The sequence below is a fragment of the Hyla sarda genome, chromosome 6 (genome assembly GCF_029499605.1).
Source record: "Hyla sarda isolate aHylSar1 chromosome 6, aHylSar1.hap1, whole genome shotgun sequence".
NCBI lineage: Eukaryota > Metazoa > Chordata > Amphibia > Anura > Hylidae > Hyla > Hyla sarda.
The window spans coordinates 90908389-90969336 of record NC_079194.1 but is presented as its reverse complement, the minus strand read 5'-3'; the positions used below and the strand labels follow the sequence as shown (position 1 = coordinate 90969336).

Below are 60948 nucleotides of genomic sequence, written 5' to 3'. Positions count from 1 at the left end.
ACTTTGGCGCAGTGTCTTTTTGCGCCAAAGTTTGGCACATCTTCTCCACTGTCATTTTTACAACTTACACTGTGTGTGATTTTAACTTTAGTCAGTAATTCATCATTTGCGCCAATCGATCTTTGGCGCAATTTTGCGCCTTTAGGGGTTTTTTTTGGCGCAAATCACCGCCAAGAAATTTTGCACCTGGAAAACAAAGGTAAAACACAAAGGTAAAGGCGTCAAAATACATAAAAAAATGTTTTTTGTGAAAGCAGCGACGCCTCCGGGGCTGCTCAATACTATCCTGCGACATAGTTGTCTCTGAGGAACCTTCACCCTCCGTTGAGCCAGCATTGGACATGGCCACACAGGTTCAGGAAAGGTAAGCACTAAAGCAGTGGTCTCCAACCTGCGGACCTCCTGATGTGGCAAAACTACAACTCCCAGCATGCACGGACAGCCAACGGCTGTCCGGGCATGCTGGGAATTGTAGTTTTGCAACATCTGGAGGTCTGAAGGTTGGAGATCACTGCACTAAAGTAACCAAAAAAACAAAAAACTACCCAAGTTGAAAATAAAATCCATTTCACATGGTGGCTATAAACCCCACAAAAGAAAATAACTCACGTCGTTTGCTGATATACTGCAGGAGGGGCTCCGAAATTGCTGCTCTACAGGGTAAAATACGCGTCCTCTGTGGTGGTAAGTTCTGTGTAAAAGGCGCTGTGAACAGCTGATTTCAACATTTGAGCCAAAATTACTAACAACTTGCACCAAATGATAAATTTGGTGCATGTCCACGAAAACCAAAGTGAAAAAAAAAAGGGTAAAAAGAAACTGTCAACAGGCAAAATTGATAAATACCCCCCTATGGGTGGTATCATGCCTTGTACCAGCGAAGAGTGCCAAAATTGTACAAATTTTATTTTCCAAGCTCTGTCTATAGGCATAAAAAAAAGTTTGTGCAAACTCCATAAAACTGCGCAAAGATAGAGCTCGCACATAAATGTTGCCAGTGGCACATTAATGATAAATTTCCCCTTAAAGGGGTACTCCGGTGAAAAACTTTTTTTTTTTTATCAACTGGTGCCAGAAAATTAAACAGATTTGTAAATTACTTCTATTAAAAAATCTTAATCTTTCCTGTACTTATTAGCTGCTGAATACTACAGCAGAAATTATTTTCTTTTTGAAACACAGAACTGTCTGCTGACATCATGAGCACAGTGCTCTCTGCTGACATCTCTGTCCATTGTAGGAACTGTCCAGAACAGCATATGTTTGCTATGGGGATTTCCTTTTACTCTGGACAGTTCCTAAAAATGGACAGAGATGTCAGCAGTGAGCACTGTGCTCGTGACTCAGCAGACAGCTCTGTGTTTCAAAAACGGAAAAGAATTTCCACTGTAGTATTAAGCAGCTAATAAGTACAGGAAGGATTAAGATTTTTTAATAGAAGTAATTTACAAATCTGTTTAACTTTCTGGCACCAGTTGATTTAAAAAAACAAAAAAAAAAAGTTTTTCACCGGAGTACCCCTTTAAATTTGTCCACTTAGTACCATTTGCAGTTTACTACAAGGACAATCATTAAGGTATTAAAAGATTTGTGTAATGTAATTTTCCCCAGCCTGAGTGGACAACGCCATCCACTAATGTGCTACAATGATTTACTAATGTGTCACTTTGTCATAATCCCTTAATGACCACCCCTATAATGCAGACACTGTACCTGTAATATTGTCTGTCTACTGTCAGGGTGTGTTGTGGGAATGTTGTTATAGAACTTTCTCCTCTCTGTTTTCATGTCATCTTTGTACTTAAAATAATATTATTATTATTAAGATATATATTTTTTTACAGGAAGAATTATATATACATTATTTAAGAATGATATAAAAATATATTGGTTAACAGTTTTTTGTTATCAACTTAAGCAAATGAGTCAAGAGAACTGATTGGTCCTATAGAAATCCATTGAGAAGTAACTGTCAAGAACTGAATTTGTGTGGACTTGAACATCGGACCTTCCGGTCTTAGATTTTACCAGTATTATTAAAAATGTCCATACGTTTTCATAGATTAAAATATGAGTAGTTCAAACAGCAGCCCAGGGGCCAAGGCCAAGGACATTATGTACTTCCTGCGTTGAAGGACTACCAAAGAACATAACTGCCTACCTGAGGGGGGGGGGGGGGGTACTACCTAACATACTTGCCTACCCTGAAAGACCACTTTAACAAATACCTGCCTACCTAGTGGAGCTGACTAAGAACGTACCTGCCTTCCTAGGGGAGCTACCTAAGAAGATATCTTCCTACATAGGGGGGCTACCTGAGAACGTACCTTCCTATCTAGGGGAGCTATCTAAGAACATACCTGCCTACATAGGGGGGCTACCTAAGAACATACCTTCCTACCTAGGGGAGCTATCTAAGAACATACCTGCCTACCTAGGGGAGCTGCCTAAGAATATACCTGCCTTCCTAGGGGAGCTACCTAAGAACATACCTGCCTACCTAGGGGAGCTACCTAAGAACATACCTGCCTACCTAGGGGAGCTGCCTAAGAACGTACCTGCCTTCCTAGGGGAGCTACCTGAGAACATACCTTCCTACCTAGGGGAGCTACCTAAGAACATACCTGCCTACCTAGGGGAGCTGCCTAAGAACATACCTGCCTACCTAGGGGAGCTGCCTAAGAACCTACCTGCCTTCCTAGGGGAGTTACCTAAGAACATACCTGCCTACCTAGGGGAGCTACCTAAGAACATACCTGTCTACCTAGGGGAGCTGCCTAAGAACGTACCTGTCTTCCTAGGGGAGCTACCTAAGAAGATACCTTCCTACCTAGGGGAGCTATCTAAGAACATACCTGCCTACCTAGGGGGGCTACCTAAGAACATACTTTCCTACCTAGGGGAGCTGCCTAAGAATATACCTGCCTTCCTAGGGGAGCTACCTAAGAAGTTACCTTCCTACCTAGGGAAGCTATCTAAGAACATACCTGCCTACCTAGGGGGGCTACCTAAGAACATACCTGCCTACCTAGGAGAGCTGCCTAAGAATAAACCTGCCTTCCTAGGGGAGCTGCCTAAGAATATACCTGCCTTCGTAGGGGAGCTACCTAAGAACATACCTGCCTACCTAGGGGAGCTGCCTAAGAACATTCCTGCCTTCCTAGGGGAGCTACCTAAGAACATACCTTCCTACCTAGGGGAGCTACCTAAGAACATACCTGCCTACCTAGGGGAGCTGCCTAAGAACATACCTGCCTTCCTAGGGGAGTTACCTAAGAACATACCTGCCTACCTAGGGGGCTACCTAAGAACATACCTGCCTACCTAGGGGGGCTACCTAAGAACATACCTTCCTACCTAGGGGAGCTACCTAAGAACATACCTGCCTACCTAGGGGGCTACCTAAGAACATACCTGCCTACCTAAGGGGGCTACCTGGAACATACCTGCCTACCTAGGGGAGCTACCTAAGAACATACCTGCCTAACTAGGGGGATACCTAAGAACATACCTGCCTACCTAGGGGGGCTACCTAAGAACATACCTTCCTACCTAGGGGAGCTACCTAAGAACATACCTGCCTACCTAGGGGGGCTACCTAAGAACATACCTGCCTACCTAAGGGGGCTACCTAAGAACATACCTGCCTACCTAGGGGAGCTACCTAAGAACATACCTGCCTACCTAGGGGGGCTACCTAAGAACATACCTGCCTACCTAGGGGAGCTACCTAAGTACATACCTGCCTACCTAGGGGGGCTACCTAAGAACATACCTGCCTACCTAGGGGGGCTACCTAAGAACATACCTGCCTACCTAGGGGAGCTACCTAAGCACATACCTGCCTACCTAGGGGGCTACCTAAGAACATACCTGCCTACCTAAGGGGGCTACCTAAGAACATACCTGCCTACCTAGGGGAGCTACCTAACAACATACCTGCCTACCTAGGGGGGCTACTTAAGAACATACCTTCCTACCTAGGGGAGCTACCTAAGTACATACCTGCCTACCTAGGGGGGCTACCTAAGAACATACCTGCCTACCTAGGGGAGCTACCTAAGGACATACCTGCCTACCTAGGGGAGCTACCTAAGAACATGCCTACCTACCTGGGAGGACTACCTAAGGACATATCTGCCAACCTCAAGGGGAATACCCAATTAAATACCTGCCTTTCTGGGGAGTGATCACCTTAAAACATTCCTGCCTATCCAGGGAAACTACTTAAGGTCATTCCTGCCTACCTGGGGAGGGAGGACCACGAAAAGACATACCAGCCTAGTGTTGGGGGTGTGTTGGTTGAGCTACCTATGAAGATACCTGGCCACTAGGGAGGGGACTACCTAAGGACACAACTGCCTAATAGGGGGTAATAACCTGCAGTAGGTAGTTCCATTACTATGCACAAAATGTGCCTGCCTAGTAATGGTAACAACCTGCCTGTTTGGAACAATGTGCCCAATAAAATACATACCTACTTAATGGCAGAGCTACGTGTCTACTGTGGGGGATATACCTACTAAGGGTGCATTCACACCACATTTTGATCCTCTGGTGGCCAGATCCAGCAGAAGAATTTCAAAACTGACTAAAATAATGTGGACAGAGTGAGCTAGTGACTCCAGTCGGGTCATTTTCCAACCACTCTTGCCTTGCACTGAAGACCGCAGCCAGGGGCATAGCTATAGGGAGTGCCAAGGTAGCAGTCACATCAGGACCCTGGTGCCTAAGGGGGCCCCAAAGCACATCTGCCCCATAAGAGGCCAGTATTACTATTGGAGCATGGGCCCCTGTTGCAGATTTTGCATCAGGGCCTGACTGCAGCAGACCACTGTTTTCAGTCTAGCCAATATGATATCCAGATCCTGTTTATTTCTGGTATGTATAGAACCAGCAGCATAAGGAAAATGATGGCACTCACCCAGTATACGGACTCCTTTATTGGGGATCGTGGGAACAGACGTACAGCAGGTGGTAGCACAGCCACCAACTCGGTCAGTCTCAGACATACAGCAGGTGGTAGCACAGCCACCAACTCGGTCAGTCTCAGACATACAGCAGGTGGTAGCACAGCCACCAACTCGGTCAGTCTCAGACATACAGCAGGCGCACTCCACTAAGAGAGAGAGTGCGAGAGACAATATCGTTCACTTTCACTCTAAAAAACAGCATGGGTTTATTATTCAGTCACTGTGAGAGGGTAATGGTAGTGGTCATGATCTACTAGACAGACTCTCAGGTAATTGAAAAGATTCATTTGTTTACTGCTACACTGTAAATTGTTCATTGTTTATAATAAACAATAATTGTTTTTAAATCATATGCATGTACAGTACAAGTTTAAGCGCATACTGTAAATCTTTTTTTTTGTATACTTATATATTCGTTTATTTATTTCCTGTATTTTGTACTTTGCCTCTGTCTGGCCAACAGTAGTCATGAATATTTATGATGTAGGAATTTTATTTCATATGAACTTATGGTTACAGAACTTATGGTGTAACAATAAAAGTTAACCTTTTGAAATCCCTGGCAGCCTACATTTACGGTAGATAGTTTTAAGATTCCATTTTACAAGCTCCTAGACTAAAGTGCTCTTGTTCTATCTATCTCATATCTATCTATCTATCTATCTAGAGGTTAAAGCGATAAGCAGCACTTCCGAGAGGATAGGTATGGTGCAAGCAGTCTTGGGACCCTGGTCTTGGGTCCAATTCATGCAGAGAAGAAAGGATGACCGCAGCACTCAGTAGTAGTGAAAAATCAAAAAAGTGGCTTTATTCCAAAAGCAAACAGAAGCGACGTTTCGGTGTTCTCACAACACCATTCTCAAGCTAAATAACAGTGATCACATCAAGGTATATATAGAGGGTGAAGCAAATCAATCTTAATTACAAATAATTAAAAATATGATGTAAACATTCATAAAGTGCTAGTGCATACCTTGCATCACAATAATATTAGGGGATGTACAATAGTCATCCAAGTACAAGTGAGTGATATTAAAAACATCTCTATGCAGATCTTATACATAGGTAAAACAGAGAATGGTATAAAATATAAAATCAATAAAGTATGTAAACAAACACATTAAATGCCATAAGGATTCAGGGCAGGTGTGTGGCGTCACTCACCGAGGAAGCGTGTCCCGAGTGTAGCAGGTGTAATGGCGGCGAACGCCAGTGTAGAAGTACAGCAAGTGTCATGGCGACGAACGTCAGTATGTGTATAAATAAAGTTGTAAAGGAACGGACCAATCACCACTAGTTGTGATGAATCACATGACCATCGGTGTTGAATCAGTGTATCGGCCAGGCGCGCATGCGCAGATCCTCCCTATCTTATAAATGTGGTCTGTGTAAGGAGCCCATAGGCTACCTTCGGGTCACCTGGTCATCTGGTGCTCTCTGGGTAACAAGCATATGACTTAAAACATGTGACAAACATTATCATGTGACTAACAATCATGTGACCAACATCAAAGGTCCTTTACACTTAATATATAACCTATTCATATTATGGGGGAACACTACAGAAGAGCCCTGAGGACAGGGACTCAACCTGACAGGACTGTAGGAGCATGTCCTGTACTGGGATACCACAACAAATCCTAGCAATAGGTGGGAAAATCCTTTTAACTCCATGTCAATAGAAAAAATAGAGCTATAACTGCTATAAAGATAAATTCATAAATTAATCAGCACAACATGGCTATGTTCACATGTCAGAATGTCTGCATGGAAAATCTCTGTGCGGACATTCTGCAGACTGCGGGTGTCAACATGATATGCCAAAGCTAGGACCGCTCGGGAATGCACCGTCTCATAGATGGCAATGCATTCTATGCGGAGTTCCCAGATAGAGGTACATGTTCATTCTTTCTGTGGACACCAGAATTTGAATTTCTGGCACGGAAATTCTGCTATGCGCACAGCGCAGCAGAATCCCATTGAGATCAATGAGACTCTGCTGCTAAGGAATCTGGCGTGTGAACATAGCCTTAGGATTTTTCCCAAACAAGACATAGGGGGAGATTTATCAAAACCTGTTCAGAGGAAATGTTGCCCAGTTGGCCATAGCAACCAATCAGCTTGCTTCTTTAATTTTTAACAAAATGTTTGTAACAAAATGAAATAAGCAATTTGATTGGTTGCTATGGGCAATTAGGCAACTTTTCCTCTGGACAGGTTTTAATAAATGTCCATTAACCTCATGCGTATGGCCAGATTGATGTCATTTTTGCAGAAATTCTATACAATGCACTTGTTCACATATATACTCTGTACATCAGTGATCCCCAACCGGGGTGCCCTGGCACACTGGGGTGCCGTTCGGCACTGCCCGGGGTGCCGCAGGATTTTGAAGTGAATTTTTCATATTTTTTTTTTTTATTTCCCGCCCCGGCCTGCGCGCCTGTGACTCATGGCGCCGCAGGGGGGGAAGGGAAGCCTGCGTGCACACTGCACACACAGCATCTCCCCCAGTGTCCCCCTCCCCCTGCGGCACAGTGAGCCGAAGATGGTGCTCTCTGTTACACCTTTTCAGCCCTGTCCGACCCCCCCATCATCCATGTCCCCCCCATCACCCATGTCCACCCCCCCTTCACCCATGTCCACCCCCCCGTCACCCATGTCCACCCCCTTCACCCATTTCCACCCCCTGTCACCAATGTCCACCCCCCATCACCCATATCCACCTCCCCGTCACCCATGTCCACCCTCCTGTCATCCATGTCCGCCTTGTCCACCCCCAGTCCATCCCTGCCACCCATGTTCACCTCCCCTGTCCACCCCCAGTCTACCCCCCCAGTCTACCCTGTCACCCATGTCCACCCCCTATTCACCCCTCTTTCACTTTGTCACCACTCTTTTACCCCCCTTGTCATCCTGGTCACCCCCCTGTCACCCCTGTTCACCCCCCCTGTCTCCCATGTCCACCCCCCTGTCATCTATGTCCACCTTAGCCACCCCCCTGTCACCCCTGTCCATCCCCCTGTAATACATGTTCACCCCCCGTCCACCCCTCTGACCACCCTCCATTCTACCCCTCTGTCACCCATGTGCACCCTCTATTCACCCCTCTTTCCCTTTGTCACCCCTGTCAACCCCTCTTTTACCCCCTTGTCACCTCTGTCCACCCCTCTGACCCCCTGTTCCCCCCTGTCTCCCATGTCCACCCCCTGTCACCCATGTTCACCCCCCCAGTCTACCCTCCAATCTACCCCCTGTCACCCATGTCCACCCCCCTATTCACCCCTTTTAACCCCCTTGTCATCCTTGTCCACCCCCCTGTTCACCCCGCCCCCCTCTCCCATTTCCACCCCCCTGTCTCCCATGTCCATCCCCCCAGTCATCTATGTCCACCTTAGCCACCCCTCTCCTCTGTCACCCCTGTCACCCATGTCCCCCTCCCCCCCGGGCAACCCTCTGACCACCCCCCAGTCTACCCCTCTGTCACCCATGTCCATCCCTATTAAACCCTCTGACCCCCTGTCACCCCCCCTGTCTCCCATGTCCACCCCCTGTCACCCATGTCCACCCCCCCTATTCATCCCTCTGTCCCTTTGTCACCCCTCTTTTATCCCCCTTGTCATCCTTGTCATCCTCCCTGTCAGCCCCTGGTCTTCCATGTCCACCCCCCTATCCACTCCTCTGTCACCAATGTCCACCCCTCTGACCACCCCCCAGTCTACCCCTCTGTCACCCATGTCTACCCCCATATTCACCCCTCAGTCCCTTTGTCACCCCAGTCCACCACTCTCTGTCACTCTTGTCCACCCCTCTTTTACCCCCCTTGTCACCCTCCTGTCATCCATGCCCACCTTGGCCACCCCCCTATCCACCTCTCTGTCACCCCTGTCCATCCCCCTGTCACCCATGTTCACTCTCCATTTTCCACCCCTCTGACCACATCCTTTTTACCCATGTCCACCCCCTATTCACCCCTCTGTCCCTTTGTCACCCCCTGTCCACCCCTCTGTTACCACCTTGTCACGCCTGTCCACCCCTCTGTCACCCCCCCATGTCACCCATGTGACACCCATCTGTCACCCATGTACACCTCTCTACACCCCTCTGTCACCCCGTACACCCCTCTGCCACTCATGTACACTCCTCTACACCCCTCTGCCACCCATGTACACTCCTCTACACCCCTCTGTCACCCATGTACACCCCTCTGTCACCCCCAATGCCCCCTGTCACCCTTGTACACTCTTCTACACCCCTCTGCCACCCATGTACACTCTACACTCCTGTCACCAATGTATGCTCCTCTACACCCCTCTGCTACCCATGTAAACTCTTCTACACCCATCTGTCACCCCCCTGTCACCCATGTAGACTCGTCTGTCACCCCTCTGCCACCTATGTACAATCTTCTACACCCATCTGTCACCCCTCTGTCAATCATGTACACTCCTCTACAACCCTCTGCCACCCATGTACACTCTTCTACACCCCTCTGTCACCACCTACACCCGTCTGTCACCCAATTACACTCCTCTACACCCCTCTGCCACCCATGTACACCCCTCTTTCACCCCCTATGCCCCTCTGTCACCCATGTACACTCCTCTACACCCCTCTGCCACCCATGTACACTCTTCTACATCCATCTGTCACCCATGTACTCTCCTCTACACTAGTGTTGAGCGGCATAGGCCATATTCGAATTCGCGAATATTCGCGAATATATGGACGAATATTCGTCATATATTCGCGAATATTCGCATGTTCGTTATATTCCCGTTTTATTTTCGCATATGCGAAAATACGCGTATGCGAAAATTATCATATGTGGAAATTCGCATATGCGAAAATTAGCATATGCTAATTTTCGTATATGCGAATTTTCGCACGCCAGTCTCACACAGTAGTATTACAGCCTTCTTTACACCACACAAGCTGGAAGCAGAGAGGGGTGATCACTGTGATGTGTACTGTGAAGAAAAAAAAAAAAAACGAATATTCGTAATTACGAATATATAGCGCTATATTCGCGAAATTCGCGAATTCGCGAATATGCGATATTCGCGAATAATATTCGAATTGCGAATATTCGCGAGCAACACTACTCTACACCCCTGTCACCCATGTGCACTCCTCTACACCCCCCTGTCACCCATGTACACTCCTCTACACCCCTCTGCCACCCATGTACACTCCTCTACACCCCTCTGCCACCCATGTACACTCTTTCTACACCCATCTATCACCCATGTACACCCCTCTACACCCCTCAGATACCCATGTACACTCCTCTACACCGCTCTGTCACCCATGTACACCCCTCTACACTCCTGTCACCCATGCACACTCCTGTCACCCATGTACACTCCCTGTCCACTTCCAACACCCCTCTGTCACCAATCTACACCCCTCTACCACCCCTTTGCCCCCTGTCATCCATATACACTCTCCTACACTCCTCTGTCACCCATGTAAAAAAAAAAAAAAGTGCGGAGCTTAATAGGTTTGTTTTGCAGGTTTAACGGTGAAGAATTGTGGCTGGAAGAAATTGTCATGATGGCCCAGACCAGATGGAGAAGAGAAGGGAAAGACGCTGATAAGATAAGACGTAACTTGTGAGTTGCTACAGATAGATAGATATTGTGCATTTTGTGCATTACGGTGCTTTTCCCCCCTTTTTTTTTTTTTTTTTTGCTCATGAACTTCGGAGTTGTGCCCTGAGCCGAAAAAGGTTGGGAAGCACTGCTGTACATTATAATAAAGGAGATTTTACGTTTAGCAGCTGTCTAGATTCCATATGCCAATATCAATCACACTTAAGAAATCCTTCAATTATTAACTATTTTTTTAAATCCTGGTAATGAAAACTGAGGTAAAATGATGCCATTATGAAATGTAAAATTCAGCTACATAACATGTTATTGTGGTGACCACACACCTGGCAATGACTGAGGATTTGATGAGAGGTTCAGGTAGAAGCACTGGCAGGTAATGGGGCTCGTTGAAATACTAATTGATTTCTTACAATCCTCTTATAACTAATACTATAGGGTTTATGTGAGGTATTTTAACTAATTCCCCTTGGGACCAACAATGAAAACAAAAACTCTCATTGCTGATCCCTGAGGATCAGAAATGCTAAGCAACCACAGACTAGAACTTCTTGGCAGAAATAATTGCAGTTTTGTTTCACCTATTATCATGGATGCCAAGGATAAAACAAAATTACACACATTAGATTTTTCGATACGGTATTGCCATTTTTGTTCATATTATATCGTCAACCTGTTGTCTACATTGTACCCAAAACACATATGTCCCAAAACACATACATTCTCCCAAACTATTTCAAAAACGATATCACGAATGGACCCTATTCCTTAATTCTACAGGATTTTAAAAAGATGGCCGGGCCTTACTGGCTTGGAATCAGACTACAGGAAAGTAGACATATTCTCACTTTATTCATGATAATGTTATTATCTGTTTAAAATGTATTTTGGCTATTATATGGTACTTTGTGTCTCGGTGGTGGCTTCGGCTGTGGCACTATGTAATAGAATAGCAGCTGGTGAGACTCACAAAGACAATGTGCATACCCGAGGAGAAGAACATTTTTGGGCATGTGTGTAATTTTGTTTTCTGTTGAGAAAAGGGGATAAGGTAGGTGCTGATTACAGCAGTGACACTGTAAATGCAAATGTCTGCTAGTTATCCTTATATAAATCAGCACATGCCAGAATAAAGGTTTATTTTCTGCAAAATCACGGAAGGATAAAAATTTAGCATGAAAATCTTTATCAAGGTAGGGTCACACGTAGCGTCTTTTCCGGTGTATTTACTGCTGTGTATTTTCCTATCCATTGAAGACAATGGGTAGCAAAATCAGCCAAATATTTTCCTACCCATTGACTTCCATGGGTAGGATAATATGCAGCAGCAAAATATGGCACGTGTGATCCTAACCTTAGGATACCTATTTTGTGCTGCACGGTATAAACAAATTCCTTTTAAGGAGGCAATAATATCTTTGACAACAGAAGAACATCCTTGAAATATCAAAAATAGTATTGAAGCTCAATGCCCCTCTGTTCTTGTCAATCCCATGGGAAAGGACTGGTCTACACCCAGAAGATCTACACCCAGAAGATCCACAATAAATCCTTAAAGGGGTTGTGTGCTGTCCTGCCTTTCGGAGCTCCACTCGCAGCGTCCGGAAGTTCATTACTCCGAACGGTGTGCGCGGGCTTCCGTGTTTGCGGCTGCCCCCTCGTGACGTCTCGCCCGCCCCCTCAATGAAAGTCTATGGGAAGGGAGCACGACCGCTGTCACGCCCCCTTCCCATAGACTTTCATTGAGGGGGCGGGCGTGACGTCACGAGGGGACGGCCAATCGAACGCGGAAGCCCGCACACACCGTTCGGAGTAATGAACTTCCGGACGCTGCGAGCGGAGCTCCGAAAGGCAGGGCAGCGCACAAACCCTTTAATCATAGCTTGAAACATTGGTGGTCTCAGATTGGATCATTTTTATGTTTGGACTAAACATAAAATTGGAAAGTGACCTACATAAAACAGGACATTTTTACTGGATATTTATTGGATATTCCACTACTGCTGGGACTATTGCTTTTATCATGGGTCTTAAATCCTTGAAGCAAAGTGTACTTGTCATATCCCACACAAAAAACAAGTTATACTGTATGTTACTGAGTACATAATCTTGATCATGTACATATTATTTTTATGTGTCTAGTACCTCACAAATACCTTCTGTCTGTTCCTCACATGGTATGTCATCCTGTGCTTTGGAGGGGGCGTGTCCTCACTCTGCATGACTCATCTCCCTCCCTGAGTCTGCTGTGCTGTACTGGGTCTCTTCATCCAGTCTCTGCCAGCTGCTCTGTAATCCCCTCCTCTCTGTTTTCATGCCTCAGTCTGATAGGACAGACCAGGAGGGAGCACAGAGGAGTTCTAGTCCCACCCTCAGTTATTGGACTTTGCCCATGCCTGTGCTTCAGCTTGGACAAAGATGATGCTACAGCCAGGAAGATCATGTAAGCACCATCAGGCTATATGCATACTAAGCATTAAACTATACTACTTTCTATGCTTAAAGGTTGTATCCAGTCTTCTAAAACTAATTACCTATCCTCAACATAGGTCATTAATATTAGTTTATTGGGGGGCTGACTCCCAGCACCACTGCTGATGAGCTGTTTAAAGGGGCCACGGCACTCAAGCAAGCACTGCAACCTGTTCAATGTTTATATTGACCGCAGGACAGGTCATACTTGGAATTGCCATACTTTTAGTAGCAGTGCAAGGTATTACATCATTGTGCCAATGGGGAGGCTGCAGCACATTTGGCATGGTCCCTTCAGACAGATTAGTGGTGGGGGTGTTCCCCACAATCTAATATTAATCAATGGGATAAACCATTCATTAAGTTTTAAAGGCTGGATAACCCCTTTAACCAAGACAAATGGATATTAAAAGCTTTATTTTAAAGGGATTTACAGTGAGACAAGTGAATTTCAGATTTTTTTTTACTGTGCCCATGTAGGGAAATAAACATGTTTAAAAACACTTAGAGGTGTACCCCATGACCTTTTTATGTCTTATACTCTGCACAGGCCATTAATATCTGAATGATAGGGGTGTAGATTAGCTGTTTGCCAGAGAAATACTTTACACAGCCTTCTACTTAGAATGCTTGGTGGAAGGGGTTTTCTTATATAGGTGAGTTACACAGGATAGAAGATAACGTGCGGATCTGTGGGGGTTCCACTCTGTTCTGAGATTGGTGGGGGGGATCCCAGTAGTCGGACCCTCAGTAATCCTGTGGATGAGGATAACTTGCCCAACTGAGAAAACCCCACCACGGCATGATTCACTGATATGGTCTCCTGATATCATTACCAGCCGGTCCACATTAGCTAAAGCAGTCCTTGTTAAGACTGCATACAAAATCCATCCAAATAAATGATGGAATTTTTTTCAAGGAGCGCTAAAGGGGTTTAAAAGGATCTGCCTTACAGACCTCATCCTCAGATTGATATGTCCAAAATCAGTATAACCTTGAATATAATAAAATTTGTCACGTCATAAAATACAATAAAACCTTACATTTGAGGAGAGGAGGAGGGGGGGGGGGGAGGGGGTCCTTCTACAAGAACCTGTAAATCATCCCAAGTAAAGACATGATCGGAACTAATATTCACAGCCTATACAGAATAAGTGAGCACTAATTGGTTAACATCCAATCCACCTGAATTAAAAGTAGTAATTGGTAAATAAACGACCGTATTATTATTTAAAATACAGGGTGCCACCGCCCCACTGTGCTAATCCAGGCCCTTAAAAAACAATTACACTGATTTCAACAACGTTGCCAGCATGGAGTAATGTGCCTTGTGCCAAAAGCTATTGTTCCCTAACAGACCACATTAACCACTAAATAATCACATGAAATAAATGCTGCATTTTCAGCAGGATTAGTCTAATAGCATAAAGAGCTTTCTTTATTTATTTTATTTCCTTGGAAAAAAAAAACCCCTGCTAAATAAGATTACGTATTACTTGAGCAGTTTTTGACAATACTGTTTGGTTTCAATGAGAGGTGCGCGTGAAATTGAAAATTTAAGGAAAAGAAAGAATTTTATACGTTAATGGTTTTAAAGAAAAGAGAAGTTAAGAAGTCTGCTCATGAGCGAGAGAAAGTAGAGATCTTCTGGCTGGGAAAGATAACGCTGTCCCTCTAGGTGGCCCCCCCTAGTGTCCCCATTAGCTGCTAATTACTTGCCAAACAAATAAACAATTAACTCCTCTTGCCTCTTGGTGGGAGAGTCTTCATTGAGATGCTAAGACTTCCTAATGAAAGATTTTAATTAATGAGGTTGTAAATCCAGCCCCCTTGTTAACACGGCTATAAGGAGGGCCACAAGACTCAACCACTAACATTCGGGTGTTGTTGGATCTGCATGAAGACCAAAATCATGACAACTGTATCTTTGTTGTGCGACAGAAGCCCAAGGATGGCGGCAGAGCTCCAGATAGTGTCTCGTCTTGCAGACAACAAACCCACCACCTGTTCATTTTCCATTGAAAGTATCCTTGGATTGGACAAGAAAAGGGACCTAAACTCAGCTGCCATAAGACACTACAGGCCCTGGATGGATAACTACTACAGCAGAGGTGGGTCCACCTACAGGCATTGAGCTTCCTATCGGTATACCGATGTATATTATATACCTTTGGAACTGTATAATCCTATGACACTGTGGTGTCTTCATCCGACTAATGCTATGTCCATTCAGTGCTATATCTCATTGCTGTCCATGTTATCAGGTGTGACATCAGTTGTGGTGTAAACAGTCTTAGGTGTGTGCCCACTGGCTGTATGGACTGTGACAGCACACTTCCAAAATCAATCAATTTGAGGGAAAGGAATTTAGAAGTGTGTCTATGTAAAACCCTATCTAATGAAAATGTGACCTGTGTGCTTTATTTTAGAGGTGGGTACACAATGCTGGAGACTACCTATCATCAGCTATGAGATACCTCTACAACTGCACCCAGCAAAATATGCTATAGAAAAGGAAGGGGATGTCCAGTATGAAAAGTGCTGCCCAACAAGAGAACGACTGACGTATAAGAGAGAATTGAGCTGGTATCGGGGAAGGAGACCTAGAACTGCATTCACTAGAAGCCAAGTAAGTATCTATCTATCTAGGCAAAAACAAAGTGGTTGCGGCACTCCAGATTATTTTATATACAGGATTTATGTGGGTTTTTTTCATGTAATTTTGGTGCAATACTTACGCGCAGTGTCTTTTTTACGCCAAAGTTTGGCGCACTTTCTCCACTGTCATTTTTACAACTCTCTCAAAATCACACGGTCCTGTGTGGGATTTTAACTTTAGTCAGTAATTCATCACTTGCGCCAATCAATCTTTGTTGCAATTTTGGCGCAAATACGTTTTTTTGGGCGCAAATCCTCTCCAAGAAATTTTGCACATGGAAAACACACTTACCAATGTCAGAAAATGTAAAGGCGTCAAAATACATTAAAAAATTTTTTTGGGTGAAAGCAGCGACGCCTCCAGGGCTGCTCAATACTATCCTGCGACATAGTTGTCTCTGAGGAACCTTCACCCTCCGTTGAGCCAGCATTGGACATGGCCACACAGGTTCAGGAAAGGTAAGCACTAAAGCAGTGGTCTCCAACCTGCAGACCTCCAGATGTTGCAAAACTACAACTCCCAGCATGCCCGGACAGCCAACGGCTGTCCGGGCATGCTGGGAATTGTAGTTTTGCAACATCTGGAGGTCTGCAGGTTGAAGACCCCTGCACTAAAGTAAAAAAAATTAAAAAAAAGCTACCCAAGTTGAAAATAAAATCCATTTCACATGGTGGCTATAAACCCCACAAAAGAAAAGAACTCACGTCACTTGCTGATATACTGCAGGAGGGACTCCGAAATGGCTGCTCTACAGGGTAAAATACGCGTCCTCTGTGGGGGTAAGTTCTGTGTAAAAGGCGCCGTGAACAGCTGATTTCTACATTTCAGCCAAAATTACTAACAACGTGCACCAAATGATAAATCTGGTGCATGTCCACGAAAACGAAAGTGAAAAAAAAAGGGTAAAAAGAAACTTTCAACAGGCAAAATTGATAAATAACCCCCTATGGGTGGAATTTATCATGCCTTGTACCAGCGAAGAGTGCCAAAATTGATAAATACCCCCCATTGATCATGAAAGTGAAATAAATAAATATATAAATCCAATAGAGTGTCACAACAATATTAATCTATCTATCTATCTTTTTACTTTGTATTCTTTTTCTTTGTGTCTAAACACGCAATTAATCTTATTATATTTCACTTTCAGATTGAAGTTTTGGAGAACGTTTTCCAAGTCAATTCATACCCGGGAATAGACGTCAGAGAGGAACTTGCTAATCAATTGTCTTTAGATGAGGATAGAATTCAGGTAAGGACATTACCATATTATGAGGTCTCTTCGCATTTTGGATTGATATTTCATACATCATGTATCCCCCTTCACTAGAAGTTTTTTTTTATTATTTTTTTTTATTTTTTGCTTATAGATAACACTTATTAGCAAATAAAAGTCACTTTTTGCTAAAACAATAAAGCCTCTAGAAATGTGTTCCCAAATTAGGGAATTGTGCCTATCATTTTCTCATTTTACTTGATATTCATTACACATTTAGTCAAATTGATCATCATGGGTGATGCCTTTTAACTCACATTTTGGCACTTTAAAAAAATAAATAAATATATATATAATTGATGTTTGGAACTTTTCAAGCTATTTTGCATAAGTGTTAAAAATCCTTACGTGTAAATACAGCCTTAAGTTGTCTATATACTTCTGCTTGGTACGTTTGATCATTATGGGAGAGGGAGATAAATTAGTACCAGACTCTTTTGATGCCAGGGTATCTCCCAGCAGAACAAAGCATCGGGCATGTTGATATCTAACATGCTCATCCCTCATTTCCCCAACATCTGCCATAGAAGATTAGTTGGGATTAGAGATGAGCGAACTTACAGTAAATTCGATTAGTCACGAACTTCTCGGCTCGGCAGTTGATGACTTATCCTGCGTAAATTAGTTCAGCCTTCAGGTGCTCCGGTGGGCTGGAAAAGGTGGATACAGTCCTAGGAAAGACTCTCCTAGGACTGTATCCACCTTTTCCAGCCCATCGGAGCACCGGAAAGCTGAACTAATTTATGCAGGAAAAGTCATCAACTGCCGAGCCGAGAAGTTCGTGACGCATCGAATTTACTGTAAGTTCGCTCATCTCTAGTTGGGATGCCACTAGCTTTCCCAGGACTGCTCATACCATCTATTTAAATAATAAATCCAAAGGCAATTAAATAAATAAATAAATAAGGTGCCCGTTTATATGATTTTCCATTATGGTTTGATCATTAGCAAACAGCAAACTACATTCCATCTCGTACCAATAAAATCCAACCGTTTCTTTCATTTCAGATCTGGTTTCAAAACCGCCGCGCCAAGCTGAAGAGATGCCATCGGGAGTCCCAGTTCCTCATTGTGAAAGATTCACTAACTCCACAAGTCCAAGAATAATGAGCTCTCCACGACATATTACTGTAACATTACTGTAAAATATATCCAATATATCCCTCCAAACAAAGGTGTAATGTCTCTGTTTAACCATTGGACCCATAGAGGTTTGGAGCGAAATGATATTGTGAACTGATTTAGTGACCCAACCTATTCTGTTCTGTCCAGAAATACTGCATTGGTTGTGAGGTGGGTTTGATACTTGTAATTGTAAATATTTTGTACTATATTTCTGTCCATGCACTTTTTGTAAATATACATTTTTAATACATTTTAATAAATATTTTTGTACCTGATTATTATAGTTGTTGGCGTTTATGCTATTTAGTTGAGCGTATGTTCTAGGTGTATTTCTTGATGCAAAGGTACTAGAGATGAGCGAACTTACAATAAATTCGATTCGTCACGAACTTCTCGGCTCGGCGGTTGCTGACTTATCCTGCATAAATTAGTTCAGCTTTCAGGTGCTCCGGTGGGCTGGAAAAGGTGGATACAGTCCTTGGAGAATCTTTCCTAGGACTGTATCCACCTTTTCCAGCCCACCGGAGCACCCGAAAGCTGAACTAAAAGGTACAGTATACTTGTTCGTATCAGAAGAATATAAGATTGAATACTGTAAAGTAATTAAGTAATCTGGTTTCACAAGAAGGGGTTGTGATGGAAAAATGTCAGCTATATCATGACAAGCCAACTAGTTTAGGCAGAAGTACATACAGATGACTATTTTTTGAATCCCTTAAATTTTCTTAACACATAAATAATCCTAACAAAATAAAAACGATATAACAAGTACTCCAAATATTATAATAAATCACTTATTAGTTATTACAATCACCTCAATCCAGCTATTACAGCTGTGCTCCGACTATTAACATTTTGGGGTATTGGGTGCTTTCCTACTACCCATGGCTCAACTTCATCATCAAAGGATTTTTTCAGGACTAACACATTGATAGCCGGTCCTTGAAAAGCCCCAATATTACACCCCACCAATCATCAGAAAGAAGGTGCACCAAGGACCCCTAAATATTTACCTAGGCACAGTGGCTTATCAGTACGTGTGTTTGTGCCTTGTACTGCCAGGTATCCACTGGAGAGACTTGGATCCAATTGCTCTGCTGATTAGTATAAGTCCCAGGGGCCAGGCCATTAAAGTAGTGTTCCCATCTGGCTCCCCGACCCCTCTGGTCTCCATGTGGCTACTGGAGGTGGTTGGCAAAATTATATTTTGATATCTACCGTATTTTTCGTCCTATAGGACGCACCGGCGTATAAGACACACCCAATTTTTAGGGGCAAAATCAAAAAAAATAAAGATTTTGAACCCAATAGTGGTCTTCAACCTGCGGACCTCCAGATGTTGCAAAACTACAACTCCCAGCATGCCCGGACAGCCGCTGGCTGTCCGGGCATGCTGGGAGTTGTAGTTTTGCAACATCTGGAGGTCCAGAGATTGAAGACCACTGCATAGGAGGTAATACTCACGTGTCCCCGCCGCTCCGGACACGTCACCGCTGCCTTGGATGTCGCTCCATCGCTGTCGCCGTGTCCCCGTCGCTCCGGAACGTCTCTGCTGCCGGCTGGGTATCCTCGCTCTCCGTCGCCGCGATCACGTCGTTACGCACGCCGACGCATGTACGCGACGACGTGATGACGAGGAAGGAGCGCGCCGGCCATACAGGGGATCCCTGAACGGAGAAGACACCGAGGAGGTAGGTAAGGTCCCTCCCGGTGTCCTGTAAGCACTAACCCGGCTATTCAGTCGGGCTGTTCGGGACCGCCGCGGTGAAATTGCGGTAGTCCCGAACAGCCCGATTGAACAGCCGGGTTAGTGTCACTTTCCCTTCAGACGCGGCGGTCAGCTTTGATCGCCGCGTCTGAAGGGTTAATACAGGGCATCACCACGATCGGTGATGTCCTGTATTAGCCGCGGGTCCCGGCCGTTGATGGCCACAGGGTCAGCCGGGATAGGGGTGTATTCACCGTATAAGACGCACCGACTTTTTCCCCCCAGTTTTGGGGAAGAAAAAGTGCGTCTTATACGGTGAAAAATACGGTATGTTCCCTGTATTCTTATATATCTATACATTGTCTAACTAAAGATGGCATTGGCTGGTTTTTATTCCTAGCTTCAATTCACTTTCATCTCAGTTCTGTCCAGCGCCCAGTGATGCTTGAAAGTATGCAAACTGACCTTGGGTAGTAGAATAAGGAGATGTACCTACTTTTATTAGTTTTAAGTTCCTATTTTCTCACTGTGTAGTTATAAATCACAATATGGCGCTTGCTTCTTGTAACACGCCCTATTAAAATCGAAACTAGCTAATGACCTTGAAGGTCTTGGTTTGCTGAGCAGACAATAAAGTTCTTGACCAATGAGCTGACAGCATTACCCACTTATCAGTTATGATGTAACTGCTTACTTGTTGAATGCCTTAGCTCGGGGGATTCTTTCCTTGACTTTCTCTATGTAAGGATCACCCATACATTGATGTATGTAATAAACCTATTACCTTGACGATATCGGGAGATGACTGATCTCTGGAGAAGAGTTTTCCTGACAGTAGGACCTATAAAATGTGGGACCTGTAGCTAGGGGACATTTATGACATATCCTGTGGAGATGACATTAATGTCCATGACAGGAATACCCCTTTAATGTATCCTGGGAAACCACTTTAAAGGGGTACTCCGCCCCTAGACATCTTATCCCCTATCCCGCAGCTGCTGGGGAGCTCTGGGATCGCCGCTGCGGCACCCCGCTCTCGTTACAGCACAGAGCGAGTTCGCTCTGTGCGTAATGACGGGTGATACGGGGGACGGAACAGCGTGATGTCATGGCTCCACCCCTCGTGACATCCCGTCCCCTTAATGCAAGTCTATGGGAGGGGGCGTGATGACCGCCATGCCCCCTCCCATAGACTTGTATTGAAAGGGGCGGGCCGTGATGTCACGAGGGGTGGAGCCGTGACGTAACGATGCTCCGGCCCCTGTACTGCCTGTCATTACGTGCAGAGCGAACTCGTTCTGTGCTGTAATGAGAACGGGGTGCCGCAGCGGGGATCCCAGGGCTCTCCAGCAGCGGGACCGCGGCGATCTGACATCTTATCCCCTATCCTTTGGATAGGGGATAAGATGTCTAGGGGCGGAGTACCCCTTTAAGGGTGGGGTCACACAAGCCGTATTTCGCTGCATATTTGCTGTTGCGTATTTTCCTACCCATTGAAGTCGATGGGTAGCAAAATCAGCTGCTTATTTTGCTACCCATTAACTTTAATGGGCAGGCAAATATGCAGCAAAATATGCCATGTGTGATCCTACCATAAGGGAGATGGAAGTTTGGAGCTAATGAGTGCACATAAGCTCGTACCAAAGATGAGAAAAGGAGGCATAATTATATGCTGGGAAAATGTTCATGGAGCTAGAGTGCCTCCATAACTGAGCCAGTCGCACTTATAACATCATAACATAGCCAACCTAAAAACAATCGAACAGGAAAGAAGACATTGGAATAAGAAGAGCATCCTGGGTGCAGCATACATATCCCCTAGAAATGTGGCGCTCAATGCCTAAAGTATATGTACCATCTGGTTGGAACATACTAATTTAGGCTATGTTCACATCAGTGTTCAGAGCTCTGTTATGGAGCTCCATTCGCTGATTCTGCCTAAATGACCAGCAGAGAGAAAAACCTGCAGAACATGGAGAATAACGAGCAACTAACAGAAACCTTGATGGACCCCATTCAAAGATGCCGGGTTCCCTTGATGTCAGTTATGACACCCTTCGTCCCAGCACCGATACGCAGCTTTTTAAGTTGTTGTACCACAGCTCCACAAACCTGATGTGAGCCCAGACTAAAATTTAGAAGGGGTTAATCAGGTTTTCCAAAAATTTGACATTGACTTAAAGGGGTATTCCAGGCAAAAACTTTTTTTTTATATATCAACTGGCTCCAGAAAGTTAAACAGATTTGTAAATTACTTCTATTAAAAAAATCTTAATCCTTTCAGTACTTATGAGCTTCTGAAGTTAAGATTGTTCTTTTCTGTCTAAATCCTCTCTGATGACACCTGTCTCGGGAAACGCCCAATTTAGGAGCAAATCCCCATAGCAAACCTCTTCTAAACTGGGCGGTTCCTGAGACAGGAGTCATCAGAGAGGATTAAGACAGAAAAGAACAACTTTAACTTCAGAAGCTCATAAGTATGAAAGGATTAAGATTTTTTTAATAGAAGTAATATACAAATCTGTTTAACTTTCTGGAGCCAGTTCATATATATATAAAAAAAAGTTTTTGCCTGGAATACCCCTTTAAATGGGAAAGTAATCCGTGCAACATAAAGCAAAAAAAAATATATATATATGGTTAATATATAAAAGTTTGCTTTTCCACATGTCTCTATGTATTTGTGAGTTGTATGTTATTCCATTGTCCCATCCTGCACACGCACAGGCATCCCATAGTGTACAATTCACACCATAGTGTACAATTCACACCATAGTGTACAATTCACACCTCCCCCTGCTGCCTCCATGTCTTTTGAGTGGTGGCGTATTCTATGTGATATAGCAAAATGCTGTCCAGAGCTCTGACAGTACAGTGGAGACTCATATTTACAATATAAAGGTTCTTGTACAGCACATACACATACAAATGTACAGCCAGTTGTGCCATCTGTGAAGTGTTGTCCAGGATGGTAAGTCAAATAATTTATTAGTTTGGAATAGGGCTGGGCGGTGTACCGGTTCATACCGAATACCAACATTTTTGTGCTGCACAATATGAATTTTAACCCATACCGCAATACCGGTTTGGCCCCTCCCCCTCGGGAATGAATGAATCAGCCCAGCGCTGTGTTGTCCCCACATTGGGGAACTAATCCTATGTGACCTGTGAGCGCTGTTCTGCCCCCCAATTAATTATTAGCCCAGCGCTGTCCCCATCAGGGTACTACTCACATGTCACCCGCATGCGCTGCCCTCCTCGTCCTGTTCGTTGCGGCCGCTGGCGCTGACACTGTATACCAGTGGTCTCCAACCTGCGGACCTCCAGATGTTGCAAAACTACAACTCCCAGCATGCCCGGACAGCCGTTGGCTGTCCGGGCATGCTAGGAGTTGTAGTTTTGCAATGTCTGGAGGTCCGCAGGTTGAAGACCACTGCTCCCTACTGTGCGGTATCACTATACCCGGACTGCAAAAAATAAACAAAATAAACTTTAACTCACCTCCCGTTAGTCCGGTACCGGCCTCACTTGTTTCCTGGGGACGGGAACGTCGGACAGCCGTCAGCCTATCACCGGCCGCAGCGATGTTCTGCCTCGGCCGGTGATAGGTTGAGCGCACTGTAATGTAAGAAGCCGGCTTCTTACATGACAGTGGGCTCAGCCTATCACCGGCTGAAGCAGAACATCGCTGCGGCCTTGAGATAGGCTGACGGCTGTCCGACGTTCCCGTCCCCAGCGTAAGGCCGACGTAGGTGCGTTAAAGTTTATTTTGTTTAACTTTTGCAGCCAGGGCATAGGGATACCGCACAGTATAGAGTGCGAGCGCCGGCGGCAACAACTAACAGGAGGACGAGGAGAGCAGCGCTTGTGATACGTGAGTATTTACCCTGATGGGGATGTGGGCTGATAATTAATATGGGGGGGTGCTGGGCCAGGGGCATCGGGGGGGGGGGGGGGATGTTTAAGAAATACCATTATATACCGTGGGACCGCCAAAAGTTTAAAAAAAATACCGTGACACACACATTTGGTCATACCGCCCAGCCCTAGTTTGGAATGATTAAACTTTCTGTACTGAAAATCATTAAAATCCTTTCACAAATTCTGTATGAGGTGTGTCACAATGGCCTCACTCCTCGGTGATCCGATCCCCTCTGCCTTAACATCATATTTGTTCTCAGAAATGTCAATGACAATTCTGGAACATTGTCCAATTAGTTGTGTAAACATCCTCAGGGCAAGATGCCAATGGCTCATTACGGCAAAGGTCCGCAAGACTCATTGCTGGGGAGCAGAGATAAACATGGTTGTTGTGTTCTTGCTACTTTGTCAATTCCCAATTTTTCCCAAATCCTGTTTTCTTGCTAATAGGTTTCAGCATTGACAGAACGGGTTGTGTTGTTGTCGTCTATATGATGATTAGTTTGAGGAGCTCCTAGTGCCGATGACAGGGGCATTAGTATGTGCTTCTGTTATTATGTTAATTTATTCAGGGAATGTTACAGTTCATTCTAAAAGAGAATATACCCTAAATTTCTTACACCAATTCCTTCATCATAAGTTTATCTGACCTTAATTCCGTAAAATATACAGATCCCTGAACTATTCCTAATCTTCAAAACCTCAAAACTTTAGAGAAGAGCATAAATTAATAAGGCATTCTTTTAGGCCGGGTTCACTTTTTTTTTATTTTATATGTGCATTTTGGGCGTAATTGGCAAAAAAATTAAGTAAAAAAAAAGTTGCAGCCAAAAATGCGCATGTAAACTTAAAGGGGTACTCCGGTGAAATTTAAAAAAAAAATATTTTAATTAAAAATCTTAACCTTTCCAGTACTTATCAGCTGCTGTATACTACAGAGGAAGTTCTTTTCTTTTTAAGTTTCTTTTCTGTCTGACCACAATGCTCTCTGCTGACACCTCTGTCCAGATCAGGAACTTTCCAGAGCAGGATAGGTTTGCTATGGGGATTTGCTCCTGCTCTGGACAGTTCCTGAGACAGACAGAGGTGTCAACAGAGAGCACTGTGGTCAGACAGAAAATTCATTTTAAAAGAAAAGAACTTCCTGTGTAGCATACAGCAGCTGATAAGTACTGGGAGGATTAAGATTTTTAAATAGAATTCAAATCTGTTTAACATTCTGGCAACAGTTGATTTAAAAAAAAAAAAAAATGTTTTTTTTTGTTTTAAAGTACCTTTTAAATAGAATTTCACAACATGTGACCCCAGACTAAGAAACTTCTCCATACACTTTTGTATATTCACTCCATAATTGGTAGAATTCCTCCCATTTGCATTGTTTGTATTTTATCTTTAGATCTGACCTGACTGGGTAGAGAAGAACTAATAATAAGAGGATCATAACAGATCATAAAAGGAGCAAAAGCTGGACTTGTCTTCCATAACTACAATAAGTTTCTGGACCCTGATGCAAAAAAAGTCCCAGTAAAATGTACTCTATATTATACCAATGCTTTCATATCTGGTTAAAAGGAATTTTGGCATCCTCAGGCCCAGGCGTCCCTGCTACCTCTGAACCATTTAAAGGGGTACTCCAGGCCTAAGACATCTTATCCCCTATCCAAAGGATATGGGATAAGATGCCTGATCACGGGGGTCCCGCTACTGGGGACCCCCGCAATTTTTCATGCAGCACCCCACTATCATCAACCTCCGGTGCGAACATCACTCCGAGTCTGATGAATCACGATCACGGGGCCGGAGTATCGTGACTCATCAGACCCAGAGTGATGTTCGCTCCGGAGACTGATTATAGCGGGGTGCTGCATGAAAGATTGCAGGGGACCTCAGCGGCGGGACCCCTGCGACCAGGCATCTTATCCCCTATCCTTTGGATAGGGGATAAGATGTCTTAGGACCGGAGTACCCCTTTAAACATATGTCCCTATACAATAAAATACACATTAGAAAAGCCTGGATTGAACGCTGTCAGCTAAAAAAGAAAAGCTAGTTTGGCTGTCAACCATTACATGTTTAACAATGGTCAGGTCAAGTAGAATGGAATCTGATTTGTCTGTAAGCTGGAAAGGTGAATAATTTATTAACAATAATACAGTGAAATTACTTTAACCCTGTTAGGCTATGTTCCCATGGCAGAATTTACAAGCGAAATCCGGAGGAAAATTTCTGCTCAGAAATTCCACTGCAGTCCTATTATTTTCAAGGGAATCCTGCTGCACCATGCATAAGGCGAAATTTCTATGGTGGAAACATGTGCCGCGGAAATTCCAATTCCAGCCTCTGCAGAAAAAAATGGACAATTCTTTCTGCAGAATCCGCTCAGGAATGCATTGCCGTCTATGAAGGCGGTACATTTCCGAGTGATCCTAGAGCTGGCATGTTCTATCATCGCCCGATGTTTGTGGAATGTCTGGCCAGAAATATAATTGTAGCCTTAATATCATTGTAAAAGTACTTACCTAAAGAATCAAGATAACATATGGGTTTAACCCTGTGGAAACATTAGATGTAACTTGAAGCTCTTGGGCCCAGTGAAAAATCTAAAAATTTATGCACCCACACCCACTGTAGTTACGCCTCTGAATTTTTCAGTTTGACATCTGGTAATTTTTATCCCCCCCCCCAAAAAAAAAATTTTTTTTAATAGTGTAATCAATGGGGATCAGACCATCGCTGATCATAAAGTCACTTTATAACATGTAAAAACCAGTATAACAAAATAAGAATTCTCATTGAATCTGTGTTTATTTGAATTGTCCTTCTATATATCACTATGTCCAAACAAGGATGGGAACAAGGTAATCCCAAAAAAAAGTAACAGAAATGTGTCAGCTGTGTCTGGATTAAGCGTTGAACAAACTGCATTCAGTCCTAAATTTTGTTGAATACTGAAGACACAATGTAATTTTGTGTCTACTGTGTGAGGGATCCACTGTCCTGATTCCCCCATTTTCAGGTAATTCCCTGCCTATTGTTCACCTTAATGCTGGGAAAAAACTTCTACAATGGTGGAGGATCTGACTAATCCAGTCGGAGAAAATCTGCTTGAGTATTTGACTATTAACTGGCAACTGCCAAAATCTGGCTAATGCGTCCCACGTAGAGGCAGAATGACAAAGAACCTGATTCAGGAGGGCTGGAAATACAATAGGCCATCTCTGCTGGTTAGATGTCAATTAAGGAGGGAACGCCATCAACATATCAATAATCCCCATGTTATTCAATTGCTTGTTAGTTCATTTGTCCCTATGGAAAGCCAATTCCCCAATGTTTTTTCTTCCTATACATGCATATATATATATATATATATATATATATATATATATATATATATATTAAATCTATCTTTCACTTGTATAAGTTAATAAAGTTGCAGAAAAACACAATATTTTCAATAAAATAGACAATCAAACCGTTGTAATAAATTGGGAGTGATATGATAAATTGTAAGTTCCAAGAATGGTTTGGATTCTTTGGCAGCTTTGGGCTAATGGACTTCTAGTTTTGGAAGAACTGGACTTTCCCAGTTTTTTATGTCATTGAGAGTAGAGAGCGTGAGAGTTTGAGGTTCTGCGAAGTCTTTGTGTTGGAGGCTTCACCCATGTGTGTATGAGACTTGAAGTGAAAGGGAATCCCTGTGTATTTTTATTCACAATAGTAAGTTTGTGTTTGGTAATGTCCAATGAGAGGTCATGTGCTCTTTCCATGGGGCAAATAATAAGCAGGTCAACCTCCATCAAGCTTATGCCCCCTGTAGTCATCTCATGGTATTACAGACAATTTAATTTCCAATCACTGATATCAGAATTCTTATTTTTTTAAAATCATTCACTTGGTGCGTAACAACGTGTACAGTCGGCAGCCTGCTGGCATAGGCCCTATAAGTAATGGAACAGTAGGGGGTAGATTTACTGAAGACTAAGCATTTTAGACACCAGTGTTTAGCTAAAGTGTTCTGGAGTAAGTAGTAGGCCTCTTTAAAAATGTGTTGCATCTGTAGCTGACTGTGTATCTCAGATTAAAAATTGCCCCAGCTATGAACTGACCTAGAGTTCCGCTACAATTTATGCCAATTTGTGGTGTAAGTACCATGTTTTTTTGACCTGAAGAAGCGAGTTTAATCTTACGAAAAGCATATATGCAATAAATATTAACCCTATCATTTCAAAAGATAGTCCGCTAGTCATTTTCCTTTATGCCCCTTTGGCTCCTCCACATACATCTCCTTTTCAGAAGGATCATTTGGATTCTCTACCTTTGCCTGCGGTTTTCCCTGCTTGGAATTTGGCTATAGATGCGGGCTGCGACGAGGTTTAACTACGTGCCATTGACAGCATTGTGCCTGCAGCACTACACCACCAAGTGAGCATACACCTATTTTGGTTTCTGCACAATATACAGTCATGGCCATAAATGTTGGCACCCCTGACATTTTTCAAGAAAATGAAGTATTTCTCACAGAAAAGGATTGCAGTAACACATGTTTTGTTATACACATGTTTACTTCAGAACTCTCCAGCGCTTTGTTGCCATCCATTTCTGGGGGCTTTTTGACGTAACTATGGGGTCATTGTCCTGCTGGAAGACCCAAAATCTCGGACACAAACCCAGCTTTCTGACACTGGGCTGTACAGCGTAACCCAAAATCCATTGGTAATCCTCAGATTTCATGATGCCTTGCACACATTCAAGGCACCCAGTGCCAGAGGCAGCAAAACAACCCCAAAACATCATTGAACCTCCACCATATTTCACTGTAGGTACTGCATTCTTTTCTTTGTAGGCCTCATTCATTTTTCAGTAAACAGTAGAATGATGTGCTTTACTAAAAAGCTCTATCTTGGTCTCCTCTGTCCACAAGACATTTTCCCAGAAGGATTTTGGCTTACTCAAGTTCATTTTGACAAAATGTAGTCTTGCTTTTTTATGTCTCTGTGTCAGCAGTGGGATCCTCCTGGGTCTCCTGCCATAGCGTTTCCTTTCATTTAAATGCCAACAGATAGTTCGAGCTGACACTGATGCTCCCGGAGCCTGCAGGACAGCTTGAATATGTTTGGAACTTGTTTGGGGCTGCTTATCCACCATCCGGACTATCCTGCGTTGACACTATTCATCAATATTTCTCTTTCATCCACGCCCAGGGAGATTAGCTACAGTGCCATGGGTTGCAAACTTCTTGATAATGTTGCGCAGTGTGGACAAAGGAAAATCTAGATCTCTGGAGATGGACTTGTAACCTTGAGATTGTTGATATTTTTCCACAATTTTGGTTCTCAAGTCCTCAGACTGTTCTCTTGTCCTCTTTCTGTTGTCCATGCTTAGTGTGGCACACACAGACACACAATGCAAAGACTAAGTGAACTTCTCTCCTTTTTATCTGGTTTCAGGTGTGATTTTTATATTGCCCATACCTGTTACTTGCCCCAGGTGAGTTCAAAGGAGCATCACATGCTTGAAACAATCTTATTTTTCCACAATTCTGAAAGGGTGCCAATAATTTTCTCCAGCCCATTTTTGGAGTTTGGTGGGACATTATGTCCAATTTGCTTTTTTTCTTCCTTTTTGGTTTAGTTTCAATACACACAAAGGGAATAAACATGTGTATAGCAAAACATGTGTTACTGCAATCCATTCTGTGAAAAATACTTCATTTTCTTGAAAAATTTCAGGGGTGCCAACATTTACGGCCATGACTGTATCTGGTGACGATAACAGCACTTAGATAACGCCAACTTTTGTGTTTTTATTTTTTGAATATATATTTTTCCAATTTGTGGTGTACATTTTACTAAATTTGTTAGCCTGCAGAAAGTACATCCTGTGCACCATTTTCTACTAAGCCTATGCCCACTTTGAAAATGTTTTGAATGGCACAGAAATAAAAAAAAATCACACAATTTCTGCAAACAATGGGGCTTGTGTAACGATTTTAAATAAATTTTTTACACCAGAAAACTTGGCGTACATAGTTTAGCAAATTCCCCCCTATGTATCTGTTGTATGTTATATTGTATAGTAGGAGATTTATCAACAAACGTTTTCTAAGGATTTATTGATTAATACATTACTAGACTGTGATTTTACCAAACTGAATTGTTATAGTTATGTAATTATATATTTATGACGTGACTTTCTACACAAGAATGTCATGGGTAAATAAAGAATGAACACGGCTTATGTCTCAAGTTTGCTAATCTCCCTCTATTACCTGGAGTCTCCTGGGTTTGCTAATCTCCCTACTTGATCTTGGTGGATTACTGGAAGCAGACTGGTAGGGTCTGCTAACTCTTAGTTGACTCTATCTTCGTAATGAAGAAGAGTTTGTGCTAACCTCTAGCCCCATGGGTATGCTCCTAGCAGAAGAACTCACTTTGTGGAAAACCCCAGTATAGCTTATTCAAGAATTGACCTCAAATCTGCATAAAGGCTTGTATACACTTATCAGGTATGAAAAAAGCCAGAATGCTCTGTAGAGTGGATCCAGATGTGGTGTCCATTTTTCCCATCAGGCAGGGCATTGGTCTTATGCTCCCACCTTAACATAGCATACAAGGTTCTTTCAGGCAGGATTGATGGCCTTAAAAGATGTTTGTCATAGTTGTTGGATACTTTTGTAGTAAAAATGTTACTAAGGATTCCTATTTAAAACAATGGGATCAGTTATGCTGTCAGTTTCCCAAGAAATTTTAATATCAGAAAGCCAGGTTAACAAATTGGATCATATAAACATAGATTTAAAGGGGTTTTCCGACCAAAGTCATCTTATCCCCCCGCGATCTTCTTGCAGCACCCACATTCTATGCGGGGCTGTCACGCCCCCACCCATAGACATGAATTGAGGGGGCCTGGCATTACGTCACAATCCCAGTCCCAGAAACAAAGAGCTTTCCGAGAGCATAGAATGCGGGTGCTGCTCTTTGGCCGGATAACCCCTTTAAAAGGAAAATGGGTGTGCACAATATAAGACTTGGACACAGCACTAATCTGGTGTCATCTACTACATAAAACCGGATCATTACCATGACATGAACCAATATTTTAATGTTTGTCTATGGGGGAAAACTTCTTGCTTATGCTAGAATTCCACTGAGATTTTTGCCCTGCGATTTTTTTGGCTTAAAAACACCAGCAAAATCGCCAGAAAAACTGCCACAGTTTTTCCCTGCGTTTTGGCGTTTTTTCTTGCGTTTTTACCTTTGTATGGAATTAGCCTTTTTTGGCCCCTTTGGCGTTTTTTTTTTACAAAATAGTTGGGTGCCAAAAAAAAAAAAAAAAAAAAGAAGAAAAAAAAGGGATGCAGTAAGGATGTAAAAATTTATTTAGCTAAATGTTTATTTTTTATAACAACATTTTAATAATTTTTTTTATAAAGTGTGTGTGTGTTTAACTTTTTTTTCTCTTTTCTTTACATTTTTTTTATGTAGTAGTACTACTCCCAGCATGGAACACACTGTTCCATGATGGGAGTAGTAGTACCTGTACTATAAGACATATCGCTCCGTGTGTCATTCCTGTCACCCGATGCGATTGTCCATTATATAGCAGAGAAGCGGAAATGCTCTATACAGCGCTACAATAGACAGATCGCAGCGAGTGTAACTTCTGACACGTGTTGCAATCTGGCTATTAATGCAGGTACTACAGCTCCCAGCATGGAGTAGAGTATTGGGAGTAGTAGTACTTGTAGTTAAGGAAAGATCACAGCGAGTATCAATACTGACACCCGCTGTGATCCTCCTGTATAATGTATGGATGCAGCGGCCGCTCTCCTATGGTCCCCTGCACTGCTGTATATATACACATATTCCTAGAGCTGTGATAGGCTGGAACCATCTGGCCAATCAAAGCTCTCTGTGGGAAATATGAATATGTGTATATATACGTCAGTGCAGGGGACCATAGAAGAGCGGCCGCCGCATCTATACATTACACAGGAGGATCGCAACAGGCGATCTGTCTATTAGTACAGGTACTACTACTCCCATCATAGAACAGTGTGTTCCATGCTGGGAGTAGTAGTACTACCTAAAAAATGTAAAAAAAAAAAAAAAAGTGAAAAACACACACACACTACATTTTTATTATTGTCAGCTACATTTTTAGTGCTTTACCCACTCACATAAATTGATCCCTGTTTAAAAATGAATAAACATTTCGTAATAAAAAAGATAAATTTTGTTAGATAAAATTTTTCCATCACTACTGTATCTTTTTTATTATTTTTTTTATGGTACCCTATGAAATTTTTATAAAAAAGGTATCTCCATCATTTTTTGGGATAACTAAACTCCAAAAAAGAATAAAAACCGCCTGCAAAAATGCAAAATTTAAAACCACCATGGCGTTTTTCTTGGTGATTTTGCTCTCCCATAGACTTCTATGGGATGAAAACGCCACAATTTCCAGGCAAAAAATGCCAAACTAGGTTTTGTCGAGCGATTTGAAAATCCAGCCTCTGAGCCCGAAATTGCTGAAAAACGCCAAAAGGATTTAAAAAAATGCCAAACTGAAAAATGCCAAGTGAATCCGGCATTTTGCAGTTTACTATTGACTTGCAGCTAACATCTGGACACGACGTTTTTTACAGAAAAAATGCCGTGCGGAAAAATTGGCGTTTTTGAAGGCGTTTTTGCAAAAAAAAACCTCAGTGGAATTCCAGCCTTATAGGTATTGGTGATAGCAAACATTGTATTGTTATGGACCAAGTGTCCAAACATAATAGACTATTGTGTTTTTAAGATTGTTGTCTACATGAATCTGAATACAACCTAGCCGACCACCTCAATGTATACATACAGCTCTAGATTGTGAGCAGATCCTCCAAGAATATGCACAGACCCTATAAATTCAGGGCAGAAAGGCCCCACAAGTTCTATGAGCGGTCATGTTGTTACAGGGTTATTGAGACATTCGGAGCTTCCATGCATAATCCTGCCTGATGAATATGATTTCTTCCTTTATCCTCTACCACTCGCTCCCCTAATTATGTAATAGCTTTGACTAAATCCAGACCATTCATTTATCTTAGATTATAGGCGCTGCAATCTTCTGTCGTACTCAGTAACAGGGAAATGGAGTATTTGGGTAAGGCCAGATGTGGTAGATTTGTGGTTCACATTCTGCACTACAAAACTGCTATTCTAGTAGAATACATAATTGATTTGAAAACACCATCCAAACATATCAGAACTTTTCTTTACTGGAAAACAAGTATGATGTACACTATAAAATCCAAAGCTGCTACATGCAGATTTTGCATTAGAATTGCAGCAGATTCAAAGCGGATTTCCAGACAGATTTATAGATCGATTTCTAAAAAAAATAAACCACATCCAGACGTAGGGGTGAATTAGATGGGCCGGGCCGTCATGTACATAATCTACATAATTTACATATAGCCTATTTATATAGCCTATCACACGACTCAAGCGATGGGCCACACAAACCATCACAGGATCATTTATGGGACCTTCTGCTAGAATCAGCCATCGGCCGCACATCCCCTATTACAGAGGGAGATATGCAGCCAATAGCACGATGAGTTTATAGTGGGTCAAAACAACCCTAAGAGTGAGCGTTTGCTTATTTGACTGATTGCTGCCTTTATTAAAGCTTAACAAGAATTGCTGAGCGGAATTACCAAATTCCGTCGAGATAGCTTCAGAATTTCTGTGTTCTCGGAAATTCAAGCCCCATTGACATCAATGGGATTCCCCCTCACGATATTAGACTGTTCTGTTCTTGGTTTGGTGGAATGCAGAAAGCATCATTTCAACAACAGAATGCCAGCCGCGGAAATTCCGCTATGTGAATGGGACTGTAGAAACCCATCAACGTGCAGCAATAATCACCCTGTGTAATAGGGTTCTTAGTCTTTGAAGTCTCAGCAATCTGTGTTTTTTTTTTTGCCTAAAAAGTATACAGTGACCCCCCGACCTACGATGGCCCTGACATACGATGCTTTTGTATGTCGGGGTCATTGCATAAATGGCTATCCGGCAGCGCAGACTACTTCAGCTGTCACCAGATAGCCGTTTACGGTGCCCCGTGTGGTCCGCTGACGATCACTTACCTTTCCTCGGTGATCCGGTGCGTCCTCTTCAGGATCCCTTCCATCATCGGCGCTCTCCATCATCGTCATCATGTCGCTGCGCTCGCCGTCCTGTCATCCAATAGGAGCGGCGTGCGTAGTGACGTGATGACGGCGATGCAGAGCGAGGATGCTGGGGAAGCAGAGGCCTTGCCGGAGCGTCGGGGACACCCCGAGGACACGGCAACAGCGATGAAAGGCGACATCCAGGGCAGCGGTGACGAGCAGTGACGGTCCGGAGCGGCGGGGACACGTGAGTACCCCGTTCCCTCATTACACTTGCAGTTACTGCAGAGTCCGGCAGCGGGCGTGCAGCGATGTGCGGGAGGAGTGGCCTCCCAGCCATTGGCCAGGGAGCCAATGCGCTCGCTCCCACCTGTCTGATTGACAGGCAGGGAGCGAGTGCAGCCTAACTGAAAAAGGACTGATTGCCGCAACAAAATCAGTCCTTTTTCAGTGGCCGGTTTTTAAATATAAATTAAACCTTTTTAATGAAAAAAATAATAATAAAAGTATATTAGAGATATGTTGTACTACATAAGTACTACAACATATCAAAAAATAAAGTTGGTGACAGTGCCCATTTAAGGGCTTACTGGGACTTGTAGTAGGACTGGACAATTTAATGCAGGCCACCCTGACTTGAAAGTTGCTAACAAGGACTGACTTGACTGATGACTTACAATACTGAGACTGTGGTTACTTGTAGCTGCTTGCAGCTGCAGACTGGAATTGAGGTCTCCTATGACTCCGAACACTCTCTAGGACTCGACTTGACCTCAGCAAAGACTTGTAAGGAAAGAGAGAGAGCTAGCACCACTCAGGGCTTATATGGGGAGACTAGCAGGAAGCCAATAGGTCACCCCTGGGACCACCTGGTCACTGGTACCTCATGGGTAACAATCACATGACAAGTCACATGGTAAACAGTCTTAACCCCTTAAAGAGGCACTGTCATTGTTAAAAACTTTTCGTATATTGCAGAACTCATTATAATATGACATTTCACAATATACACCTGTTAAAAAATGTTTTAATTTTCACCTGAAATTCAAGCTCAAAATAGCTTCTATTTCTATTGTGTATGCAAAACTACAGATAAAGGATGTGTGGACATGCTGGGAGCTGTAGTTTTACAACAGCTGGAGGCAACACTGCTCTAACACAGTTATTTACAAACACTGCAGCTTCAGTTGTTACTAAACTACAACTCCCAGCATGCTGAAATAGTCAAAGCTTTCTCAGACTCCTGAATGACAAAGAAGTTGATCAGACATTCAGGAGTCTGTGAAAGATGAATGACACACATAGTGACAGCTATGCTGATTAGCATCCAGCTTTACTAGGAGAAGATAAAACAGATAGAACATGTATTCATAAAAATGCTCTACTTTTGTCTAAAAAATCCTTGCACTGATTTTATAAAGATCTATTCTCATATTTATACATTTTATCCTGTTATGAATTCACCATAATGTCTTCTGATTACTGCAGGTAAGCTCCAAGTATCTTCCTCTGACACATGACACAGCATAAAACCAGAGAGGAAAGGGTTACAGAGTAGAGAGTACTGATTGGCTGACTGCACAGGCTTGCTCCTGTGAGGGAGACAGACAGACACGCCCCCTCCAGCCTGCACAATGAAAAAGTAACTCACCAGCAGATAAATGCTTATATCTCTGGATATATAGGTCCGAGACACAGAGACCAAGACCATTTTCACCTTAAGGACCAGAGAGTTTTTTGCAATTCTGACCACTGTCACTTTAAGCATTAATAACTCTGGGATGCTTTTACCTTTCATTCTGATTTCGAGATTGTTTTTTCGTGACATATTCTATTTATGTTAGTGGTAAATTTTCATTGATACTTGCATCATTTCTTGGGGAAAAATTCCAAACTTTTATGAAAAAATTGAAAATGTTGCATTTTTCTAAATTTGAAGCTCTCTGCTTGTAAGGAAAATAGACATTCTAAATAAATTATATATTGATTCACATATACAATATGTCTACTTTATGTTGGCATCATAAAGTTGACATGTTTTGACTTTTGGAGGACACCAGATGGCTTCAAATTTCAACTGCAATTTTCAAATTTTTCCCGAAATTTTCTAAATCGGAATTTTTCAGGGACCAGTTCAGTTTTGAAGTGGATTTGAAGGGCCTTTATATGAGAAATACCCCATAAATGACCTCATTATAAAAACTGAACCCCTCAAAGTATTCAAAATGACATTCAGAAAGTTTGTTAACCCTTTAGGTGTTTCACAGGAATAGCTGCAAAGTGAAGCCGAAAATTCTAAATCTAAATTTTTTTTCACACGCATGTTCTTGTAGACCCAGTTTTTGAATTTTCATAACGGGTAATAGGAGAAAAAGCCCCCCAAAATTTGTATCCCAATTTATCTCGAGTAAGGAAATACCTCATATGTGTATGTGTAGTGTTCGGCGAGCGCAGTAGAGAGCTCAGAAGGGAAGGAGAGACAATGGTATTTTGGAGAGTGAATTTTGCTGAAATGGTTTTTGGGGGCATGTCGCATTTAGGAAGCCCCTATTGTCCCAGAACAGCAAAAAACAAAACACATGGCATACTATTTTGGAAACTACACCCCTCAAGGCATGTAGCAAGAGGTCCAGTGAGCCTTAACACCCCACAGGTGTTTGACGACTTTTCGTTAAAGTCGGATGTATAAATGAAAATTCGTTTTTTTCACAAAGTGCATTTCCCCCCCAAAATTTACCATTTTTACAAAGAGTAATGGGAGAAAATGTCCCCCAAAATGTGTAACCCCATCCCTTCTGAGTATGGAAATACCCAATGTTAGGACGTAAAATGCTCTGCGGGCGAACTACAATGCTCAGAAGAGAAGGAGAGACAATGGGATTTTGGAAAGCAAATTTTGCTGAAATGGTTTTTGGGGGGCATGTCGCATTTAGGCAGCCCCTATGGTGCCAGAACAGCAAAAAAAGAAAAAAACACATGGCCTACTATTTTGGAAACTGCACCCCTTAAGGAACGTAACAAGGGGTACAGTGAGCCTTAACACCCCACAGGTGTTAGACGACTTTTTGTTAAAATTGGATGTGTAAATGAAAAAAAAAAATTTTTTTCACTAAAATGCTTGTTTTTCCCCCAAGTTTACATTTTTACAAGGGGTAATGGGAGAAAATGCCCCCCCCCAAAAAAAATTTGTAACCCCATTTCTTCAGAGTATGGAAAAACCCCATATGTGGACGTCAAGTGCTCTGCTGGTGCACTACAATGCTCAGAAGAGAAGGAGCACCATTGAGCTTTTGTAGAGAGAATTTGTTTGGAATGGAAGTCAGGGGGCCGAGTGCGTTTACAAAGCCCCCCATGGTGCAGGAACAGTGGACCCCCCCCCCATGTGACCCCATTTTGGAAACTACATCCCTCACAGAATTTAGTAAGGGGTGCAGTGAGTATTTACACACCACTGGCATTTGGAACAGTTTGGCTGCGCAAATGAAAATTTACATTTTTCATTTTCACCGACCACTGTTCCAAAAATCTGTCAGACACCAGTGGGGTGTAAATACTCACTGCACCCCTTATTACATTCCATGAGGGGTGTAGTTTCCAAAATGGGGTCACATGTGTGGGGGGGGTCCATTGTTCTGGCACTATGAGGGCTTTATCAACACACGTGGCCTTCAATTCCAGACAAATTTTCTCTCCAAAAGCCCAATGGCGCTCCTTCTCTTCTGAGCATTGTAGCACTTTACATCCACATATGGGGTATGTTCTTACTCAGAAGAAATGGGGTTACAAATGTTGGGGGGCTTTTTTCCTATTTTGCTTTATGAAAATGAAAAATTTTGGGTAACACCAGCATTTTAGTGAAAAGCATTTTTTTTCTTCATTTTCCCATCCAACTTTAATGAAAATTCGTCAAACACCTGTGGGGTGTTAAGGCTCACTATACCCCTTGTTACGTTCCATGAGGGGTGTAGTTTCCAAAATGGGGTCACACGTGGGTATTTTTTTTTTTTGCGTTTATGTCAGAACCGCTGTAAAATCAGCCACCCCTGTGCAAATCACCAATTTAGGCCTCAACTGTACATAGTACTGTACATCTCACTCCCGAGTCTTGTTGTGCGTCTGCAGAACATTTTACGCCCACATATGGGGTATTTCCATACTCAGGAGAAATTGCGTTACATATTTGCCAAAGCTCAAACTTGAAGCAGGGAACTCACTGTAAACCCGCCTAAGTGAATGTACCCTGTACATTCACATGGAGGGGGGGAAAGCCTCCAGCTGTTTCAAGACTACAACTCCCAGCATGCACTGACAGACCGTGTATGCTGTGAGTTGTAGTTTTGCAACAGCTGGAGGCACACTGGTTGGAAAACCTTCAGTTAGGTTTGGTGACCTAACTCAGTATTTTCCAACCAGTGTGCCTCCAGCTGTTGCAAAACTACAACTCCCAGCATGTACTGATTGCCGAAGGGCATGCTGGCAGATGTAGCTATGCAACAGCTGGAGGTATGCAACTACAACTCCCAGCATGCCAAGACAGCTGTTTGGGCATGCTGGGAGTTGTAGTTTTGCAAGATCTGAAGAGCCACAGTTTAGAGACCACTGCACAGTGATCTCCAAACTGTGGCCCTCCAGATGTTGCAAAACTACAAATCCCAGCATGCCCAGACAGCAAACTGCTGTGTGGGCATGCTGGGAGTTGTAGTTTTGCAAGATCTAGAGGGCCACAGTTTAGAGACCACTGCACAGTGATCTCCAAACTGTAGCCCTCCAGCTGTTGCAAAACTACAAATCCCAGCAAAAACTACAAAAAAAGCTGTCTGGGCATGCTGGGAGTTGTAGTTTTGCAACATCTGGAGGGCTACAGTTTAGAGAACACTCTATAGTGGTCTCAAACTGTAGCCCTCCAGATGTTGCTAGGCAACTCACCGGCTTCTTTACTCTGCACCAGGGAGCCAGACGCATGTCATCGCAATCCGCTGCCGCCGCCCGCTGCTGCTGCCCGCTGCTGCCACCCGCTGCTGCCTCCTCCTTTGGTAAGTGACCTCCGGTTACTGACGGTTCCCCTGCTCTGCCTGGACAAGAGTGGGTGGGCAGAGCGTGGGAACCGAACTTTAACCCCCCCGCCCCTGATCTGCTATTGGTGGGTCGCATTTGACCGACCAATAGCAGGGATAGGAGGGGTGGCACCCCTGCCACCTAACTCCTATCCCTTCAGGGGGACCGGGGTTGTCTTGGACACCCCCGATCCCCCGTATTTTCCGGGTCACCGGAGACCCGTATGATCCGGAATTGCCGCAAATCGCTGGTGTGAATTCAACGGCGATTTGCGGCGATCGCCGACATGGGGGGGGGTCTCAGGACCCCTTGGGTATTGGCACAGGATGCCTGCTGCTAGATGTACAGGCACGCCCTTGGTCCTTAAGTACCAGCGAGGAAGGGCGTACCCATACGCCGTGGTCCTTAAGGGGTTGTGGTCCTTAAGGGGTTAAAATGACAACGCTTTCTGAAAACATTACATGGTATAATACATGAGAAACATATTTACATGGGGGGACAGATGCAAGGGGGCCCAGGGGACACTGTAGGGAGGCTGCCTGACAGGGCAGCAAGGGTACAGGGTAACACCTCCTGTACTGGGCCACCACACCATAATCTATCTGGTGCTGTCTAAATTGGAGTGAAGAATCTAAGAGATCTCCAGATCTTTATCTAAAACTCCCACAAGAAAGAATAAAGTTTGCTGCAAGATGGTCCTTAGGTCGCAGTCCCTAAAACAGTCACAAATTGTCAGCATTAGCACTGTTTCCTTGTAGTGCTGGAGTCCTAGGTTTAAATCCCACCACGGACAACATCTGCAATGAGTTTGTATGTTCTCTACATTTTTGCTTGGGTTTACTCCTGGTACTCCAGTCCTCTCCCACACTCCAAACATATTGATAAGTGAATATAGATGTGAGCCCCAATGGGGACAGGGACCGATTTGAGTGTACAGCGTTGCGGAATCTGTGGGCATTATAGAAGATACAGAATTATTATAGTGTAGTCAAGGGTTATCACAAAAGCCAAGGTGTTGTTACAAGTAGAATGGTCAGGATGTGACAAGCCAGAGGACAAAACGGGAGGGTAGTCAGGCAAGGCATAGCAGGATAATCCCCCTTTAAATGGGATACCAGGTCTGATATTATATTTGGACACTGGTTACCTCAACAACCTGCCGCTACTGTGCAACCAGAGTGCCAATTTTCCTAGCAACTGGCTGTGACTGTCAGCAGAAGCTGCCCGCCGAGATGCCACACTGAAACCAAGCAAGGTGAGTAGCAATGATTGATGAATGAAAGATTGATACAGTAACTATGAAATAATGAGGCAATTTAAAATTAAAATTTTAAGATGGCAGTGTCAAGTGGCCATATCTCTGCCAACTTCAGACAAGTCAGTCAAGGTCATGACAGTATGATTAGACCTATCCATAGACAGGGAATGCCTTGGACATCTGATCACGTCATCATCATGTCTGAAATACTTTTTATGAAAGAATTTAGAGTATCACTTATATTTAATATAGCTAAAGTTCATATTAATTTATTCAACCCCAGTTGGTATAACATGGTAGATATGAAAATCGAGATAACATTGTAGATATGGAAAAATCAGAACCTTGTTGTGTCAGTGGTCACATTCCACTATACAGTGACCCCCCGACCTACGATGGCCCCGACATATGATGAAATCAACTTTCACTTTGCAAGAGCTCGTTAAGATATGCAAGTTGAGCTGTGATTGGCTGTTATGGGAAAAAAACAGACAATTAGGGATTCTGGCAGATTGATAAATCAGGGCAAATATCTTACTAACCATAGGTGTTGACTTGAAAATGCATCATGTAAAGTCAGCTTTATGATAGCTTGTGTTTGCAGCCCTACAATTGATTCAATTACACAGACAGTAGTGGATGACAGAGGCAAGATGGCTTGGTAATCTCGCAGTAGGAGTAGTTGGTATGAGTATATAGGGATTGCGCCTCACCTATTACCTGGATATTCCTAATTTGTTAAAGTAGCCTCACACCCAGCATAGCCCCCCCAGGCCTTACAAAGAGCTTGAGATGATTCGCATTGTCCTGCTAAAGGGCTCCCCGTTGTGTACTAATTAACTCTTAGGGAGAGAAAACTCTTAGCTATTACAACATGACTTGGGGACAGACTTTATGCATACATTGGTTAAGCTGGACAGATATATATGTACTAATTTACATGCATTGTATTCCCATGTCTATAACAAGCAGTCATATGCAAAACGTAATAAAAAGATATTGTTATGTAACTGCACTGTCTAGTGTTCATAGTGCAGTACATAACTTTTTTGGAAGCAGGGTACAGAGAAAGAATTTTTAATGACAAGGACTGGTAATTGAATTCCTTTTCAATTTCATGCAAGTTCCATGGTTCTTACCCATATTTTAGTGTGATGTCCCAGTACAGGATATAGTCCCGTACAGTACTTAGGCCCTGTCAGGTTGAGTCCCTCTGTGTCCTAGGGGCTCTCCTGCAGCGTCTCCCCCATAATGTTATATATATTATGTATAAAGGACCTTTAACCCCTTAACGACGCAGGACGTATATTTACGTCCTGCGCCGGCTCCCGCGATATGAAGTGGGATCGCGCCGCGATCCCGCATCATATCGCGTGGGTCCCGGCGCTAATCAACGGCCGGGACCCGCGGCTAATACCACACATCGCCGATCGCGGCGATGTGCGGTATTAACCCTTTAGAAGCGGCGGTCAAAGCTGACCGCCGCTTCTAAAGTGAAAGTGAAAGTGACCCGGCTGCTCAGTCGGGCTGTTCGGGACCGCCGCGGTGAAATCGCGGCGTCCCGAACAGCTGATCGGACACCGGGAGGGCTCTTACCTGCCTCCCCGGTGTCCGATCGACGAATGACTGCTCCGTGCCTGAGATCCAGGCAGGAGCAGTCAAGCGCCGATTATGCTGATCACAGGCGTGTTAATGCACGCCAGTGATCAGCATTAGAGATCAGTGTGTGCAGTGTTATAGGTCCCTATGGGACCTATAACACTGCAAAAAAAATGTAAAAAAAAAGTGTTAATAAAGGTCATTTAACCCCTTCCCTAATAAAAGTTTGAATCACCCCCCTTTTCCCATAAAAAAAATAAAACAGTGTAAAAAAAATAAAAAATAAACATATGTGGTATCGCCGCGTGCGTAAATGTCCGAACTATAAAAATATATCATTAATTAAGCCGTACAGTCAATGGCGTACGTGCAAAAAAATTCCAAAGTCCAAAAAAGCGTATTTTGGTCACTTTTTATATCATTAAAAAATGAATAAAAAGTGATCAAAAAGTCCGATCAAAACAAAAATCATACCGATAAAAACTTCAGATCACGGCGCAAAAAATGAGTCCTCATACCACCCCATACATGGAAAAATAAAAAAGTTATAGGGGTCAGAAGATGACATTTTTAAACGTATAAATTTTCCTGCATGTAGTTATGATTTTTTCCAGAAGTGCGACAAAATCAAACCTATATAAGTAGGGTATCATTTTAACCGTATGGACCTACAGAATAATGATAAGGTGTAATTTTTACCGAAATATGCACTGCGTAGAAACGAAAGCCCCCAAAAGTTACAAAATGACGTTTTTTTTTCGATTTTGTCGCACAATGATTTTTTTTCCGTTTCGCCGTGCATTTTTGGGTAAAATGACTAATGTCACTGCAAAGTAGAATTGGCGACGCAAAAAATAAGCCATAATATGGATTTTTAGGTGGAAAATTGAAAGGGTTATGATTTTTAAAAGGTAAGGAGGAAAAAACGAAAGTGCAAAAACGGAAAAACCCTGAGTCCTTAAGGGGTTAAGGACCTTTGAGTTAGTCACATGATAACGTGGTCACATGATCAATTCACTTGTTTGTTACCCAGAGAGCACCAGCTAACCAGGTGACCAGCAGCTTGACCTATGGGCTCCTTGCTCAGCCCCCCTTTATAAGAGGGGAGGCACTACAATCTCTCTTGTGATTAATCCTCTGCTGAGGTCAAGTCCAGTCCAGACGTCTTAGAGTCAGTGTCCAGCACACCTGAAGGCCTCAATCCTAACCTACAGACAGTAAGTCAAGTCATCTCTGTCTGCTGTCACTACCTTCAGTCAAGTCAAGTCTATTATAGTCGGCGTGGCTGTGCTAAAGTCTGTCAAAGTCACAACAAGTCTCAGCAAGCTGCTTGGTCTCCTGTGTTACTGGCCACCCCTCTGGGATCCTGGCCTAGCTGTAAAGTCTGTTACCATCTGTCTACCTTAGTGAAGCTACCGTTAACCCTTACTTGGGCTTGGACTATTATTACCCTGTCTAACCTAGGGATAGCGGAGCTACCTTCGGCTGGTTACTTAGGACAACCACACCCTGGCATCTCGAACATTTAGGGGTTAACAACATCTGCCCCATACACCTCATCGCACCCCCGTGGCACACCACAAAACTTTTGCATCACAAACAGGATACGGGTGTGTGCCTTAGCCATAAAGCCACTATTCTAGTGACTAGTCTGAGTCTGAATTTTGTCCAGGAAAAATCGCATGCCGATACGAAAACGTTTGCGCCAGAAAATTGTACGGGACTGTCCTTATTGCATAGAGTTACCAGCAGGCGCTGATAAAGCAGTTGGGGAGGTGAAGGAAAGACTGCTAACGGCCATTGCAGGGTGTGTAAAGTCAGGAAAGTCAGTATCTGAAGGGGTTAAACAGAGTCCGGTGTTTTCCCGCACACGCAAGCGGCCGCAGCTCCGCCCCGTCAGTCCCCAGTGGTGACGCCTCTTCAGTGTGTGAACAGGAACAATAATCTGCCCAGTAGACACCCAGGGACCCAAAGGTCCTTTTGTACATACTGCAACAAATATGGACATTGGAAAGTACAATGTTGGGATTTAAACGGATTTCCCCTGAGGTAATGGACCAGCCCTCAGGAAAACAGACATCAGGTCCGAACCCAGAACAGTCTAAATCGGGACTCTCACTTTATGTCGCCCCCTGCCCCTATGTAAAAGTCACTGTAGAAGGTATACAGTTGGAGGTGTTAAAAGATACAGGATCGCAAGTGTTCACTATATCTAAAGATGTTTTTTACAAGTACTGGAATGCTAATTTGTTGTGTGAACCTGATGATGTCGCTTTCAGGAAAGTAGCAGGTAACGGATAACCAATACCCAGGCATGGATACTGGGAGCCCATCGTCCAGTTGGGGTGAAACATCCTCAGGGGACAGGGAGTGATTGTAATGGATGTGTCTGATAAAGGGTCTGCAGAGTTCATACTGGGGATGAATATCATGAAACACTGTTTTGCTGACATTGTAGATTTGTTGCATGCCTCTCTCCCCTACATGTCCCCCTCAGGCCAGCCGGCTGCGCAGCACCACTTAAAGGTTCTCCAAGCGGAGCAGAAGTTTGCCAACCGGCAAGGCGACGTTTGCAAAGTACGAATTCAAGACATCAGGTCGGTGACCTTACAACCCAACACAGAGACAGTCCTTTGGTGCTATGCATGTCCTGGAGTGAGAAACAAGGACTATCAAGCCCTGCTAGAGCCTATACAATTAGAGGATCATGCTCTCGTTCGAGCGGCAAGAAATCTTGTCACCATTACCAATGGGAGAGATCCAGTCCGACTAGTCAATCTGTCCAGTGTGGCTACAGTCTTAGTCGCCCAGTTGTTCTAGAGTCAAATGACATCTTATCAGAATGCAAGGTGGCTCGGCAACTGACAGCTCAAGTGACTCTGGATTCTGCTGAAAGTCCCCCTGAGCCCTTGTGGGCACACCTTCAAGTGGGAGACTAAACCACTACCTGGGATCAAGTCAATGGGGTCTGTAATGTCGCCAAGAGGTAACAAGAAGCTTTCAGTAAACATCCTACAGACTTTGGACATATGTGCATGGTTCAGCACTGGATTCTGACAAGCGACAGCCCACCTATTAAAGAAAGAGACACCACCCAGTTGCGCCAGGCATGTACCAACCTGTCAAGAAGATGCTGATTGACATGAAGGACGTGGATGTCATTCAAGGAAGTCAAAGTCCCGGGGTGGCACCCCTCGTCCTGGTCAAAAAGAGGTCGAGTGGGAAGACATGGAGATTCCCCCATTCTATCAGAGGTTTGTGAGTCAGAATACTGCGACTACCCTTGAAGGGTGTGATCCTAGGTCCGAGAAGGTCCAGGAAGACCTATACACCTGGAAGACTCTGCAGGAGGAAAGTCGAGTCATGAGGGATCTGTTGGACTACCTTCTGTTGAAAAAGGTACCAACCCGTCTATGCCGGGGCCGGAGCGACTACGAGTTGAAGCGTCTGTGGTGACAGAGGAAATGACTTTTCGTACACAAGGGACTGTTCTACCAAAACTCTTTGGATCCGGTGTCAGGTGACCGACTTCATCAGATCCTGGTTCCTCAAAGAGACGCGGTGATGGTCCTCAACGCATACCATGATCAGTTGGGACACTTTTGAGTCCACAAAACCGAAGCTACTGTCAGGCGAAGATTCTACTGGATTGGGATGCGGAGCGACAATGAGAAATGGTGCAGTGAGTGTGCTGTCTGCAACTTCACCAAGAACGGGCGCAAGGACGCCAGAGCACCCCTCCATTCCATCCAGAGTGAAAGGCCTAACTAGTTGGTCACGCTAAACCCTATCAAGTTGTCTCCTACCCTGTCCAGGTCCACTTATGCTCGCACCATGGTGGATCACTATTCTAAATGGATTGTCATAGTGCCAGTTAAAGACCTCACAGCCAAAACTACGGCCCAGATGTTCTACTCCCATTGGGTGCAAATCCTAGGGTGTCTGTCCTAACGGACCAAGGAACAGCCTTCTAGACTCAACTCTTCCAGAAGCTGTGTCAATTCCATGCCTGCAAGAAACTCGGGATGACTGCTTATCACCCTAAAGGGAACGAGCTCTGTGAGCGCAATAATCAAGTCTTCATCCACATGTTGCGAGCAGCATCTGTGTCCAAACACAAAGAGTGACCCCGGTTGTTACCCGAACAGTTAGAAATCTATAATAACACAGTCGACTTATAATAACACATTCTACTGGATACACTCCGTTCTACTTGATGATGGGTCGACACGGCCAGCTACCAAAAGAACGGACGTTTGGACTCCAAGCTCCTTTTAACAACTCTTCACAAGCTTCTATGGAGTGGATCTCCGACCACCAAAGAAGGAAAAGAGATTGTCAACAAAAAGATGGGCAAGGCTCAACAGCAAGACTACAACCTCTGCCTCTGCCAAACCTCTCCAGATAGGCGACAAGGTCTGGCTACGGAAGTTCCTGAGGACTCACAAACTGGACTCCATCTGGGAAAAGGAGCCTTACACGGTGACAGACGTACCCTACCCAGACTCAGATGTGCATGCAATCCAGAAGCCAGGGTACGAGCCGCAAGTCGTCTGTTGTAACAGAATCAAGTAATGCAACAAAGAAGACCTGCCTATGCCTTCACCACCCACAGTCAGACAGTAGAGGGAATTCACCCATCCATGGATGTCCCCATGTTTTCTCCCAGCCAACCTGCCATCTTCAGTATCATGCCATCTCAGGGGCCGGTGCAACCAACTCTTGTAACCTCACCAGCTCAAGTTTTGTCACCGTTAGCGTCAGTCTATCCTCCAGTCTCCAGACCCCTTGCCTCACCCATGTCTATGCCCAGAAGTCGAGGGAGAGCCTGCCACAATTCCAATCGAGTCAAGAGATCCTGAGGAAGTAGGTGTTCCTGAGTCCCAAGAGGTGGTGCTGCATAGGTTCCAACGGTCTAAGCAAGGTCAAATACCAGCCAGATACAAAGATAAAAGTTTAGTACAGTCAATAGTAAAGTTTTGTACTAAACATAGTCATAAGTACACATAAAGTCATGTTTTTTAACCTATCTATGTTTGGGAGCTGGATACTCTTTCTGTTAATCAAAGCCTATAAAGTCCTGTGCACATGTTTCATGTACAGTAGGACTGTAACAGTCACAACCTACTTTGCTGGCCACAAGGTTTTCCTGTTACTCACAAAAGCAGGTAATAAAAGTCAAAGGTAACAAAATGTTAAATGTTATCTAAAAATATGTCTAGCATAAGAAAATGTCTAGCATAAATATAACTAGAGTTCTGGGGAGAAGTGTGTAATGCCAAGGGACTCTAGTAGCGAAGGCATTGGGCAGAGAGCCTCTGGCAACCCAATATGCCAATGTCATGTCTAGTCTTGTATAAAGTGTTATTATGTATAGTCAACCGTCATAATATGCATAGTCAGATGTCATAATATGTATACATAGTCATAGTCCATAAGTCATGTTATACCACAGTCATAGGTATGTTGTTATTCTCCGTTAAATGCAAATTTCTACCAAAGCATGTATGGACATACAAAGACTCTATTGCATTATCAGTTTTCGTTAAACAGCCTGGAAATGGACGTTGGGTTACAATGCCCCAGGACAGCATTTGGCCCCACAGCTGCTTCGATCCTCAAGCCCGACAGGACTTTCGTCGAGGGCGACTTCTGTTATGTAGGGGGGTTTGTGATGTCCCAGTACGAGATATAGTCCTGTACAGTACTTAGGCCCTGTCAGGTTGAGCCCCTCACCAATCATAGTGATAACATATAAGAAAAGAGGAAAATACTGCATTCATCCATTTTCGCTATAAGGATGGTCAGTAATGTTAAAGGGGTACTCCACTGCTAGACATCTTCGGACCTTTGGATACGGGATAAGTTGTCTGATCGCAGGGGACCCGACGCTGGGGCACCCCGCAATCTACAGCAGCACCCCGTGTTCTAAATAAATGCTGAGTTCTGAGTCGTGACTCTTGTCACCCCACCCCCCCTCCATTCATGTCTATAGGTCCGACACGCCCCCTCCCATAGACATGAATAGAGGGGGCGTGGGTGACATCACGGGGGCATGGCCATGACGTCGCGATCAAGGCCGCCCGATTCAAGCGTTCTGAACAAAATGTTCAGAGCTCTGGGGCATGGGAGTACCCCTTTAATGGAACTATACAAAGTACACAGTACAGGAGCTAAGATTCAATAGTTCTGAGATGGTCTTCTTTTAATATGCAGCCTTGCATATCTGGCATACCATCTCAGAACTGTTGGATCTCAGCTTTTCTACTATGACCAGTGTGAAGACCCACTGAGGTTACTGATCATACTTTTTGTGCAACTTGTTGGGGGAGATTCATCAAAACTTGCCTATCCAGAAGAAAAGTTGTCCAGTTGCCCATAGCAACCAATCAGATCCTTTTTTCCTTTTTCACAGGTCTCTTTAAAAATGAAAGAAGCAATCTGATTGGTTGCCGTGGGCAACTGCACCATTCTTCCTCTGCACAATTTTTGATAAATCTCCCTTGTTGAATATAATGTCCTCCCTCTTTATTTGGCCCCACACAGACATTGCATATCTGTTACACTCTTTCAACTTACTTATGCAATTGCTGATGACTCTAGATATGCTGCGATTTCTGTTTTTATAACATATCCTTGCGCTGTGGTCTCCAAACAGTGGACCTCCAGTTGTTGCAAAACTATAACTCCCAGCATGCCCAGACAGCCCATAGTTTGGAGACCACTATCCTAGTGAAATGTCATCACTTTATGAAATGGAAAACCCCCTTTTTATTACTGGATTGAAAAATAATTATTTTTCACATACTTCATACACACATACTTCATATGTGTTTAAAATTATTCCGTATATATTAGTATTAAATATACACAATGGCCTCATTTACTAAGGGTTTTTTGGAGTAGCTTTTGTCACATGAACCGTGCTCCAGAATTTAGAAAAAAAAAATCCCAAAAACCCTACTAACTCTCCACTTTACTCAAAAAAGGGGAATTTCTACAAAGAACCAACTACTTAGAGAAAAAAAAACTACAAATTTACTAATGCTTCTGTCACGTCTGGGCAGGGAATGAGTGCACACTATTCTTGCCCACTCCCCCTATCCCTGCCTACTTACGGACCCGCCCTAGGTAGCGGGTTCGTAACCACAGTAACAGTCCCTACTTACAATAAGTGAGGGCAGTTCAGTCAAAATAATAAACTGTGATGCAGACAGAGGTCGGGACACAGAATGGAATCACTCAGAAAAATAACTAAACATACACATAATAAGTCACTGTCCACAGTCCAAGTCGATACCAAGAGGTTACAGATAAGCCAATTCGCAAAGCCAGGAGAAGAGTCAGAGAACGGAGCTAAAGGGTCAAAATGCCAGATATAACAGATACAATATAAATGCTAGTTAGGAGTACACTGAGATCTATAGCAGGCAAGGATTGGGAGCAGACTGCCACCTTATATGGAGCCAGAACAGGTGCTCCAATAAGGTTCAGCTGACCAGTCCGGACAACCGGGCGTAAACCAGCAACAAGAAACTACAAAGAACCTGTGGCAAAATGTGGTGGATTTGAGCTCAGGAAAACCTGACAGCTGAGAGCATGTGTAAAATAAAACAAAACATAGGGAAAATCACCAAGTACAAGATAAAATAATAAATACCATAGAAAAATACCTATGGGAGCTATAACACTGCAAAAAAAGTGAAAAAAAAGTGAATAAACATCATTTAACCCCTACCCTATTAAAAGTTTGAATCACCCCCCATTTCCCATTTAAAAAAAACCAGTGTAAATAAAAATAAACACATGTGGTATCGCCGTGTGCGGAAATGTCCGAATTATAAAAATATATAATTAATTAAACCTCACGGTCAATGGCGTGCGCGCAAAAAAATTCCAAAGTCCAAAATTGTGCATTTTTGGTCACTTTTTAGATCATGAAAAAATGAATAAGTCCTATTAATGCAAAAATGGTACCGCTAAAAACTTTAGATCACGGCGCAAAAAATGAGCCTCATACTGCCCCATACGCGGAAAAATAAAAAAAGTTATAGGGGTCAGAAGATGACAATATTAAACGTATACATTTTCCTGCATGAAGTTATGATTTTTTCCAGAAGTACGACAAAATCAAACCTATATAAGTAGGGTATCATTTTAACCCTATGGACCTACAGAATAAAAAGAAGGTGTCATTCTTACCGAAAAATGTACTGTGCAGAAACGGAAGCCCCCAAAAGTTACAAAATGGCGTGTTTTTTTTTTTCAATTTTGTCTCACATTGATTTATTTTTTCCATTTCGCCGTAGATTTTTGGGTAAAATGACTGACGTCATTACAAAGTAGAATTGGTGGCGCAAAAAATAAGCCATCATATGGATTTTTAGGTGAAAGATTGAAAGAGTTATGATTTTTAAAAGTAAGGAGGAAAAAACAAAAATGCAAAAACGGAAAAACCCCGGGTTCTTAAGGGGTTAAAGGGGTACTCCACTGGAAAACATTTTTTTTTTTTTTATCAACTGGTGCCAGAAAGTTATACAGATTTGTAAATTACTTCTATTTAAAAAATACTCACCCTTCCAGTACTTATCAACTGCTGTATGCTCCATAGGAATTTCTTTTCTTTTTGAATTTCCTTTCTGTCTGACCACAGTGCTCTCTGATGACACCTCTGTCCATGTCAGGAATTGTCCAGAGTAGGAGCAAATCCCCATAGCAAACCTCTCCTGCTCTGGACAGTTCCTGACATGGACAGAGGTGTCAGCAGAGAGCACTGTGGTCAGACAGAAAGGAAATTCAAAAAGAAAAGAACTTCCTGTGACGCATACAGCAGCTGATCTGGAAATGTTACGATTTTTAAATAGAAGTAAGTTACAAATCTGTTTAACTTTGTAAATAAGTTAACAGACACCAGTTGATCTAAAAAATATTTTTTCCATCGGAGTACCCCTTTAAGCTAATGACAGAAAGGAATCTGTAACTAGTTTCATGCTGCCCAAACAATGGGCTGCATAACACACTGATTTACATAACACAATGATTTATGATTAATTTCCTATGGCTGTGCCATTTCAGAGCAACTGTACCTTCAGCTGGGAACAGGGTTCAGAGTCATCAGGTTTTTCCCCAGACCTGACATATCTCTTACTTTTTGCATATTGGTAGAGATCTTTCTATCAGGGCCATGGTCCACCCCAATGATTTGGAGCCCTATTTCTGGAAGACATTACAACAGTTGTTCAAAGGGAATCCTAGATCATTGCAATTAGGAAGCCTGGTAGTATTTTGTGCTGCTTGTGATTCAGGTAGCATAAAAAACTGTGATAGGTCCCTTTAAATGCTTACAATGCATTTGGGGAAATGTAGTTTTAAAGGTAAACTGATTTACCCACACTAAACCCAATTCACAGGGTTATAGTGCCGCCATTCCGGAAATATACTATGTATTAGCCAGCATTGCTAATATGTTAATTCCCTGCTTTGCGCAATGGAGGCGGGCTCCTGTAACCCAGCATCTCAGCCTCCTTCTCTTTTTCTCTGATATGACCGTCCACCTCATGAATAATTATGAGACCCCCTTTGCCCATATGAACCCAATGTGGGCGGTAGAGATGAGCGAATTTACAGTAAATTCGATTCGTCACGAACTTCTCGGCTCAGCAGTTGATGACTTTTCCTGCATAAATTAGTTCAGCTTTCAGGTGCTCCCGTGGGCTGGAAAAGGTGGATACAGTCCTAGGAGACTCTTTCCTAGGACTGTATCCACCTTTTACAGCCCACCGGAGCACCTGAAAGCTGAACTAATTTATGCAGGATAAGTCATCGACTGCCGAGCCGAGAAGTTCGTGACGAATCAAATTTACTGTAAATTCGCTCATTTCTAGTGGGCGGGCATATTGGAGCAGAGGGGTAGGAAGGAGGGATGCTGGGTATGCTAGGTCCTGCCTCCATAGAACAAAGCCGGTGACTAACATATTAGCAATGCCGGCTAATACATTGTACATCTCTGGAACGGCAGTACCATTCTGAGTGAGTGATGCATTATTTCAATCCGGTCCACCCTGTGTATCGGGTTTAGTGTGGGTGAAACGGCTGTCAGTTTCCACTTAAAGGGGTACTCAGCCCCTAGACATCTTTTCCCCTATCCAAAGGATAGGGGATAAGATGTCAGATCACGGGGGTCCTGCTGCTGGGGACCCCCGGGATCTCGGCTGCAGGACCCAACTGTTGCGGCTTCCGGAAACGCTGGAGGCTTCGGCTCCCGACAACGGTGACGTGAGATTGTGACATCACGACTCCGCCCCCATGTGACATCATGCCCCGCCCCTCAATGCAAGTCTATGGGAGGGGGCGTGACAGCCGTCACGCCCCCTCCCATAGACTTGCATTGAGGGGGCGGACGTGACATCACACGGGGGCGGAGTCGAGACGTCACGATCTCACGTCACCGTGGTTGTGAGGCGTTAGGATGAGAGCCTCCAGCGCTGCCGGAAGCCGCAACAGGTGGGTCCTGCAGCCGAGATCCCAGGGGTCCCCAGCAGTGGGACCCCCGTGATCTGACATCTTATCCCCTATCCTTTCGATAGGGGATAAGATGTCTAGGGACGGAGTACCCCTTTAAACAGTGCAAAAAAGGGTTTAGTGACAGAGGTTTCCGCCTTTTCAGAGTACATCATGGCAAAATAGTGCAGTGTCACATTGTGCAGAACTTGAGGATTCATGTATGAACATTGATCCCCCCTCCCCCCCCCCAATCATACAGCAGTGTGCGCTATATAAATGTATAACTGCAACTAAAATTATTGATATATAATAGGTCTGTTTAACATCTAAAATATTTCTTTAAGGCAATTGTAAACTCAGATTTCAATCTAAGAGATAAAATCTCACAATGATTTCCATATGTGAATAGTTAGGATGTGGAAAAATACCAGATGTGAGTATAGCATAATCCTAGTGGTCAATTAGCTGTTTAGTATTGTATATTGATGACTAGATTCAGATTCTTTCAGGCCTTTACATCATAAGCGACTCTGGGTGTCAGATAAAAAAAAAAAATATCCATCCAAAATGTAGAATGAAAAAGATATGAACAAAACAAAACTAGGATATATTGCTTTCTTGCACAAACATCTCCATCCAGGGTTGTCGAGCCCCCAAAGTCCGTAAAAATAGGGGAGTTTTTTCCAGTGTCCGTAACAAGAAAAAAAATGCGTCTGTGATTTTTTTTTTTACTTTTAGACTGTTTAGACTTGAGACTTTAGACTTCATTCTTATTGTAATGCTTCCTATTTTACAGCTCAAAGTAAACACTAGTGTTGCTCGCGAATATTTGCAATTCAAATTTTATTCGCGAATATCGCATATTTGCGAATTCGCGAATATTCGCGAATATAGCGCTATATATTCGTAATTACGAATATTCGTTATTTTTTTTTTTTCCACAGTACACATCACAGTGATCATCCCTCTCTGCTTCCAGCTTGTGTGGTGTAAGAAGGCTCTAATACTACTGTGTGAGACTGACGTGCGAATTTTCGCATATGCGGAAATTTGCATGTGATAATATTCGCATATGCGAATTTTAGTTTGTGTTAGTTTTTGTATATGCAAATTTTCGCATATATTAATTTTCGCACACTAGAATGTTCGCATATGCGAAAATAAAACGAGAACATTACGAATATGCGAATATTCGCGAATATGGCGAATATTCGTCCATATATTCGCTAATATTCGCGAATTCGAATATGGCCTATGCCGCTCAACACTAGTAAACACCAGTAATTATTTTATATCATTTTATATCATTTTATTGAGCTATAGACATGTATACCTTATAGTCGACATTATTTGTTTTTTTCCTGTAAAAAAAACATTGGCTGCACATAATTTTTGAATATGTCATCCAGGAAAATAAAAAAATCAGGTTGGCAATAGAGATGAGCAAACTTACAGTAAATTCGATTCGTCACGAACTTCTCGGCTCGGCAGTTGATGGCTTATCTTGCGTAAATTAGTTCAGCCTTCAGGTGCTCTGGTGGGCTGGAAAAGGTGGATACATTCCGAGGAAAGAGTCTCCTAGGACTGTATCCACCTTTTCCAGCCCACCGGAGCACCTGAAAGCTGAACTAATTTATGCAGGATAAGTCATCAACTGCCGAGCCGAGAAGTTTGTGACGAATCAAATTTACTGTAAGTTCGCTCATCTCTAGTTGGCAACCTTAGCTTCAATACTGCTTGTTGCCCTTTTGCATTGGTGCCAAAGAGAGTATCTACTGTTATGTGGGAAAAAATTATAATAATAATGCAAGGTACATATATAAAGGCAAAATTATAAAAAAAAAAAAAAATGGGGGAGATTTATCAAAAGCTGTCCAGAGGAAAAGTCCTTTTAAAAAGAAAATGAAAGAAACAATCTAATTCGTTGCGATGGGCAACTTTTCCTCTGGACAGGTTTTGATAAATCTCCCCTGATATATTTACAGTATGAAAGTGCTGTACAGTGGTCCCTAAACATACGATGGTAATCCGTTCCAAATGGACCATCGTTTGTTGAAACCATCGTATGTTGAGGGATCCGTGCAATGTAAAGTATAGGACAGTGGTCTACAACCTGCGGACCTCCAGATGTTGCAAAACTACAACACCCAGCATGCCCGGACAGCCAACGGCTGTCCGGGCATGCTGGGAGTTGTAGTTTTGCAACATCTGGAGGTCTGCAGGTTGAAGACCACTGGTATAGGAAGTTATACTCACCTGTCCCCGCCGCTGCCCTGGATGTCGCCTTCCATCGCTGTCGCTGCGTCCCCAAGGTGTCCCCGACGCTCCGGCAAGGCCTCTGCTTCCCCGGCATCCTCGCTCTCCGTCGCCGCCATCACGTCGCTACGCACGCCGCTCCTATTCGATGACGGGACGGCGTGCGCAGTGACATGATGATGACGATGGAGAGCGCCGACGATGGAGGGGATCCCGAAGAGGACGCGCCGGAGCCCCGAGGACAGGTAAGTGATCGTCAGCGGACCACACGGAGCACAATAAACGGCTATCCGGTGGCAGCTGAAGCAGTCTGCGCTGCTGGATAGCCGTTTATGCAATGGCCCTGACATACAAAAGCATCGTATGTTGATGCTGCCTTCAACATGCGATGGCCTCTGAGAGGCCATCGCATGTTGAAATTATCGTATGTCGGGGCCATCGTAGGTTGGGGGGGGTCACTGTATTTGCATAAGAGATCATAAAGTCACCAGGGTGCTGAGTTAGCAGAGGTACAGATCCATGAGGGGGTCCAAAGACCCTTTTGCATAGGAAGACACCAGTGTTATAAATAGTTACGCCACTATATTCCACAGTCAGAAAGTAACTATGATCTCCTCACACATGCACGCTTTGCTTAGCTGAGCAATCATGTGTTCTGAATCGGAAGAAAGCTCCAGCCAGACTGCTCTGATGACTACTTATCTCCCTGGGAGCAAGAGGATAAGTAAAACATTTTAAATCATTATTTCTCCCAATATTGACCATATACATTAGATGGTTGGCTGGTCCTACAAAAAGTGATAGGCTGACGCATAGCTAATGTACTGTATATGGCCAGCTTCAGGGGTCAAACCAGGATGTAATGGGAAGAAAACTTTCATCTTTATTTGAGTCCTTCAAAAACAGTAAAACACCCTGTAATAAGTTACAGGTACGCCAGTGGAAAACAATTTTCTTAAAATCATCTGGTGCCAGAAAGTTAAACGTATTTGTAAATTACTTCTATTTAAAAATCTTAATCCTTCCTGTATTTATGAGCTGCTGTATGCTTGTCACGATTCGGCTTCCAGGTAGTGGATCCTCTGTGTCAGCGAGGGATTGGCGTGGACCGTGCTAGTGGACCGGTTCTAAGAGGCTACTGGTTTTCACCAGAGCCCGCCGCAAAGCGGGATGGTCTTGCTGCGGCAGTAGCAACCAGGTCGTATCCACTAGCAACGGCTCTACCTCGCTGACTGCTGAGAAGGCGTGGGACAGAAGGACTAGGCAGAGGCAAGGTCAGACGTAGCAGAAGGTCGGGGGCAGGCGGCAAGGTTCGTAGTCAGGATGGGTAGCAGAAGTTCAGGTACACAGGCTTTGGACACACTAAACGCTTTCACTGGCACAAGGCAACAAGATCCGGCAAGGGAGTGCATGGGAGGAGATCAGATATAGCCAGGGAGCAGGTGGAAGCCAATTAAGCTAATTGGGCCAGGCACCAATCATTGGTGCACTGGCCCTTTAAGTCTCAGAGAGCTGGCGCGCGCGCGCCCTAGAGAGCGGAGCCGCGCGCGCCAGCACATGACAGCAGGGGACCGGGACGGGTAAGTGACCTGGGATGCGATTCGCGAGCGGGCGCGTCCCGCTGTGCGAATCGCATCCCCAACGGCCAAGACAGTGCAGCGCTCCCGGTCAGCGGGACTGACCGGGGCGCTGCAGGGAGAAAGACGCCGTGAGCGCTCCGGGGAGGAGCGGGGACCCGGAGCGCTAGGCGTAACAATGCTCCACAGGAAGTTCTTTTATTATTATTATTTTTTATTTTCTGTCTGACCACAATGCTCTCTGCTGATACGTCTCTGTCCATGTTAGGAACGGTCCAGAGTAGGAGCAAATCCTGATAGTTCCTGACATGGACAGAGGTGTCAGCAGAGAGCACTGTGGTCAGACAGAAAAGAAATTCAAAAAGAAAACAACTTCCTGTGGAACATACAGCAGCTGATAAGTACTGGAAAGGTTAAGATTTTTAAATAGAAGTAATTAACAAATCTGTTTAACTTTCTGGCACCAGTTGATTTAAAAAAAAAAAATCCACGAGAGTACCACTTTAACACAGACCATGATGTGTCTGACTGTGTGGTCCTCCTAAGACTCAAATAGTCACTTCATCCCAATCATTGACTAGGCAGCTTTCACACTAAGGCAACTTAGGCTACTTTCACACTATTGCATATTTATCCATTATTTAACATCCGTTTTCTGTGTACAAACGAATGTATAATAACGGATGAAATAACGGGTGCTAATGGCTGAACATTGTCTGTCAAAATAACGGGCATATTCATCTGTTAAGACCGTTAAAACATCTGTCATGTACCGTTATTTTATGGTCGTTTTAACACCTCTGCCTACAGATTCCTGCAGCCGGGACTACTATTGCTCCCATCATGGAACAGACTTGTTTCCATGATGGGAGTAGTAGTTCCCCGGCTGCGGGAGTCTGCTGGGTGCTGGGGAGACTACATTAGTGTTTGTACTACTACTCCCATCATGGAACAGACTCTGTTCCATGATTGGGGTTGTAGTACAGGGGCTAAGAGAATGATCGCACCAGGTCTCAGAGACCCGATGCGATTAGAAGTTATTAAATAGAGGAGCGGGCAGCATGCTTTTCTCCTCTGCGATGTACAGTGTATTTTACTTTCATTTTTAAATTCCCCACCAGGAGCCCTGAATGGCCGGTACGGAGGAGCCATTCAGGGCTCCCAGCAGGGTTTTTAAACTTCAGTGCGTCCTCTTAAGTATATTTATTTTATTCCCCCCATGTGTATATGTATGATTCACCCCCTGCCTGCTGCCCAGGCATCTTCTCATCATCTAGCGCTGTCACAGCTGTATACAGATGCGCTGCGGGGGTCAGTCATATATCCATAAGTCTGGCCTCCACAGCGCTTCTATAATCATATGCCCTGCAGCGCATTTATATAGGCATTGTCCCACACAGCGCATGTGTATTTATATTTTCCCCCTGCAGCTCTATCATTAGCCCCCAGCAGCACTATGAATGAAAAGTATTCTATTAGCAGTGCCACAGGCCGGGAAGCCGGCCGGCCCGATGCACTGCTGTAAGAACACTTGTCTTTCATAGCGCTGCGTCGGCTTATGTACATAGAAGCATTGTGGGGGCCAGATAATGCTATATGTCTGGCCCCCACAGTGCTCCTATAATCATATGCATCCACAGCACTATGAATGACAAGTATTCTATCAGCAGCGCATCGGCTTCCTGACCCGATGCGCTGGCTTCCCATCCCGTTGCGCTGCTAATAGAATACTTTTCATTCATAGCGCCGCCGGGGGGGGATATATATACACATGCTGCGCTGCGGGGGACAATACCTATATAAATGCACTGCGGGGGCATATGATTGAGCTATGGGGGACAATACCTATATAAATGCGCTGCAGGGGGAAAGACTTATATAGCGCAGCAGGGGGCAAGATATATAGAAGCGCTGCGGGCCCCCCCCCCCCACAGCAATTCTATATATCCTTCCCCACCGCAGTGCTTCTATTTGAAAACCCCACCGGGAGCCCTGAATGGCTCCTCAGTAACGTGGATTCAGGGCTCCCGGCAGGGAATTCAAAAATGAAAGTAAAATACATCGTACATCGCAGGGGAGTGCAGCATGCTGCCTGCTCCCCTGTTTAATAACTTCTAATCGCATTGGGTCTCAGAAGTGAGACCCAGTACAATCAATCCCTCAGCCCCTGTACTGCAATCCCCATCATGGAAGAGAGTCTGTTCCATGATGGGGGTTGTAGTACAAACACTAATGTAGCCTCCCCAGATGACTGCAGACTCCCGCAGCCAGGGAACTACTACTCCCATCATGGAAACAAGTCTGTTCCATGATAGGAGTAGTAGTAGTCCCTCAGCACTGCAGGAGTCTGCTGATGTCACCTCTTCTGAGCATGCTCAGAAGTAATAACGGATATTATAAACCAGGTACAAACAGATGACATAAAGGCTCATCTGTTTGCCATAGACTTCAATGTTAAAAATAACGGCCATTAATTTACCAGTTTCTTGTGACTGAAGAAAAATGAGTGCATGTGCCGTTTTTTCTTCCATCACAAATAACGTCCGTTATTCATGACGGGCTATAACGGGTCATAACGGAGCAAATAATCAAAAAATCCCATAGACTTTAATGGGATTTTGGTGGTTTAACATCCGTTTTGAAGGCTTTTCTAACGGAAGTTTATAACGGGTCTTTTAACGGAGTAACATTATAGTGTGAAAGGGGCCTTACTGGTACTGGCTAATAATGTGGGATAGGCTGTGTTCACACGGCCGCCTAGACCTGACCCATTCCTCTCCCGTCAACAAAAAAAAAAGGACTTTAAATAAAAAACGGACAATAACGGATGCAAACGTTATCCGTTTGGATCCATTATTGTTCAGTTAATAAACCAAAGAATTCTATATTCTTTTTTTTTCTGAGCATGCTCAGAAGTAAAAACGGATTGAAAAAATGGATGCAAACGGGTTACATTAAAGGCTCATCCGTTTTCCATAAACTTCAATGTCAAGTTTACTGTATCCGTTTTTTCTTCCGTTTTTTATTTTATTTTTTTTGACGGAAGAAAAAATTGTAAAAAAAATCCCATTGACATGAATGGGATTTAAAAAAAAACTTTTTTAATCCGTTTACAGCCTGCAAGAATGGAACCGAAATGGGGATTAAAAAAAACGGGGAAAGATGGCCATGTGAATCCTCCCTAACACAACAATACATGTGTTAAAAGTTTACATAAAAGAATTGAATAATTTCCACAATTAAATAAAATGTCCATGTGGGGAAATATTTATAACATAGATGATCTGGTTTACTGGATTTCAAAAAACTATTTGTTGATATGTTTACAAATACAACCCAACAATTTGCAACACAAAACAATGGCTGACTTGTCCAGGTGAATAATACTAATGTCTTTTTCAGGCTTAGGGGATTTAGGGTATTAAAGTCTCAGTCCACATGACTGACCTGTTAGGCGTGGTTCTTGTATCACACTGATAAGTCAGGGAGACAAAGTGGTCTCGTTAGAACAATACACATTTCCAAAAAGAACCATTAGCTGAAATCTGACTGTGTCAACACATATGTACTTAAGGTACATTTTCTTGAACCATCAATTAGCCATCTCCAAGTCATTACCCAAAATCATGGGCGGTAGATGGATATTTACATCATCCAATTATGTCATTGCGTGATAATTATTAATGATGGCCACTACATTGCTTAACCCCTTAAGGACTCAGCCCATTTTGGCCTTAAGGACTCAGACAATTTAATTTTTACGTTTTCATTTTTTCCTCCTCGCCTTCTAAAAATCATAACTCTTTTATATTTTCATCCACAGACTAGTATGAGGGCTTGTTTTTTGCGCGACCAGTTGTCCTTTGTAATGACATCACTCATTATATCATAAAATGTATGGCGCAACCAAAAAACACTATTTTTGTGGGGAAATTAAACCGAAAAACGCAATTTTGCTAATTTTGGAAGGTTTTGTTTTCACGCCGTACAATTTATGGTAAAAATGACATGTGTTCTTTATTCTGAGGGTCAATACGATTAAAATGATACCCATTATTATATACTTTTATATTATTGTTGCGCTTAAAAAAAATCACAAACTTTTTAACCAAATTAGTACGTTTATAATCCCTTTATTTTGATGACCTCTAACTTTTTTATTTTTCCGTATAAGTGGCGGTATGGGGGCTCTTTTTTGCGCCATGATCTGTAATTTTTTTATACCACATTTGCATATAAAAAACTTTTAATACATTTTTTATAATTTTTTTTAAATAAAATCTATTAAAAAAGTAGGAATTTTGGACTTTTTTTGTTTTTTTTCGTTCACGCCGTTCACCGTACGGGATCATTAACATTTTATTTTAATAGTTCGGACATTTACGCACGCGGCAATACCAAATATGTCTATAAAAAATGTTTTTTACGCTTTTTGGGGGTAAAATAGGAAAAAACGGACGTTTTACTTTTTTATTGGGGGAGGGGATTTTTCACTTTTTTTTTACTTTTACTTTTACATTTTTTTACATTTTTTTTTTACACTTGAATAGTCCCCATAGGGGACTATTCATAGCAATACCATGATTGCTAATACTGATCTGTTCTATGTATAGGACATAGAACAGATCAGTATTATCGGTCATCTCCTGCTCTGGTCTGCTCGATCACAGACCAGAGCAGGAGACGCCGGGAGCCGGACGGAGGAAGGAGAGGGGACCTCCGTACGGCGTTCTGAATGATCGGATCCCCGCAGCAGCGCTGTGGGCGATCCGATCGTTCATTTAAATCGCAAACTGCC

General features: G+C 43.5%; 1 protein-coding gene across 1 annotated transcript; it reads left to right on the top strand.

The window, feature by feature from the left end:
• Nucleotides 1–15008: 15008 nt before the first annotated feature.
• On the top strand, nucleotides 15009–18225 carry HESX1 (HESX homeobox 1). The gene is made up of 4 exons (XM_056528274.1): nucleotides 15009–15168; nucleotides 15487–15686; nucleotides 16867–16968; nucleotides 18001–18225. The coding sequence occupies exons 1-4, from the start codon at nucleotides 15009–15011 to the stop codon at nucleotides 18097–18099; spliced, it is 561 nt and encodes a 186-aa protein (XP_056384249.1). The 3' UTR covers nucleotides 18100–18225.
• The last annotated feature ends 42723 nt before the right edge of the window (nucleotides 18226–60948 follow it).

Coding starts and splice junctions, on each gene's coding strand:
- HESX1 (XM_056528274.1), top strand. CDS start 15,009: ATGGCGGCAGAGCTCCAGATAGTGTCTCGTCTTGCAGACAACAAACCC. Junction 15,169..15,486: donor GGATAACTACTACAGCAGAG/GTGGGTCCACCT, acceptor GCTTTATTTTAG/AGGTGGGTACACAATGCTGG. Junction 16,969..18,000: donor TAGATGAGGATAGAATTCAG/GTAAGGACATTA, acceptor CTTTCATTTCAG/ATCTGGTTTCAAAACCGCCG.